This window comes from Drosophila bipectinata, chromosome 3L, assembly GCF_030179905.1.
Source record: "Drosophila bipectinata strain 14024-0381.07 chromosome 3L, DbipHiC1v2, whole genome shotgun sequence".
Taxonomy (NCBI): domain Eukaryota; kingdom Metazoa; phylum Arthropoda; class Insecta; order Diptera; family Drosophilidae; genus Drosophila; species Drosophila bipectinata.
The window spans coordinates 16,025,853-16,088,677 of record NC_091738.1 but is presented as its reverse complement, the minus strand read 5'-3'; the positions used below and the strand labels follow the sequence as shown (position 1 = coordinate 16,088,677).

The window sequence follows — 62,825 nt, the reverse complement described above, 5'->3', positions numbered from 1 at the left end:
AAGGGTAACAGCAAAGTATATGTTTGTATATAAAGGTACAAACAGGCGACGATTGCGACTCGATTATTTACAATTTGATTTTATTTTTACAGTCATTGACAAACAGACGGAGAGAAATCAGTGGGTGGATTGGTTGGTGGCTCAATGGGTGAGTGGGTGAGCGCCCGAAAGGCATTTCCCGCCTGTGAGAAAAATCAATCAAAATCGATTTAAAAGCACAACTTCCGTTGCGGATTTACCCGCGTGTGTGTGTATATGTGTGAGTGGGTGTGGGGGAGCGTGTGGGTGATTGTGTTTTGGGTGTCCTGTGTGATGGGTGTGTGTGTGTGTGTTTGGTGTTGTGAAAATGTTACCAATTTATTTGTTTTTATGCCCTTGTGTGTGTTTTATTGCCTCTGTCTTTGTTGCTGTCATTGTCGCTTTCTGCCTTCATCCGAGTCCATTTCCGAAAAAAGGGGGGAATCACTTTGCATGCGTTCGTCTTCTGCCTTCACACATATATTTGGTCAATTTTCAATAACGGAATTGAAACACAAACACGCACTCCCCCTCCATGGCACACACCCACATTTACAATTGGATCCTTATTTTTTTTTTTTGGGAAAAAGGATTTGCTTGGGGAATGGAAGGACGAACAATAAAAGAGTGGAAATGGCATAAATACGTAATTCAGGACATTTGAATATTTCATAAGGACATGACCCACATACAAAATAAAACACACAAAAATTATTACAATTCCTTTTGGCCATGAGTGTGTGATTGGGTGTGTGTGTGTGTGTTTGGATTCCTGGATGAAAGAAATTTGCTTTTATTGCTGATAGTTTGCATTGTAATCGAGTGGGGGAAAGGATATAGGATATATGTATGTTGGACAAAGGGAGAGATTGATTTAGGACTGCTGGGATTTTATTTTTCGCAAATTACTAAAAGATGAATGTGGAGAATTTTCAGCAAGTAATAGGACTTGTATTTCTTAAAAATTGAGGGTGAAATCTGACAAATCAAGCAAGATAATTGAAGGGAAATAAATTGAGGGGTTGGTGAGATCTATTCTTTATACATTCTGGTAAGTTTGTTCCCCCCAAACATCTCACAGGATGTCTATAAGTCACACCTTCCTTCACTGATTTCCTCTGACCTTCAATCGAATTGACACCTTACCTTATTTTCCTTGTCCCCTTTCCGTATCTAGCTAGCCATGTAATTGATAGCCATCGCAGTTGGCCAATTATAGTCCTACCCTGTGCCGGCCATCGCCGACCAATTCGTTCGAAAGGAAGAAATGCCCGAATTGTTGACTGACATTTGGCATCACTTGAGTGCGCGACCACCTGACAAATGCCTCGAATATCATTCACGCCAGAAATCAGGAATCATTCACTCATATTCCCGCCACCACTGATTGGCATTGACAGACGACGACTACCACGACGGCGACAGCGGCGCTGGCTCTCTGTCGACGCCAGCTTAGCGTCAGCGTCGCCGGGCAGCACTGCAATTTTGTATCTTGATAAATTACTTATGGCTGGCCCAGACATTGATGAGCACTTCGAGGTGGAACGCAGGTGGCTGGGGGCTGTGGCAGTGGCAGTGGCAGTGGAGGTGACAGGCACGCAGCAAAAATCACGAACTGAGCACCTGAAAACATTTAACCAAAAACATAAGAGGGGGAAATGGCCAAGAAGCCAGAAAATCAGAGAATTTGGTATTAAAAACTAAATTATGAACAATAATGTAAAGAGACATAAAATATAAAGAATTTATACATATATTTAAAATTGATGTGATTATAAGAATTATTATAATTATTATTTTAATAAATCTGTTACTAAATACAATAAATCTTTTATCAAATGTTCCAGGAAGTACTTTTTTGATGATAAGCCCTGAATATTGAAAAAGTATAGTGATCTTATCATTTAGTTCTGATATTTTTAGATCTGATTATACATGAAGAGATAAGATATGAAGCTTAAAAGAAATTCAAAATTTCAATTTTCTAAAGGTTACAATTTATTTTTTTTTTTCATTTTTGGGAACCAATGAAGACTAAGATTTAAGCTAAGGTCTTGGATTTCGATTTAGAACTATAAGGTCAAAAAACTTGATTGTTCCGTAACTGATATAAAATGTCAACAGAAACCCTTTATAATCAAAAGTCTAATCCCTAAACAAAAATCACTTAATTCTTAAGAACAACATCTTTTTAGAAAAAAACCTCCAAAAAACATAATTTGAGTTTAGAGACAGCAATAGTAGCCCCAAGCATGAAAGGGTGCAACGGACAATAAAACAAAATGAATTAGTAATGATATTTGTTTGTTTGCCTTTGTATTGCTCTTTCTTTGCTTCACTTTGCTTCCATGCTCCACAACTTATTTTTGTGGCAAAAGGAGAAAAAAGTTTCCTTCTTTTCGCCATACTTGTAACCGATTGCGTTGCTGCTTCTGATTCTGTTGCCGTTTCTGCTGCCAAAAGAGCCAACAAACAAAGGCGACAACCAAATGGGTTGTTGAGAGCTGGCGGTGACCGGGGGAAATCGATGAGACGACAACTTGTGATGATGACGGTATTCCAACGTACTTGGAGCTACTTTTTGGCGGGGGTGGGGCAAGGAAAGGGGGATGGAGCCAGTGGGTGGGGGTGGTGCTGTCGCCGTCGGCGTCGGTGGGACAGTTAATGGCGACGGCGCACGTCTGGAAGTCCCGACTTTGGCGACAGGGCTGCGATTGGAGGCGATCCATGATGGTAATGTAATGGTGACGGTGTCGTCGACCAGACGAAAATCAGCTGCCAGCAGGGGGGGAAGCGAAAAAAAAGAAAGTCCCTTAGAATGACAGAAGCCCGCCATAAATAAAAAATAAAGCAGGACAGTGGGTGGGATGCCAGCACCTCCATCAATTGGGTAAATCAAAGACATGGCAAAAAAAATAACCCAAAACTAACCAGACAACCAATAACAAATAATGCAAGAGGTTACAATACACCCTTATGAGAAGGGATTAAATCGAAATATATAAACTTTTATAAAAATGGAAAATAAAAAATCGCTCAAACTCATAGGTTAAGGCCTTTCCTATTTTGTTTTTTGGTATTTGTTCATATAATTTTCCACAAGTCTGCACTCTATATTAAATATTCGTGGTCACTCGGTAAACATCCCTTAAACGCAGTATTTTTTTTATGAATTCAATCAAGGACAAAAGGAAAACATAACAGGCTGTCATCATCCCTTTCAATGCCTATGACGGAAGGAAAAATCGAAATTAATTTTGGGTTTGAGGTCCACGGGTTGCAGTCAGAGACAAAATGGTAAATTAAGCGGCCCAGAAGTTCTTGGCAGCGACTTCCGAGGGGCGCTTAAACTGTTTGCTTTCGGCTCATTGATTGTGTTTTTTTTTGGAAATTGTTTGTGACTCTGCCGTTGAGGCTGACGCTGATGCTGATGCACACGCGCCCACAGTAAACACACTTGAAAAGCGATTCAGTCAACACAGTGAGCCTGACAGGCAGCCAGACAGTTGACTCTGTAAAGTCTCGCCAAAAACGCCGAAACGCTGACAAAGACTGCGATTCCACCCAGTTTCCCTTTGCCAATTGTTGGTCTTTGGTAAACACGCAATTTTCTACATTTTTTTTGTTGCGGACCTTGCTGCACGTGCTGAACAATGGAAACAATCAGTCAATAAGTAAAATTAAAATAATAACAAATTTCGGAAAGAAGCACCAGACAAATATAATCAACGCAATAGGGGAAAAATAGATGAAACATTTTTGTGGGTGGCATTGTGTGTGGCGTTGTATGTGGCGTTGTATGTGGCGGAGGTGGCTGGCTATTCAACGATTTCCCGAATTCAATGGAAAACATTTTTCCATTTAACTCATAAAAATTATTTCATTTCCAAATTTGTTTAGAGGCCCCCTCCCGGTCAAAATACGGATTCGATGCGATTCGGATATAAGAATATGGGTATTATTAAGTAATGTTTGTGTGCTACGGGTATCCGATCGATGGATGGAATGTTGCCTCCGCGAGATGTTTGTTTACAAAGCCAGCAACAAGTTGATGGCTATTGAGTGGGAGAGAATAAATATGTTTAATGATTGTTTTTATAATTCTTCTTGGGCGAGAAAAATTCCGCAATTCCCTCAATGGAAAATGCCCAAAAAAAATATACGCCATAAACTCACTTCCTCTATTCGATCGAAAATCAATATGGAAAATGAAACCTATCATATCTGAGGGGGAGGCCTGCCGCACCGCCCCCTATGACTCACTTCATGCAACAAATTGCTCACTTTTCTTGGTGTGTGTATAAAGTTCTTTTCTTTTGTATTCATTGTGTAAATGTTCAAGGAAACCGAAAAAGTCCCAATCGTTCTTTTATCCTTTTCTCTGCCACTTTACCACCCCATCCTCCCACAAAATAAAAAAAATAGAAGAAAAAAAAAGTGTATATAAGAAAGAAGGAGGAAAATGTTTTGCCCACTCTGTTTCTGGCCCTAATCAAGTAACCCGAACACGTTCTTTGTTAGATTTATATGGAAAATATATTTTTATACATGCAACCCAATGAATCCCGCCGACCCAACCCTTGACACCACCCCAGTGCCGCCTGCTGGGCGAAGGCTGGCTACGTGGGGGTGGCTAGACTCTCCCGGCTAGTCAAAAGTGATATTTTACATATTTTCCGACAGTTTTCCTTTTTTTCTTTTCTTTGTCCTTTCTTGGCTGCTCCTTTTTTATCCTTTTTTTCCTTCAGCTTTGCTTGCATTTTATTACTTAACGCTTAAGTGTGCTTCTTAGAGGCAAAAAAAAAAAAGGAGAAATAAAAGGAGTGGGACGGTCGGGCATTTCTCGCTTTTCTAGAGTTTTCTGTTTTAAATTGAAAAGTTGTAAAAAGGATTTCTTGGGCTGCTCCTTTTTCGCCAACCAAGAAGTTGGCAAATTAAACACTTCTTTTCGGGGAAAATGATCAAACGGCAAACTTTTATTCAACAAATATGGTGGGATGAGGGATAACATAGAGTGGAGTGGAAATGCGATGGAACAATGGGTTGTGTTTGCTTAAAAATGAGTATGGGGGATGGGGTTATCACAATTACCAGCTGCCACCTCCCTGGGGAGACCAGCCGCCACTGGAGGATCCTCCCGAGGACCAGCCACCGCTGGAGGATCCACCTGAAGACCAACCACCGCTGGAGGAGCCACCAGCAGACCATCCGCCGCTGGAGGGTCCAGCGGAAGTCCAGCCTCCGGAATCTCCAGCTCCGGAATCCGACTCAGAGATGATTTTGATGATCTTCACAGCCGTGTTGGCATCACCACCGTTACCACCGGAAGACCATCCACCGCTGGAGGCACCACCAGAAGACCAGCCATCGCCGGAGGCTCCACCAGAAGACCAGCCTCCACTGGATGCTCCACCGCCATAGCCTCCATGACCGCCGGAAGAACCTTGCTGCGAGATGATCTTGATGATTTTGACTTCCTGGGCGCCACCGCTTCCATGGCCAGCACCGCCTCCATAGCCTCCGGCACCGCCTCCATAGCCACCAGCACCACCGGCAGACCAGCCACCACCGCCGCCGCCTCCGGACTGCCAACCTCCAGCACCACCAGCAGGAGCAGACTCGTGAATTACTTTGATGATTTTGACGGGTGGGGCAGCACCGCCGCCGCCATGATGATCGGAGCCATGGTCAGAACCACCGCCATAGCTGTAGCCTCCATCGCTGCCATGGGAGGAACCACCGCCGCCGTGGCCGCCGCCTCCACTGTAGCCACCACCTCCACTGTAGCCACCGCCACCGCCACTTCCGAGTCCTCCGATGAATCCAGCTTGGGCCACCGCCACCACAGCCAGTAGACAGACAAAGACTTTCATGTTGGAGCTAAGATGAAGCTGAGATGAGCTAAAAAGTCGAACTGATGCCCCAAACAGATCGAAGGGGCATTTATATAGAGCTGTGTGTTTCCCCAGTCGCGGTGATGATTCGAGGCGGCCTTGTCCGGAAGCCAACGCAAGTGGTGCAAGTGGTGCACTACGACACCCCCGGGCCAAGTTGGCCAAGTTAACACAGGCTCTCAAGAGCCTCTAAGTCGAGCGAAAGCCCCAGTGGGATGTACATGCATAAAATGTCGAAAGACTCTCCCCCAGCATCCATTGAAGGCTATATTTGTTGATCACATCAACTGGGAAATGGCTTTTGCAAGATAGATACGCTTTCATTATAATGTACCCTCTACTTTAACCATAAAATTAAAAATGACTATTATATTATATCACTCTAAAACCCCATAGCTCCTTAAAATATTTAAACCATTTCATCCTTTCGAAAACTCTCTAGTAAGCTTTGTTTAATTTCCTCATAAACGTCTTTTAGAGTATCCCATTATCGACTTCAATTAAAATTTGATATACTTTCTCGTGATTTGTTTGGATTATGCAATCGAATAACCAGCGAACAAACAAATTATCAAACAACCAGCATTTTTTTCGGCGCTTCGAGCGCACTTGAATGGAGTTTTTCCCCCGGATCGCACAGCCATCTGCCTTTTGGCACTCGCTTCCCCTGGCAGTCCCCTGGCATGCCAATCGAAGGCATGATTAATGAGTGCGGAGTTCAGACCACAGGTGAGGTGGTGGGCACAGGTGAGAGGACAGACAGGCAGACGGCAGGCGAGGCGAGGCGAGGTTCGTGCGCTTTCAACTGTCCCTGACATCGATTTCTGGGCTACCGCTTTCCGATGTTACGCATTCAATTCCGATGAAGTCACTTCAAAAGACACTGGAAAAAATAAAAGTAGTGGAGACTATTTATTTAGAAGTCTCTGTGGCAAGCCTCCGAGTTCTCTTCTTCCAAATGACCTGCATTTTTTTTCATAACCTGTCTCCTGTTTAGTTTTTTGTGGCAGTAGGTTCATTCATCTGTTCCATTACCTTTGCATCCATTCATCGATCATCTCAGTCTGGGGGAACACAGTTCTCAATGAGACGTCAAGTTCTCATTAAGACGAGAGCCCCATGCAAATGCCAGATCAATTAATCAATTTGTTTTGCCAATAAATATGACTAAATATGGCCAACGATCTCTGCCAATAATGATAAATGATTTCACCGGCTTTAGAGTTTTGTTTTTGCTTTTGTTTTCTTTTATCTGCTTATGTTTTTTTTGTGCATTTTCTCTCAACCAAATGAATTCAATTAAGCCAAAATTTGAACGTGGGAATATATTTTGGCCACGCATGGCGAATATGTCAGCCAATAACTGGACGCATGCAACATGTTGCCAATGGCTCTAAATATTTTTAGAGCCCGAGGCGGAAAACACAAAACCCGTAAAGGAGACAAATTAATAGTCATTCATTTGGCATTCGGTTATAGCTCTATTGGTCGCCCCAGACAAGTGCAACAAGGCGATATGTTTTTAAGAAAAATAAAATAAATAAAACCACAAACACTGATTTAATTTCATAAATAACTTTTGATGATTTCCATTGGCTAGGACTCCGGAGAAAATTGAATTTGTTCTGTTATTTGATTTGAAAAATAAGGAAAAACTGTCTGGACTTCGAGTTCGAGTTGGTTTCCTTGTGAAAGTTGGCCAAAAAGCTTTTCCTTATGACCACTTTCGGGATCCCTGCGCCCTTCTCTTATGTCACTTTTAGCCAGTCTGACATTTGTTGGAAATATTGTTGAAAATATTTGTTGGTCGAAAAAGCAAAATAAAGTTGCAATTCCTGCAAGAGCTGTCAAAATGTTGCCGCTGCTGCAGTTGCAGTTGCAGTTGCAGCATTGGCTGCGGTTGATATTACTGTTGCCATTGCAATGGAAGTTGCAGTTGCAAGTTGCTTTTGCTTTTCTTGCTGGGCTCGGCAACCTGCTGACTGTTGACTGCTGCCCGTCGTTTTCCCATGTGAATGCTTAACCGATTGCCGGTGCTTACCCTCTCGTCCCCAAACCGAAAAACCCTGCCCCCTTTTACCTCAAGCCTCCCTCATGTGCCCTCGCCCCGCCGCCGGGGGCTGTCAAGTTTTTTTTGGGGCTGTCGCTACTTGGTTGATATTTTTTCCAAAAACAATTTCGACAGTCGCGCATTTTTCACGCTGCCTCATTTGCAGCGATTTTCAATGCGATATTTGTTACCACTGTTGTTGCTGTTGTTGCTGCCACAAATTGTTGTTGTTGTTGCTAGTTGCAGTTGTTGGATTGCTTGTTCACATAACCATAACTCCGCATGGCACCTTTGCAGATTTTTGACTTTTTTTCACCGATACTCTTGGAAAGGGGAAGCCCTTTGGGTCTATTGAAATAATTATTAGTTTAAATGGTATTTTATTCACTAAATATTTTATAAATAATATATTGAAATAAGACTTTTATGTCCTTCAAAGTATCAACTATTATTATGAGCTTTTACTTCCCAAGGACATACCAATCTAAATAATTCATAAAGCCCCTCTCATATTTAAACCTACCCTTTGTACATTTTTTATAGTTGTTCTTTAAGGGTATTTAGCATGTCCTCTAACTTTATTAAAATATTCCCAAATATGATATTTCAGTTGCAATTCCTTCACATATGTATGCTTGGCCCAAGTCAACTTTAATATTCCGTTTGATTTCTTCGCCTTCAGGATCGTGACAGACCGCAGCATTGGATGTTGCAACTGCCAACTGGGAACTAGCAACTAACTTGTGGCAGGCAACTAAAAACAGTTGCGATTAGCTGGGGCCTGGCCCTAAATGAAATCAGCGACTGTTCACAGTCATAAGTTGCTGGCAGAAACCTTTGCTAATATGTCATGGGGCCCATCGACGGGTCAGCCCGAAAACATTGGGCAATTGGCATTTTGTCGGATTTGGTGTGCGGAGAGTGTTGAATGTTGTGCTAGTCATCGAAACCAGTTTACCGTTGGCAAACGTCACAAATAGTACATGCATATGTGTTGTGTGTCCCAACTGGGTAGTACAGTACAGTGGTGACCCATTAAAGCAATCAGCAGCAAACACATGTAAGTCAAGTGGCAAACTCCAACTCCCATTTTCGGTTTCGGTTACGGTTGCGGCTCATTACGCAGCTCGCTTTGATTTGCATAGCAATTGAATGGAGTTGGCCGAAATGGAGTTGGCCCCTTGGCAGTTGACCACCTTGTGCCACACACCCCTTTTCCGTCTTTGATTTGTGCGACATGTGCGCAGAGAATTATTTGCTTATTGTTTAACATTTGCGTTTGAATAACTTGTAAACTGTCAAGCGATTAACCCTTGGAGGTCTACGGGGTTTCAAGAGTGTGGGAAATGGATTTCACTAATTAAAATTTCAATCCAAACAGATCCAAGGTAAAATTGAATCAAAAATCTTGTTCAAATTAAAGTTAAAGAAGCCTCTGTTTAGAATAATATTCTATAAATATTAGCTCATTTTAGGATGCTTTGTAGTGACTTTAACTTGGTTTAAATTTTGGTTTAAACATAAAATAAAAATATAAATATTTCTGAATATTATAAATTTTTTTAGGGGTTATCCAAGGGTTAAAATACATAATTCCAGTTAGACATGTAGTTAACGTTCCGATTTTGCGATTGTCATATTCGGGCGGCATTCCTGCACTGTCAATTCCCAATACTCAATACTCAATAGCCAATAGTCGATTGTGGTGGCCATGCAACTGGCTTATTACCGGCTCTATCAGATGGCGGTACACACGGCGTATGCGCAATATTGATCCCAATGCATTCTCGGCCGCATTGTGTTTGCTTTATTGAATATTTCACTGTTGCTGCTGTTGCTGACCATGTCACATTCGCTTTTCGTCTCAATTGCAGTTGAGAGACAAATTGCGCACCTTTGACAGCTTGGAATTTGACTTTTTGATTGACAACTGCAGCGATCTGCGATCCGAGATTGGTGATCAGGGTTCGACAACAATAATTCCAAGCCGAAATTTCAACAAAATTCAAACGATCGATTTCGCAAAGCCTTAAAGCTTAGTTTATTAAACGTCTTTGGCTGGTTGTACTGACCTCGAAAACAAATTCAATTATGCAGAGAGGGGCACCCAAAAAAAAAAAAGAAAGACAGACAAACAAAAAGAATTGGCCAAATTCGCGAGGCACCTACGCCAACTCCAAAAGCAATTTGGCAGCAATGAAGACAAAGCTGAAAACACGGCAGCCGAAAATAACGACAAATACCAGAGTGTGACGAGACCCCACCGCTTAACCCTCTACCGCCCCGATTAACCCCTCAATGCCAGCGACAAAGTGACAGGCAAGGAAAACGGGGCGAGTCTCTATTTCTCACTCTTCTCTAGAGATCTTCAAACTCTAGCTCCAAACAAAATAAAACAAAAAATAAAAATAGAAATCCAAGTGAAAATCAATTGCAGCTGCCAGAGAAAGACCGAAGCCTCGAGATCTTGGAGAGCTGGCAATTCTTTCAGTTTAGTTTCTTTCAGTTAGCTTGTCAGCGACACAAACAAAAACACAAGACTCTGACTGTGACTGAGACTTGGACATTGAGCCTCAAACTGAATCTGAGACTGAGCCAGCTGACGTTACAGGTTTTCAAATCTGGCACATTAATTTTAAAGACAAATGAAACGAAAATAATACAAGATGAAAGCCTAGCCAAGATAGAAACGAAAAATAGATGCTCTAGAAAAGTGAAATCTAAGAAAAATTAAAAAGACTGAAGTGTGATGGATATTTCTTAGAAAATTGTAACAAATTTTGTTTCTTAAAAAATCAAAAAAGTGAAGACAATTTTGTTTGTATATTTCAAATTTTCAAAGAGTTTTCAGAGTTGCTCAATGGATTAATTTTTGTCCTTTTTTTTTTAGAGACTTTTCAGATAGTAGAGTGGTCCTTTGGATTTATCCTTTTTTGAATTTCTGAGACTGGGAGGCTATAGCTAAAAACATTAAACACATCGTAAAAACATCGTTTTCATTAAAGACTTTCAGATTTACATCAGTGAATCAATCCCAACCGAGGGTATCTCTATAGGCTAACCTCGACTTGGAATTGGTGGACCACCTTGTGCGACCTTCTTTTCAGTTGCCGACAAAAATAAAAAAATAGAAAAAAATTCAAAACAAAAACAAAAGATAAACCAAAAAGCGGCAACAATTACCAGACAAAACAACAACAATGGCCAACAACAGCCCGAGCCAAGCAGATAATAATGGCCAATAGGTTTACGAGTCGCCCGAACATCAGAGAGCCAGCAAATACTCGATACTCGAATTTCAAAGCCCGCTGCAAAGATCGCCAATGGCCAAGTCTTTTTGCTTTTGCCCTGGCTCTGCTTCAGTTGAATTTCAGTTTGAGATTTTAGCCATTTGAAAGTCTTGTGCGAAAAGAGCGTCAAAAGTCAGATGGGTGATGGTCGAGGAGGAGGGGGATCTTGGACGACGGAGGCCTTTCCTTTTTGTTATTTTTCTATGTTTTTTCTGTGTCACTTGCTGCGAAAGTCGCAAAACTATAAGTTGAAAGTTGAACGGAGTGAGCAATCGATGGCAGATTTTCACACCGAACTTACAAAAAAAGTATCATTAACTGTGGTTATCCCCCAGGAGGTCATTGATATTTTTAGGGCATTCATACATACATATGTACATGGGAATGGGAATCCCAATTTGTTTATTGCCAATTGACCGCAATCAAAGCCAGCGAAGTGAATGGATTATAAATTATGAAGAAAGGAAAGCTAACTAAGATTATACCTATAGCCTTGCTAATACATGTGGGATGCTGTTGTTAGGTCATAAATTATAATTTCTTATTTCTTATCAAATTGATTCTGAAGTCATTTTTTTCTGCACAAAGAACTTTTAAAGAAAACATTATGTCCTTCGGTCTAAACATTGATCTCCTCCACATTCCGGAGAAAATAATGCACATTTCTGTAATTCGAGCTCCAAGTAGCTGAATCCCTCATAAAATACCTTTCCCAAATACAGTTTTATAGTTTTTTGAATTTTTTCCAAGGGGTACCCCTTGAAAATCATCATTTTTCGATTTTCTCCATTTGCTCCCTTCCGATTATCCCAGCTCCTCCAATTTACACCCGATCGGGAAAATGTGTACATTTCTGTGATTAGAGCTCCAAGTAGCTGAATCCCTCATACAACAACTTTCCTAAATTCGATTTTTTAATTTTTCGAATTTTTTCCAACGGGTACCCCTTAAAAATCATCAATTTTCGACATTCGCCATTTTGCTCCCTTCCGATTAGCACAGCTCCTCAAATTTACACCCGATCGGATGAAAAACAGCAACAATGTTTTACATGATTATATATTTTCTTATTTAATGAAGTGAATGTAAGGATGAGTATAAATGTATACAATGGCCAGACATTAAAAAGTCCCAGCCTAATTTAGATTCAGTATAGCTGGAAGAAATAACAACAGATTGATGAATAATATAGTCATCCTGTAAGATTTTTTCGGAGCCTGGAAAACTTTTTGTTTGTTGCTGGCTGGTTTTACTTTAAACTGAAATACTTCACCGGCTTTTATAGAAAACAAATACCATTTGTTTACGTAAGGCTTGACTAATTTTAGTTTTAGTCGGGAATGTTTGACAAATCGATGGGATATGGTAACTGAAACCCTTAAACTGTGCAGAGATCTGAGAGGTACAAACACTTCAAGAAATCTTGATGTATACTTGATTAAACTATAAAATCGGGACATTAATCTGCATACTTCTGCTGAGATCGTGATGGGGAGAAACCAGATAAATTGCAATTTCACATTTGGAGAGCGGGCAGGGGAAATGGCTTACAAGCCAATCAAGAGCTTGGCAGGATCACAAAATAGATTTATTGATTCGGCCAGTTGGCTGACTGACTTGGCCTGGCCCGGCCTGGCCTGGCTAGAACGAAAAGTAAATAGATTGATAGTCAATTACAGAGATACATAAATAAGCGGATGCATTAGAGACATGTGCGGTGAGCAGAGCGACAGATGGAAAGAGTAAAACTCCATTATCCATTTTCCCCCAAACTCAATCATCGTCATCATCATAGCCACATTCTGACTTTTAGCCACACTCCCCTCTCCGTCAGTCCCTCCTCTTGGCCAACTTTTAACTCTTGTTCGAGACTCTTGTGGCACAGATAATTTGCCATCAGCAGCGCCAAATGTAATCCGCCATATAACCGTCTAACGGTAACTCAAAGCCAACATAAATATGCGCAAAACCAGCAACAACAACAAACACACACACAATCAAGCATACAAACATTTTGCAACATGTTGTTGTTGCAAAGCTGCTACTTCTGCTGGTGTTGTTGTTGTTTCGTTAACAGCTTCTACAATTTTTCATCCAAGTGCAGCAGCAACAATAAATTGGCACTGAGGAAAATATTTAAATAAAATCAGGTATTTTTATTTTTAGAAATTTTGATTAAAAAATCTATATAGTTTTTAATAAGAAATTTTAAAATATAAAATTTATTAAGCTACCAGCTTCAAGTTCCAATATTTAAGAACTATTTAGTAAGGGCACTGCGTGAAGTCTGCCGCATATCGTACGGCTCAAAGGAACCGAGACTATAAGGAAGAAATATTTCGAGAAAAGATGGATGAAAAGTTTAGAATTATTTGAAGGACAAAAAAAGGATTAGACTATTAAAAAGGATTAGAGACTATTGCAAGCCAAACCAAAAACCATAAGATAAGATAAGAAAAGATCGAACTATATCTTTAATCACCAAAAAGGAATATTTCGTAAAAAGAATTTGTTCCATGTTCCCAATATCCCAATCTTAGAAGATTGGGAAGTAAGTGAGTATGTTTTATTTGTTCTATAAATAATATTTATTTAAATATTTTTTAACTTTTTATTTACAGTGTCTAAGCCAATGGGGAGGGGTTTTTTTTTGAGAAGCCAAGCGATGCCTGGCAAACAAACAACTTCATGGGCGACGTGCAAAAATTCAATTGCTACAACGTCCACGTTGTTGGCTCAGTGTTGCTGTTGTTGTTGTTATTTTGTTTGTTGCCTTAGTTGTTGTTGTTATTGTTAGTATCGTTGTTGTCAGCAGCAAATCACTGGCAAAATGCTCCCAGCTTCAACTTCAACTTGAGCCCCAAGTTGCATTTGCAGTTCCCACTCTCTCGAAAATCTTCATGATCTTCCACTTCCGCTGTCTCTTTCTGTCTCCTAGCTCCATCTCAACCAATCTTCCAGAAGAAAACTATATACATATAAACTATGACTATATCTCTTGGGGAGCTTTGAGTTTTATGCATTTGTCAGGCCACACTTCTGTGGCCAGCATAGTCATCAAAAATAAAATATATATATGTATATGTATATTAAAAAAAATAAAAAAAATATAAGCGCGCATAAAAAAATGTCAGTCAGTCAACGGCAGTTGGCCCACTCCCCTGGCTCGGCTCACTCCCTCTGGGCCCGTTTGAAGGCTCCACTTCATGAGCTTTCTTCCGTCACATTTGTCTGTTTTTCCAAGCCCAAGACCTGGCCAGTGCCTGCCTTCTGACAAGAGCTGAAATGTATCTTTCACCGACTCGAAGTCAGCTAGAGATGACAACGTGATTGGGGGATATATTTAATTATAATCTATAATAATCAAAATGGTATCAAAAATATGATAAAAAGTATCATTAAGGGGTTCTTGAAAAGCTATTTAAAATAGGTATGAAGATATCAGCATATCCAGATTTAAAGATAGATTCTTAAACAGTTTTGACAATAAAAACAAGTAACAGATATTTCTAAAAAGTATTCAAATTACTTCCCTTAAAAATATAACACTCATAGAGGTCCTTATTACTTATTTTTTCTAAACTTTTAGGTCCAGACACTTTATCTCATAGCCGAGCTTCAGAGATCTTCTGAGAAAGCTAAGCCCCGTTTCGAAGGCTTCTCGTACTCGATTCTTTCGGCCAGGCCGACACTGTATAACCCCAAATACCTCTCGCTCATGCCGCTCCCCCCCTTGATTACCGACTGGTACCCCCAATACCATCCTTGTTCTCACTGTGATGGAAAACCATTTTCTCTACAACTCCAATCGACGCTCCACTTTTTATACCCTTGCAGAGGGTATTATAATTTTGTCCAAAAGTGTGCAACGCAGTGAAGGAGACATCTCCGACCCTATAAAGTATATATATTCTTGATCAGGATCACCTCCTGAGTTGATATGAGCATGTCCGTCTGTCCGTCTGTCCGTCTGTCCGTCTGTCCGTCTGTCCGTCTGTCCGTCTGTCTGTCCGTCTGTCTGTCTGTCCGTTTCTACGCGAACTAGTCTCTCAGTTTTGAAGCTATCGTCTTGAAACTTTGCACACACCCTTCTTTCCTTTGCACGCAGTATATAAGTCGGAACGGCCCGGATCGGCCGACTATATCCTATAGCTGCCATATAACTGATTGATCGGAAATGGTATAACTTTGGTGTTTTTAGAGTTAGAGAATTCAAATTTGACAAGAGAGCTATTTTTGGCAAACCATTACGACATGCCAAATTTCATAAGGATCGGCCGACTATATCTTATAGCTGCCATATAACTGAACGATCGGAAATGACCCAACTTTCGTGTTTTTGAAGATAGAAAGCTGAAACTTAATACAGATTATATTTTTGGCCAGATGATCCAACCTACCAAATTTCATTAGGATCGGCCGACTATATCCTATAGCTGCTATATAACTGAACGATCGGAAATGACCCAACTTTTGTGTTTTTGAAGATAGAAGTTTGGGACAATTTTAGGTTTCGTTTTTGTATTATAATAAATTGGGAAATATTATCATATTCTCATAAGGATCGGCCAACTATATCCGATGTTTGCGATATATATCCGGTTTTAACTGCAAGGGTATATAAACTTCGGCTCCGCCCGAAGTTAGCTTTCCTTTCTTGTTTTGTGTGCTGTTGTTTTTGTTGGTCTTTTTTTTTTGTTGTTGTTGTTGTTGTGTGTAGCTAACATTTTTTTATGCTCCAACTCCAACTAAACAATCAACTTTTCAAACTGTTTTTTCTTTTCGCTCTGCTCTCGCCCCTCTATTTTTCTCTGGCTATTGCTTTTCCTATTTGCTGTTGGCTGCACTTTTTGACGGCTTTTATTGTTTGCCAATTTCTGGCCCCCGAGACCAGCGAAGCATTCCATCCTATACCCATACCATTTCATTCAGCGACGCACTACTACCCCCCCTCACTTTTTTTGGTTTTGCCCCAACGCCCCTCTGCTCTTAACTGGTTGGATTACACAGGTGTGAATAGGTGTTATAGTTTTTCAAAAAAGCACAAAAACCTCCTCCTCCCTCCTCCTCAAAGAAGATTATCCCCTTGGAAAGTCTACAAACTTTAATATTTAAATTATTTTTATTAAATTTATTTCTTGAATATTTTTTCTTGCCGTGTATGCACCACCCCCTGGCCTCCTCCTGGCTGCGCATCCATTGTAAATCCGCCAGGCAGTTGAGGAAGCGTTTTGTTCGGCTTGTTTGCCGATCGAAGAGGGTTCGCTGACAGACCGAGAAAAACTCGGAAAGCATGGTGGAGCGGAAAACGGGGGTTTTTCTCGGAGTTACCTCACCCAATCACCCGCCGCCTATCCCGAGTGGAGGGAGCACTATCCTCTATTTATTACTACCCATACAGTTGACTTATTCTCAGTGATCTTGACTGCATCTTAGCTGGGAGAAAAGAGCTTCGGTTGGGTTTGCAAATCGAATCGGCTCGGCTGGTTCGATTTAGATGGCATGTCTGGGCATTTGTTGACGTAAATTGGCATTAACCTTCTCGGTGACCTCCTTCCGCACCGAACACTTCGAAATACATAAGTTAACCCAACGAGGGAAAGGCAAGAGAGTTGGCTTACTGCAATTTATTGATTTTTTATGGCTAAGTTCTACTTTCAAAGACTCTTAAGCCTAAAGAATTGAGAGATTTATTTTTATAGAATAATTTAAAAAATAAAGAGTTATTTTATTAAGGAATTTAAACCCATTGCGGAATAGTTTAAAAATAATCCCCATATGATCTAATTGCCTTGTCGGAAGATTTCGGAAATTCGACCTTAAACACTGCAAAAAAAAACATGTTTGTTTTTTTTATTCGTTTCATTTGTCCGCTAGTCGCTTTATTAATTAGCGAGTGTCGAAAATATGCAAATCAAACAATTCTTGTACATTTCAAGGCGTGGAGACAATGAGTCGAGAGTCTCGTGAGAAATCGAGAAATAGAAAATTATAACGCGTCTCAGAGGTGGGCTGGTGGAGCAGAGAAACAAAGAAGAACTAGTAGATACAAAAAATAAGAAAGATGAAAACAAAAAGTATTTACAGTTAGTTGATTGTGCCCATTTCATTTTGTTGGCTTTTAGACGGTTACCAGTCCAAAACCCCACCACCGCCTTCCCAAAAAGCCAAAAAACCCAAAAAAACACAGACAAAAGAAGCCAACGAACGAACGCCTTGTCTCCAAGACAGAGGGCACTGAGAAGAAGAAGCTGGAGAAGCGGGAGAATTAGTGGAATTCGAGGAGAAAAAGTAGCCAAGAAGATGTAACGAAAAGAACGCGGGTGGGTCTACTGCCGAACAAACAAACGAATTATGAACCAATTTACAAATTACCAAAGCCCCCAGAACAAAAAAAAAAACCAGAAAAGAGGGAGCCCCCATGGCAAAGGGTGGGGTACAGTGAACTGTAGACAGATATAACCGAACCCGAGCCATTCAGTCTGGCCGGGGCTACTGATGATTCTTTTGAGAGCTCCCTCCAGGAGCGATTAAGTCCACGCCCCCTTCTAGGCTAAAAGCCATTGACCAAGTAACGAGTTTCGCATTTCAAGATTCAAGATCCGATTCAGAATCCACTTGCCGCAAATAACTGAACTTGCTCACAGACCAGCACAGTGGTTATGAAAATTAATTTATTAAGTTATTTTAAAGAGGGTAGTCTTTTTAATATAATAGACTTAAATTTAAGGTAAAACCTTAGATTTGTCAGATAAACCATTAATCTCTTTAAAGTTTTAAGTTTAGTTTAAAGTTTTCCAACTTTCAAAACTATTTCCTCTGAGATCCTCCAGGGTATCCATTGCATCCATTCTCTGCTCCTCATTATTATTAAGTCGATTTGCTCATTTTGCTTCCTTTCAGTTTATTTTTTGTTGAAACTTACTTTATTTGCTTGGCAGTGAGCCTGTCGTCTCGTTTACGGTCCGTTTATGCTGCAAACACTTTGCAGATACAGATACAGATACTCATACAGATACAGATACCCACACCGATGGGCAGCCCAACATAAGTAAGTAAATATATCTTCTGTTCGGGGAGTTCTTGAAAATTGTGGTCTGCCATCTGCTCCCCCCTCCTGCCAACCGTACTCTTTCTCTGTCTGTTCACCTCGCGAATTCAATTAAAATGCCGCTCTCCGCGTTCTTAAAGTTCTCGATTCTCCAAGCTCGAAGCTCGCATCTCGAATCTCGTCTGAGGTCCGAGGCTAGTGTGTTGAACCCGAAACCGAAACCCAAACGATGCTCCACAAATCGTGAGCCAAAAAAGTATTATTAATTTGGGAAAGTTCTGGTTGCCACGCCCCCGCTTGGCACAATCGAAACACCTGCCGTTCGTAATGTATCTCACGGATTTGTGTTTTGTTGTGGCAAGAGCAATAACAAAGTGCAACAGCCACACGGCATCTGCAGGCAGCTGCCACAAAATTTGAATTACAAACTACAAGAAATCGAAATCGAAAATCGTCGATCTTGTCGCATTAATTAAGTTAATTTGCTCACGTTCACGCTTTCCGCTTATCGGAGGCTGTCAATTAGCATTTTATTGGTCATTGCCAGTTATCGTCCAAGGATATCTTTTCGCCTGCATCAATCCATTAGGTTTCATTCTCAACCTGACTCAGCTAAAAATTCTTGTTTCTGTTTCTACTTTTTTTTGGGTGAACCTTCATTTTATCTGGGCGATTTTCGCCGCCTTGATAAGATCCCCCAAAGTGATTCAACACTTTTTTTTTTGTTTTTTGGGCATTTGAAAGCAATAAGCGTTGCATAAATCGAAACTAGTTTCCCTTTCTCAGTTTTCAATTTCGGATTTAATAATCTTCCTGGCTAGAGAAGGAGAGAGAGGCTGAAATTAATTTGCCAAAAAACTACAAAAAAAAAACAAAAAAAAACGACACAGAAAACAAATAACTCGGCTCCAGACAGCAAAAGATACAAATAGTTGCAGCCGGAGATACACGGATACAAAATCCATACTGTTGCCGATACATACGTGCGTGTGTTGTTGTTGTTGTTGCTTTTGGTGTTGCTCATTGCGCAGTTAATTTGTTCAAGCGCTCAATGCGTCAATACCATTTGACTTTCACTTATTTGCTCCACTCGCCACTGCAGACAACCAAATGCGAACAATGGCGGAGGAGATACGTTTCCAGATACAGATACAACTTCAGTTTGGGTTTAGGCAAGGATTATGCAATTTTAGATTTCTTCAACTTAATAGTTGTTATTATAATTTTTATAAAAATTTAAAGAATTTTGTTTTACCAATCATTTAAGGTATTCCGCTTAAGGATCAAATGAGATTTTTGAAAGATATGCATATTTAGGTATGGTTTAGGGTTTAATAGTCAGAGCCTGGTTTTGGCTAAGGGTTCTATACAAAAAAATTTGGATAATTCCTTTCCAAAATTTTCTTCTAATATTGAATGCAGATTGGTAGCTGAACAATCGGATGAGAATTGGCAGAGATATAGACATGGTCTGAAGTCATATGGTAGTATCCTCGACTATGCAAGGAGTTCTATCTGAAAAATAAGAAACTGATGTTTAGTAGCCGAGATATGGATATTGTAGTCCTCAGTTTTAAGCTGTGCTTTTGCTTTTTGGGAAAAGAGACTTCGGCATTCTTACTGTTTCCTTGAATAATTTAATAATTTAATACAATTTAATATCTTTAAGAAACTAAAATATTCCCCAGACATCTTAGGCTTACCTCCCTTCTCCCAAAAGAAAAAAAAAAAACGAAAGTAATGTCTTTCGTTTGGGATAATGACCTCAGATTGATACTGTCACTTTCAGATATAGTTCTTTCACCCTCCAGCCACTCAGTCTTTTAGTTCTATGGCGAAATATCCCCTAGACTCTAGCTTGAGTTACATGTGATTCATTCTGGGCCGTGGTTCCCCTCTTGGAGCCATTTGCCCCTCATCCACCACCAACGATATGGTCGTATCGGCAGATACAACAACAATCTTTGAGATACGATTTGGTTTGCTTGGGTAGTTGTTGTTTTTGTTGTTGTCTGGAGCGCGCAATTGATGTTGTAACATGGCTACCACGAGTGCAACATCCCCCCTTTGTTGCCCCAGCAGCTTGGCCACCCCCTTGCCACCCAGAGCACTCCCCCAATTCGAAAATGTGTGACATAATCTGTGCAGACTTCGATGTTGTTGCTGCTTTTGGGGCAACTGCTGCTGCTGTTGGTGGTGCTGGAGCTGGAGCTGGTGCTGGTGCGGCTGCTGCAGTCTCACTCATTCAATAAGTCAGTCAGAGTCCAAGACGCCGGGGGTTCAATGAACTAAAACCAACGCCACCGCTTGCTTTTGTGTAAAAACAAAAAGCCAAGCCAACGAGAAGAAAAAAAAACTTAAATATTTTTCTGCCTTTTTGGTCGAATATGTTACAAATTTTGTTTCTCTTTTTTTTAACTTAATGTTTGTTAGTTTTGCCTGCTCCGCTCGATGGCAGGCGACTCTGTGAAATCACTTACTGGTTTTTATGCGACCAACCAGAAACAACAAATACAACAGGCGACAACCCGCCTCATGAACAACTGTAAATTTGTTGGCAGCACGTTACTCATTTGGCAGCTTCGCACCTTTTTTTTTGGCCATAATCCTCCGGTTAAGGTAAAAGCGTTAACTCAATCAAATATAGCACAAAAATGTATATAACAATTTTAATATGTTACAGGAAAGTCTTGCAATTATTCAAGACACCTTTTAAGCCATCTCTGACTGCAACAAGGCCTAACATATACCTTATAGACCTTGCCTTTGTTTACTTTATTGCCAAGTATTTTTTTTTTTCATATTTCTTGGTTATTAACCGACATTGAGAAGTCATTTGATTCACTCTACAGTCTAGAGTCTTGGAGACCTTATTGACTATATAAACTATGCGCACATAGAGATATTTCTATAATTACTAAACAAATGCCAATGTCAGGCCAATGCAACAACTGCAGCAGCAGCAGCAACAGCACCAACAGTGGCAGTGGCAACAATCACCTGGAGTATTACAAAACTAAACAATCATAATTATATGACTGTCTCGGCTTGACTTGAGTTCAGTTGAGGTGAGCCGAGGAGCTGAGTTGGCTTAAAGCGGCTCACACTTTTGTTTATGGAAAACCTAATGCAAGACGATCTACAACCGCAGAGTCGGGGGAAGATTGAAAAACATTTCGTAAAATAATTGTTGAGAAATTTGTATGGCCAAGAGAGCAATTACGAGGCGAACCAGACCAGCCCAGAAAGCCCACGACTTTGACGGCTGCCGTGAAGGGGTGTCCCCTTGCCACTGACTTCCCCCCTGTGTCACCCCCACCCGCCTCTCAACGCTCACAAGCTCACACCATGGGCCCCGCTTAATGACCCTATTTTAATTTCAAGCATCGCTTGTCCATCGCACTTTGCGGAATTTACATTATACGCATACATATTTCTCAGTCGCTTATTTCGGTTTTTGTTTTTTTCCCCTCCGGTTTTTTCCATTTTGTATTTAATCTTTTTTCTCTGTGTGTAGCTTTTGAAAAGCCGCCCTGGAATCAACGAACACTGGGCTGAAGTTTTAGGAGAAATATTTTAAGATATTTTTATAAATATTTGAAACTTTTTTATAGAAATATTATAATACCCATACAAATTAAAGCTTTTAAACAATATATTATCTTTTTCATATTTTCAATAAAAAAAAACATAATTTCTTAAATTTTAGAACATTAGATCATAAAACAAGAAAGGAAAGCTAACTTCGGGCGGAGCCGAAGTTTATATACCCTTGCAGTTAAAACCGGATATATATCGCAAACATCGGATATAGTTGGCCGATCCTTATGGGAATAGGAATATATAATCCAATTTATTACAATACAAAATCTAAAAAAAGTCCCAAACTTCTATCTTCAAAAATACGAAAGTTGATATTTCTACCAAATACCATTTCCGATCGTTCAGTTATATGGCAGCTATGGGATATAGTCGGCCGATCCTAATGAAATTTGGTAGGTTGGATCAACTGACCAAGAATTAAATCTGTACTAAGTTCCAGCTTTCTATCTTCAAAAACACGAAAGTTGGGTCATTTCCGATCGTTCAGTTATATGGCAGCTATAGGATATAGTCGGCCGATCCTTATGAAATTTGGCATGACGTAATGTTTTGCCAAAAATAGCTCACATGTCAAATTTGAACTCTCTAACTCTAAAAACACCAAAGTTATACCATTTCCGATCAATCAGTTATATGGCAGCTATAGGATATAGTCGGCCGATCCGGGCCGTTCCGACTTATATACTGCGTGCAAAGGAAAGAAGGGTGTGTGCAAAGTTTCAAGTCGATAGCTTTAAAACTGAGAGACTAGTTCGCGTAGAAACAGACAGACGGACAGACAGACGGACAGACGGACAGACGGACAGACGGACATGCTCATATCAACTCAGGAGGTGATCCTGATCAAGAATATATATACTTTATAGGGTCGGAGATGTCTCCTTCACTGCGTTGCACACTTTTGACCAAAATTATAATACCCTCTGCAAGGGTATAAATATATCATATTTCATTTTTAATACGTATTTCGTAGTATCTAGTAGCATATGATTTTAAAGAGGACTAGTTCTAAAATAATATTTGATAAAACATAATTTTGATAAAACAAAGAAACCTCATAACATGGTAAACAAACTATATTTTATTTAATTTTTATACCCTTGCAGAGATTTTGTCCAAAAGTGTGCAACGCAGTGAAGGAGACATCTCCGACCCTATAAAGTATATATATTCTTGATCAGGATCACCTCCTGAGTTGATATGAGCATGTCCGTCTGTCCGTCTGTCCGTCTGTCCGTCTGTCTGTTTCTACGCAAACTAGTCTCTCAGTTTTAAAGCTATCGTCTTGAAACTTTGCACACACCCTTCTTTCCTTTGCACGCAGTATATAAGTCGGAACGGCCCGGATCGGCCGACTATATCCTATAGCTGCCATATAACTGATTGATCGGAAATGGTATAACTTTGGTGTTTTTAGAGTTAGAGAGTTCAAATTTGACATGAGAGCTACTTTTGGCAAAATAATACGACATGCCAAATTTCATAAGGATCGGCCGACTATATCCTATAGCTGCCATATAACTCAACGATCGGAAATGACCCAACTTTCGTGTTTTTGAAGATAGAAAGCTGGAATTTAGTACAGACTCTATTTTTGGTTAGTTGATCCAACCTTCCAAATTTCATTAGGATCGGCCGACTATATCCTATAGCTGCCATATAACTGAACGATCGGAAATGACCCAACTTTTGTGTTTTTGAAGATAGAAAGCTGGAACTTGGTACAGATTATATTTTGATCCATCCTACCAAATTTCATAAGGATCGGCCAACTATATCCGATGTTTGCGATATATATCCGGTTTTAGCTGCAAGGGTATATAAACTTCGGCTCCGCCCGAAGTTAGCTTTCCTTTCTTGTTATTACATTTTTTTATACTTTTAACCACTGTATCTTAAGCTGAAGAAGCATCGAAGAAAAGTTGACTTTTGGACGCTAATATGACGACGATCTTGGCCTTTGGGTGAGGCAACCGTCAACAGCAGCAGCGACAATAACAAAAGCAACACCACCAGCAACAACATCAAGAGTAACAAGACCTAAGGAAGCCAAAAGAAAAAAATTATTTAAGACAATGGAAATTCATTTCATTTCGCTGGGACTGAGACAGAGACTTCTTGGCCAAAGGCAAGGTCTCTCTGGTCGGTCGGACGGGTCGGAGATCTCCCCCGTTTCTGGCTCTGGTTCACCTCACCCTCTGAGAAATTAGCTGCTTCAGTTATTATTGTTGTTGTTGGTCAGAGACGTTTCTACAATATATCTATATAAGTGATCGTCGTCACTGGCACTTCATGTTTGCCTTTCAACTTGGCTGTCTTCCCTTCTCAGCCGTATACTTGGTTTCAGTTTTTTTTTTTTTTTTTTGCATCCGCTTCCGCAACAACAATTATAGTATTAGCAACAACAACGAAAATTTTGTTACACAAGAGATTGGAGGGTTTTTTTTTCGTTTTTGCTGTATTTTTCAGGGGCCCCCTCAAGAGACTTGACCTCAAAAATGAAAAGTTGAAATGAAAAATATTTAATCTAATGTGAAAATCGCTGGAGCGTCATCAGCTTTTCTTCCCGTAGTTTTATGTACCTTTTGGAACTGATAATGACTACACGACATCTTTTTGTTGTCTGGCAGTGAGAAACTGTATCACTTGTTGATTGTTCTAGCCTTTGATGGGCCCACCCCCTCACTTAGATAATTATACAGAGTCTTCTTCTGGATATCCAGAAGTTAGTTGGGAACTGTTTTTTGGGAGGGCCTTTTGTTTTGCTCATAAATCATAACGAATCTCGTAAAAATGTCCCGATTTAATGGAATTATTTGTAAAAGTTTGACTTTTTTTATTTATTTATTGTTTTTCTTTGGCATATCTGGTTACTCATACGCATAAATATTTATATTATATAATATATTGAAGTGCTTCAATGACGATTATGGGATTTGAATCAAAACAAAGGCCCAGGCTCAGTCACATGATTGTGCAGTCTCTTTCTATTGAGATTTTGCCTCTCTTTCTTTACAGTGATCACTACACCCGCACATGCAATGAACTGAATTGTTCATGATCATGATGATCACGTCGATCTGAGCTTTGATCATCATCGCATAAGGGGATGCCTTCTGAGAGGTAGAACTGGGTGGGACCTTGCCTCTTGCGCAATTTTAATAAATATTTACATTTGTTTCAAACCAATTTGCGCAATTTGTGCAGCTGCCTGAGAAGATCTAGGTTTTATATTATAGAATTGATGAGGTGGGATTCAAAGGTTTCCAACTAAGATACTACTTATAATATCTAAGCTTATCTTTAGCTAGAAGTCTTCCTTTTAAATAGTTTTTGTATAAATCTTTAACTGTATTATTTTTTACAATTTAATTTATGAACTCTACTATCTACCCCTTAAGCTAACTCTAAGGTTTTGTGTCATCAGTTGTGATTTGGCGTGCGCTGCTCGTTTGCCAAACAATTTATGACAAACAATTGCAATGATTATTAAAAAAAACTGAAATGGGAATGGGAGGCAGAACATCTATTAAAAGTTCTCTTAAAATCTAATCTTGGCTCTGAAACAATGCACACGTGTGACTTGAATGATTCGATGTCATACCCTGACATTTTCCCCCCAAATACCCTTCTTCATGTGACAAACAGATGTGCGATTAGCAGATAAGTTTCAATTTTCGCCTCCCACTCCCTGATGGATCTCCCCATTGATATTCTCTGACAGAGAACACAGCTTCAGAGAATCACTGAGTTCGCTGTCTCTGGGATCAGGGATGATCTGCTCTATTTTTATCAATGGTTTGCCATCATTGGCCATAGGCCCAAAATTGGAACAATCAAGGCGTATAGGGCCCAGCAACAGATGCCGGGGAAACCAAAATAGTCTGGAATGCGACTAAAATTAGGCAGAGACAAAGATATATTCTGGAGAAAAGCACAGGGCTACACTGTAAACTATAGCTATTCAATTTTTGATTGTTTGAAATTTAATTTTTCTGAAAAGGGATGATTTTTTCTCTGTGCAGTTCGTGGAATAGTGAAGAAATGGTTTGGGGTTGGGGGTACAAGCACTTACACATGTTCCAGACGAACTCCGAGGGCGAGTGCTCCGAGTTCGACTGCCGGTCCCATTCCGAGAGTGTGCGTATTAATAAAAGAAAGTGCAATGAATTCCCAAATATGTTAAATTGTCTACCAAACAAAGGAGCCCCGCGGAAAAGGGAGGAAAATCAGAGGCAGGGGCCCTGCCTGCCCCCCCCCCAGTCCCGCCATTAACATGTGTGCAACAGATACAGTATTCGATTGAGGGAGTCTTGCCACCCTCCATCCACAAACCGATCAGATTTTCTTCCTTCTTTGGTAGTCTGGTGTTTTCCCGGCTCGTAATTAAAATTGAAGTGGAGGCACTAAATTTAACAGCCCTCAATGATGATCGTCAGGGAGGAGGGAGGGTCAGGTCCAGAGATCCGATCAAACAAATATAGACAGAGAATTTCTTGGCTATACTCTTTAAGAGTTTGGAGCTCTAACAAAAAGTATCTTGTTAAATCAACTCATTACCAAAATTGAATACACACTTCAAAGCCATGTTTTTCGTTTTATTTTCTTGGCCCCAAAAACCGTCTTAGCCTGGCCATTCAATCCTCTTTTTTGTATCATCCAGACAGTAGTGACTCCTTTGTTGCCTTTTGTGATCCGTGTTTCGGGCTCATTTGCCGAAAACAAACTTTTCCATTCATGTCTATCAACTGTATACACACATTATGCGATATGCCACGCCCAGCCAGAGCGCATTACATGGCCCATCATGCAATTAGTTGGACTAGCCAGCCCCCACTCCACCTGTCCCTGCCGCAATCGACTTCCTTGCCACATATGAATGTGAATATATAAGTGGGATATAGAGCGAGTGTGGGGAGTTGTGTGGAACCGCAGGCCACAAAAGCAACTTGAGGCCAAGGATGGAAATGGGGAATACCCCATACTGGTGAGTGAAAGAAAAGTAAAAACTCAAATGAAAAATCATACAAAAGGCGCATAAATTAGCAATGGTCTGTAATTCCAAAAAGGGTCGACCAGCTCGCAAAGTGCCACGGAAAATTTTCATACAAAATATGGCAGGTGAGCTGAGGGGGGATGGGCCTGGCCAGAGCCAGTTATAGTCGGCGTGCCTGCAACGCATTCATTAGTTTAATATTAAAATAGTCATCATAAAATGGTAGATAAAAGACTGAACAATGCGAGGCACACATTAAAGGAGTGAGAATTACACGAAGGCGGGAAGAAACTAGTATTAGCCATTTTAGATTCTCGGATATTTTTCCTCAGCTGTGATTATTAGAGTTCTTGACACAGTATTCGTGCGTCTTGGAGTCGCCACTCGTCTTGCCTCCACCCTAGTGCCTTTCGGGTTTCTTGCCCCAAGCAGAGCAATGAACTATTTACAAATGTTTCCAAGCACTCGTCTCGGCGGCATTTAGATTCATATTCATATTCTCCGGCTTGTGTTCTTCTGCAGGGCGTCTGGTTCTCCAGAGTCCAAGATAAGCATTTTAATATCAAGAATGCATATTTATGGACTTCCACCAGATGACCTTGAGAGCTAGAGTTAAGAAAGAAATTAGTTCTCAGGGTTTTGATGGGATAACAAGGTGGGAGCTAGAAGTATCTTGCTTATTATTAAAATCCACCAAGTCAACACAAATCAGTTGTCAGTCATCAAAGCCACTACTCATAATTATTGAAATTTGCATTTTTGCAGAAACAATTAGACAATGAATGGATGGAGGAAGCTAAACCAAAGACAAGATCCACTTAACACAACCATTTCAATGAGATAGATCAATTGTCTGGGCCCTTCGGGGCAGGAAGCCGAAGAGGAAGTCTTGCCTGAAGCACTCTCTGGTTGGCATTAAAAATTACCCAGACAACGCGTCAAATCTTTGGCCTGACTCTCGTCTTTTATTTTTGTTTGGGCCAACCTTAACCCGCCGCAGAAGCAGTCAACACGTTACACCCTTTCCCTAGCCCTGAACCAACGTTTTGGGTTCCATTTTTCCTGGCCGGTTTCTTTTTCTTGCTCCAGTGAATCTTTGCTGTCTCGATTTGCTCTCGGTCTTGGTCTTGGTCTTGGTCTGGGTCTGGGTCTTGGTTTTCTTTTGGCTTGCTTTTCACCTGTCCGTGTCCGTGTCCATGTCCGTCTGGGCCTGTCTTGTCCGCCGTTTGGAAATCATGTGAAAACATGTGGCCGCCAGTCAAGCAGTCAGTCAGGCCAGTCACTCACTCACTCATCCACTCATTCAGTTAGCCAAGTCCCATCGCAGCACAGCTCAGCATAGCACAATGGGGATCAACAAATTAAAGTAATTTCCTACCGCAACGTTTCCACCACGTTTACTCTTTCACCAAGGTTAAGTGCACATTGGTAACAAATTTGAGCCACTCTTTCTAGAGAGGCTAAAAGTGGAAGGGTGTTGCCATATTCGATCAGTCTTCGTCAATGATTTTTCATTGGATTAAGTAGAGCTTTCCATGTGCCACTGGCTGAGATCCGTAAAAAACCAAGTCAAAGACAAGTCTTAAATGTATTTGTTCAAATGGAAAATTAGTGGATAAATAGAATGGGTCTTCGTCACTGATTTTTAAATTTAATGATTCCCCGCTTTCGATCGCTTTCGTCACTGATTACTCAAGACAATAGTTATAGCCTTTCATGTATCACATTTTCATCCAAAATGTATTTATTTGTTAAATGGTATGTGTCATCTGGAAAAGATTCAAAACTTTAAATGGTAAAGTGAAAAATAAATTACGTGATGTAATTTGCATAGTTCCTTCGGCACCCAGCTGGGCTGTCCATAAATTGTTCTCCGGTACGGAGGTGTCGTCATCGAAGTGGCAGTGGCGGCGTCATCATCATCTTTGTCGCAGAAAATTGTGTCAATCTCATGAGCCGTTGGAAATTAATAAAGCGAATCAACACAGTGGCAGGCAGCCGTATCTGTATCTGCCGCTGTATCCGTATCTGATAGATACATTTGCTCATAAGCATAAATAATGCGATCGCAGTGGAAAATCTAGCTGTGACTCGAGCTCAACTCTTTCCAGTTATGCGTCAGCCAATGACGATCCAGAAGGGGGTGCAGTGAGCTGAGAGGGCAGAGAGGGGGCGTGGCTGGAGCTTTGACTGACATTTATCGCCAGCTTCAATTGTTGTTGGCAAAGTTGCAACAGAGTTTGTTTTTGTCTGTTTCTGTTATTTTTTACTATTTTTCGGTTTTCAGATTGTCGGTTTTTCGGATTTTTTTTTTCAAAGTTTGTTTTTATTTTTTGGTGGCTAGTACTGACGACGGCGACGAATACGAGGCTCAACGTTTTGGAAAATTTAGCACAAGGTTGCCGCAAAAGCAGCCAGCAAAATGAGCAATTGTGGCAACATAGCGCGCAACTCGTCGAAGTTGAAATTGAAGCTGCAAGCTGCAAGCGCCATTGCACCAAAGCGGTCTCTGTTTGTTGTTGCATTCAAATCTTTGTTGCTGTTGCCCAAAATTGTAAATAAATAAATACTTAATTATGTTGTTTTGGTCGCGCCGCTTTTGGTCTACCCAAGAACTGGAAGCGAAGCCAAAGAAAAAAACACATTGCGCATACGCCATGTTGAACAACACGATCAGCATTTAGCGGTTAGGTGAGAATCGAGACCTTTTCCCAGCCACTCAGATAGTCAGTTAGTCAGTCAGTCAGTCATTGAGGCAAGGAGTCAAACACTTGTTGCCAATTAATCAGCCATTTGAATACGAGTGCTTGAGCCCATACGAATGGCTGAGCTGAACACATTGCGTATACGTAATGTTGGCTTACACGGAACTGGAATCGCAATTAAAAAAGTCAACGATAGTCAAAGTGTTTTACAAATTATCTAAATAGCTTTCAAGATAATTCAATATAATTAGTATCTAAAAATATTTCCCTATTCGACCCCAGAATCATCTCTAATTGAATTGAGTCTATGAGACTCTTGAAATATTGATGCCTGGGTGTTTATGCTTACAAAATCCCAGTTAATCTGCCATCTAGAATCTGATGAGCAACACTTTCGGTTGCGAAACGCCATTGAAGCGACTCAACAGAGTGTGGCAAGAGCATCCCCAGCCCATACCTCATGCCTCGTTCACATTCGCAGCCACTGACAGCTGCTTACAGCTTACTGATGCCGCTTACTGCTGCAACATCTCCACCTACAGCTAAGCGGATAACCGAACGCAGCAGGAGGAGCAGCGGGGCGAGGTTGGGGTAGCAGCATCCGTTGTTACAGCAGAACAAAATGCAAAAACAAATGTGCAGCAGCGAGGGGCAGACTGTGTTTGGGGGACTCAGACTCAGACGGAGACGGAGTCGGAGTCGGAGAGACCGAAGCCAACGACCGCAAACGTGCAGCGACAACAACAAAGACAACGCTCCAAAAAAAAAATGCAGCAGCCAAACAAACCACTCGACTGGGATCGGAATTCGCTTCCTTCCCCTGCCAAACCCTGCCACCTCATCCCATACACAGTCATCCCTGGGCCGTCACGAACCGGAAGTAAAAACGTGCAAAGAGAAGAGGCTGGCGATGTTGCTGTCGCGATGTTGCTCCTGCGATGTTGCTGCGGCGGGTGCTGCTGCTGCTGCTACTTCTGCTGCTGATGTTGCTGCATCTGCATTTGCGGCGCTCGTAAAATCAGGAAAACAGCAGCAAGTGCCAGTGGCAGGGCTCTCTGCATTCTATGCCAGGAAAACTGGGCAGTGGGTCACTGAAAAAAAACATGCCAATAAATAAAAGACATTTAATTAAAATAGGCAATAATTAAGATAGTTTTGTATCTTTAGTAGACTCCAATTATTTTCGAATTATGAGATATTAAAAGTATATTTTTAGGCAATTTCTCTCTGTGTAAAAAAAGTTCTCATGCCAGAATACAGAGTTTGGCAAACGTACTAAACTTTCAAGTCTCTGTTGCACTTCCTCTCAAACTGAAAAACTAAAAAAAAAACTAAAAGCTGGCAGAGAGAACCAACAATTTCCAGAGCTGCCTCATCATCATCATCATCATTGTGGTGGTCATCATCGTTTGGCACTTGTCTCCATGGATTTGCACTTTTCTCGCCGCTGTTCGCCTGTTACGATTTTAAGCTATTTTTATTGAAAATGAGCGATATTCTCATCCGGAGAAAGGAAGACCGAGCCACAGCCACAAGGAAGAAAGGAAGGTAGATAGTGGTTGAGTTGAGGAGCAGAAGCTGAAACTGTGTTAAGTGCATACTTTGGATTTTGACGCTAAAGTAGCCTCCATCCTCCCCTTTTGGGGTCTGAGAAACCCCCAAAAACCGCTCGAAACTTCATTCTTAGAGGGTTCCAGGATGGCTTCATTGTCACTGAAACTTTACTCGCAAAGAAAACTCTACAGAATCTGAATGATTCCATCAGATATATATACACGTAGACATAGCTCAGTCCTCTCTATTATATATATATATGTGGTATATTCCCAGAGTGCAATCTACCAGACCCCATTTCTACCCCCCGTCCATTTTGGGTGTCGTGATTTTCCCATTTTTTATACCCTTGCAGAGGGTATTATAATTTTGTCCAAAAGTGTGCAACGCAGTGAAGGAGACATCTCCGACCCTATAAAGTATATATATTCTTGATCAGGATCACCTCCTGAGTTGATATGAGCATGTCCGTCTGTCCGTCTGTCCGTCTGTCCGTCTGTCTGTCTGTCTGTTTCTACGCGAACTAGTCTCTCAGTTTTAAAGCTATCGTCTTGAAAATTTGCACACACCCTTCTTTCCTTTGCACGCAGTATATAAGTCGGAACGACCGGGATCGGCCGACTATATCCTATAGCTGCCATATAACTGATTGATCGGAAATGGTATAACTTTGGTGTTTTTAGAGTTAGAGAGTTCAAATTTGACACGAGAGCTATTTTCGGCAAAACATTACGACATGCCAAATTTCATAAGGATCGGCCGACTATATCTTATAGCTGCCATATAACTGAACGATCGGAAATGACCCAACTTTCGTTTTTTTGAAGATAGAAAGCTGAAATTTAATACAGATTCTATTTTTGGTCAGTTGATCCAACGTACCAAATTTCATAAGGATCGGCCGACTATATCCTATAGCTGCCATATAACTGAACGATCGGAAATGACCCAACTTTCGTGTTTTTGAAGATAGAAAGCTGGAACTTGGTACAGATTAAATTTTGATCCATCCTACCAAATTTCATAAGGATCGGCCAACTATATCCGATGTTTGCGATATATATCCGGTTTTAGCTGCAAGGGTATATAAACTTCGGCTCCGCCCGAAGTTAGCTTTCCTTTCTTGTTTTTTTTTTTTTCAAACAAAAACTGCGCTTATTACGTTGCATTAGAAGCTTCTCGGGAATATTGAAACTGTGGGACGGACAAAGGGGGTGGGAAATGGGGTAAAGGGGAGGTTGCAAGTGGATGCTTTTGAAGCTGCTGCTCTGTACGAGCACACAGCTGCCAAGTGGCCGAGACTAACAACCGAGCACCCAAACATCCCAACACACCAGCGGAGAAACAGAGAAACAGATATGGGGACAGAGTCGGAGACAGCAGTGACTTAGGCCTGATGTTCTGGCAATGGTTTTATATACAGTGAGGACTCAATATGCGTGGATAAAAATAAATAACATTTAAAATTGGGAATTTTTTTTTGATAAAATGAAATTGTGGAATAAAATAAGTCCCTAAAATACTACAATATTTATCACAGATTCTTTATTTAGGTTTCTATTTAGATTCTATTTAGGTTCATATTAAAATATGAAAAATATTATTATGTTTTTTACATTCAAACTTTTTATATAACATTTTCTCAATAAACATCAATATACATAAACATATTTTAGATAATTTATATTATATTTTATATACAAAATCTATATCTTTGATTATTTAAAGGCTTTATTAAAATGTTTTCATCAACAGCATTTCTTGTCAAAGGATGTATTGTAAAAAGAAGTGTTCTTCAGAGATCTAAAGACCTAAAGTCGGTCTAAAAATAAGGAAGTTTAAAAGGTTAACTTCTTTAAAAATCTTCCTTACCTTACAGGTTAACACCTCAGGTCCACATCCATTAATTATTGCATTTCTTAAATCGAATTTCGACTGTTTAAGCTTTAGCTGTTTCTGTGACTGCATTTCGCCTCATTTCGTTTTATTTGCCCAAGTTCCTGCCCGCTCAGCTCCTCGAACCCCCTGGTCACTGTTCCCTAGAGCTTCCTTTTTGGCTTTTGGCCATGTAAGTGTGTCGGTGTTGGTGTGCCTGGCTTTCCCAATGCCTTTGTGTTCTGCAGCTCGGCTCCTCGGTTTCCAGTTTTCGCACATACATATATTTGGCAACTGGCTCTCGCCAGAAAACAGAAAAGCACACTCTACTCTTGCAATGTACAGTGAGAACTGAGAACCAAGAACCGAGAGAATCCGAGCTGTCCTCCCGCCTGCTCCCCGCCTCAGCCTTTTGCCCACTGCCACGCCCCTTTTCGATGAGTGGAGTGAGCTGCTTTCCACTGCTGGGCGCCTGTTCTCAAACGACTCAAACTGAGAGAGAGATAAAAGCATGCTGTGCAAGATGATGCTTCTGTGTTGATAAGGCGCCGACTGTCGCAAAATGAGTGTTGGTGTGTGGTTGTGTGTGTGTTATGTGCTTGTGGAAATTGAGCACAATTTCAGTACGCACGCACGCACACAGTGACAGATAGCAAAAGTATCTCGTGGATAGCGACGCCGCCACCTACTTATGTACTTTGGGATTCATCCCGTAGGCTGAGATTGAGACGGAGCTGGAGCTAGAGATGGAGACAGAGCCAGAGCCAGAGCCGGAGACTTCTTTTTGAGTGAATTATGAAGTTGTCTTCGACCGTTACGTGGGTGGTGCATCCCGCGCCCCACTTCAAACCTCCCCGCCGCATTCCCCCTGCCTCCTCGTTAAGCGTCGATTTATTGTTGTACTTAAAACAGAGTCAACTCCATGTCTCCATGACTTTCCTCTCCATCTTTCAAACAAAACCCAGACGACATTGTATGGGCAAAGAAAGAGTTTTCATCATTGGAAAATGCCCCGAAAACCGTTAGCTGGATCATAAAATAAAAGCTGAGAAAAGAGATGAAAAACTTGGAAATGCCTTAGATGTAGCTGTAAATGCAACTGACACACAAAAGAGCCAAAGCGACGCACCGCTCCGATCCACGAGCCATCGAGCTTCGAAATGGATGTATCTGTATCTGAGCCATTGGAAATGGAAATGGAGATGCAAATGCATTCTTCTCGGCCTAATGATCACCATCATCATTGGATCAATGCCAATGACTTGCTCTCCGCATGTCCGAACCAATAAAATCCGAGATTGACATCGTTTATCACTCACTTTTCTTGGTCTACGGGTCATATAAAATCATGGTTTTTTTTTATGGGAAAAGAAATTAGGTTTTCTATGACTCACAACAGCTAATATTTTTCCTATGAATGTCCCCTAATTTCTAGCTGCTCCTTTGACATCCAACCATGGTAACCCCTTGTGGTTTTGCGCAGATAAGGCCGCCTTACAACTGACGGTTAGATGAGATGATCCCATCTGGAGTTCAGCCTGGACTTTCACTTTGTTTCGGCTATGAGTCGGAGTCCACAAATTATAGCTAATTATGCAGCATCTTAGCCGAGATTGGGCAACTCCTGCAGTCTGCAATTTGGCCATGTGGTGGTTGGGGGGCCAAATCTTAGGCCTTTGGTGCTGATCTGGTCATGTGGGTTTTGTCTTTAGCCATAAGCCAGAAAGGCAAACAAAGCCTAGGCCCGAGCTTAGGCCGTAATAACTTTGTTTGAGCGCTGCAGTTTGAGGCCATTATAACAAAATTTTGCAAAATATTCCGACTTTCATTTTCAGTCTGAGCGGTGTTGCGTTGAAAGTTGATTTGCAGATACTGTATCTTTTTCGGACAGATCGCATTTGCTGCCATCAAGGTCAGGCTACTGGCGGCAGGCAGTTTGGTGGGATTGTTGCCAAGTTAAAGAATGCGTTGACATTATTATTATTTTTTTTTTGTTCAACTTAATTAAAAGGCAAACATCAACCAAAAACACAAAAAAAAAAAACCACAAAAACCAAAACCGAAAACTGATAAAAAAAAAACTTTATCAGTTCGCCAGCCAGAGCGGAGACATTAACCACGATAATTATACAAAACATGTGAGCCGTTTGGAGCGGACCTGCAGACAATTGGAAACAGGCCATGAAACCGAAGGCGAAAAGATACTGATACAAATTGTATCTAGTGCAGGCCCGGTGATAAGCGGTAGGGACACGTGTGGTATGTAGAGCGCAGACAGTCTCCATTCTTCAGAGATATCTATCTGTGTATCTATGTATCTTCCCCGGCAGCAGTTCAAGGAAATATCTCTTTCCACCCTCCACCACCCAAAAGCCGATTCGCGAAGAAGAAACTTTATCTTCCATTGCTCTTGGAAGTGGCGATAAAAATCCAATTTTGATAAGCTTTTAAATTATGTGGAAAACGAACGATCCGATCCCAAGAAGGGTTTATCTTTCCGTTTCTTATCATTTCGTTTTTTTTTATCTCAGACACATTGGAGTAAAAATAAATTCTTGGCAATCATTTGCCTAATTATAAAGCCTTTTAATGACTTTTCGAAATATTTATTTTGCTTTTATGGTTTGTATGCAAACATTATAACTGAGGCTTATCTGAGGGATCGAATTATGGGAATTCCCGCTTTATAAATCGATTCCCAATTGTTAAACCCTATTAATATTTTAAATGTACAATAAACTTAAATGGAATTTGAAGGAGTGACTTTCTGTCCTTTGGTCCGACCACAACTGGTTTTTTGTTCCCAGTTAAACCCAAGCAGAGCCCTCTCATCCTCTGACTCCTGGTTGTGCTCCTGTTGCCGCTTCTGTCACCAGACAGCGATTCCAATGCACTTTACCCCCGACTCCTGGCCAACTCTTCTCCTCCTCCGCCGGCGGCAAAGAGCGGTCATCATCATCATCATCGACTAACCCATCGATGTGTGTGGCCCTCTGGACAGAGTCTGGAAACTGGGGATGGAGTTGGAGGTGTGGGGTTGGCGTTGGAGTTGGGGGGAACCTGGACTGAAAACTGGGAACTCTCGGTCAGTTGTCGGCGCCGATGGAATGTTGTTAGTTATAAAATGGCCACAAAATCATAACGCGGGCGTGGGCTGCCACTGGCCCTCGGTTTCACTTCTTTTTTTTCCGTACACTGAAAGAAAAAAAATAAATCATAGTCCCTAAAATTCTTAGCTAATTTTTAAAGAGTTTGGGAAGAAGTTCGACTAAAAGTCTTTCTATCTTTAAGATTTAGTAACTTTCTTTCAGTGCTTTTTGGAACCCGAAACCCCGAACCCGATATTACCCGATGACGAGTTGCTGCCTCCGCCGAGGTCTCTTTTTCTGTCGCCGACCAGAATTTAGAGCCCCACCATCCAGCAACCAACATCCCAGCACTCTCTCCCACAGCATCCACGCATTTTCGATGGTCAATGGTCTCCGGTCTCGGGTCTTTGGTTTGGGGGGGGTTACTTAATGGAACCAGGTCCCCACTACTATATGGCGAGTGTGAATTGAAATGTATTTTTACATACTCCGCAGGTACATGTGTTCTATGCCCCGACCGATTGGATCTCAAAAATCAAATCAAAACTCGTCGTCAGTGTCGCTGTCGTTGGACGTAGTTGTTGTGGACGTTTTATGGCTTTTAGAGAAACTCTCGGAACTTGTTTTGTTCGGTTGGGTTCTGGGTTTTGTTTTCCCTCGGTCTCTGTTTGTTGTTCTCGTTATTATTATTATTATTTTTCTATTCCCATTTCCATGTGTCGACGATGGCGGTGGCGGCGGCGTTGGTGGCAGCTCGCTTTGAATAATGATGATAAGGCCCCCGACTCGCCTTCGATCCGAATCAGAATCCAAATCCATCCATCCATCCCGTTCCCTCAGCTTGGCTTGATTATTGATTTATTGTTATTTTTTCTACATACATTTATTTTTGGGTTCTGTGTCGCACAGGTAAACGAGAAATCGTCACGGATACGCAAAACGGTCAGCAACACCGAAAATGTATCTCGCGGTCCCATGCAGATATATTTTGAAGCGCACGCTTCACCATTTCAGACAGAGCCTCTGATATTTTGATGTTCTCTGATGTTGTTGTTGTTTTTGTCATCAATTTAACAACAAAAGCGAAGCGAACCCACCAGAACCCAAACAAAAAGAAAAACATTCATCGCGTCTTGATCCCGAACGTTCTCATAATTTGTTTGTCCCCCCGACCCAAACCCAACCAACCATTCGTCCCATCCGTCCATTGAAACCCTCGATTCCCCCTCGATTGCCATTGTCCCAGGCGACTGTGAGAAAGATTTTATTTCGTTCAAGTGGTTTTTGATTTAACACCAAACACACCAACAAGCAGCAACATCTCGAAGTCTCGAAGACTGGAAAATATTTTAATGATGCGTCGTCTTCGTCGCCGACGTTGCAACTGAAAACCAACACAAAAAATATATAAAAAAAAATACAAAAACAAAAAAAAATAAATAAATGGAAAACAAAGAGATTTCTAACTTGTTTTCGGTGGCCTTTCTTTTTTTTCCCCGCTTCTCCAGAGCCGCTGTTCTCAATTTTGTTCGTGGCTTGATTCGGAAGACATTTGTTCGATTGATTAGCCGAGCTGGGAAAGCTCGCGAGTAGCGATCACTTTCAAATTGAGGTCGAATATGTATGCGGTGTGTCACCCCTTTCTGGTACCGCCACGAAAGGGTTTAACTCAAGGGCTCTTGTCGGGATCCGAGGCTTACAGGACTCCTGGGTTCTGTCCGATGCGGTTTAACATCTGTCACGGCTGCTTCCTTCCTGGGACCAGGAACAAAAAAAAAAATAATATGTAAAAAACATCAAAAACCGCATTAAGGGCTTAGGACTTAACCAGGCACAACATTGAGCAGCTTTAATGGGATATTAACAATAATTGACATACATTTCTGACGATCGGGTCAGAAAAGAAGGGAACTAGCAGGGCGTGTTGGTTGGATGATCAAGTTGGTCAGGAAGTCAGGAAGTATATCAAACTGATTATATCTATCCCGCTAACTAAACAAATACTATACATAACTCTAGTTCTAAAGAAACGTATATATTTTTTGATAATTTGTCCAGCAATTAATATTAATCAGAAATATAATGAGAGGGTAACTCCATACCGACCTTAATAAATGCCTAAATTATGAATATTTAAGTACATTTTTGTTAAAAAATTCATTTCGCTACCATAGAGTTCTCCCTCCTTTGATACCAAGCCGCCTGTGTAACCCTTTTCTCCCTCATTCCTATAGAGCCCCATCCCACTCTGCTCGTACACTCCTCAAGCTAATGTGACACTAATCATGTGACCTCGAGTGCCGCTGGCCAGGTTTTTATGGCCGCTTTGCACGCTGTTTACACACACGATACAATCATTGTCGATCCACCAAAGTTTTCCACCATTCTCGGGAAAACAGAACAGAGAACCGAACTGAGGAAAAGAAAAGAAAATGCTAACCATTCATAAAAAGAATGAAAAAAGTAAATAAAATACCATTCTAATGCCCTATTCTGGCTGTGACTCTATTGTGGCACCTTTTCATTTGGGTTCTTGGAGGGAAATCAACACACCACGTAGGGGAAAATGTGTTAAGGGGCATAAAATGGGATTGAGAAGGTTTCTTTATAAAGACAATTATTATGTGAGTTCTATGCTTACACTGAGAAATAATATATTCAGTACTTAATTTTAAAATCTTGCTTATTAAATATATTATAAATTAAATATTAAATTAGTTTATTAAATATATTGTAGAGCTAATTAATTATTTTTCAAGTGTAAAATTCAATGACTATTCGAGAACCTATAACGCGTGGCAATGACAACCAATTGGCTTAACAAGTGGGAAAGAGATAAGACTGCCAGAGCGACAGAGAGAGGGTGCGCATGCGCAACCTTTTGTGTCTTTTTTTTAGGGATGATAGATAGAACGAGATATATCCTCTTTGAACTGTTGACGCTGATGAGCCGCAAACTGCGCAGGAAACGGCTCCTTACTTCTCGGTCCTTCTACTCTCTTCACTCTCTTCTCCGCTCTCTGGTCCTTGACAGGCCACATTTAAGGGATAATTTCCAGGCATATGCAGGATCCCCGATATCCTCGACGAGTGTGTGTGTAGGCAGGAGACGCAGCAGGACGCGCTCCAAAAATTTTTATTTAACATCTGCCCGACTCATCATCATCCTTTTTATTTTATTTTTTTGCTTTTTTCTATATTTTTACCTTAGCGGTATTGTTGTTGCCGGCGTGCTGTTGTCCTGCTAAGGACATGTGCGTTTTTAGTTATTGAAATTTTTACTTGTTTTGTGCTGTCTTCGGTCTCCTGACTGCTGTACGCTGTCTCCTGGCTGAATGCATTGTGCATTGAGTATTTAATTGCAGATAATATCGACAAAACAAAACAGCAGGCGGTGGATCAACAGCTGAAGTGCCCGGAAATGCATCTGGGCGGAATGAGATGGGGGGGCTCCCCTGAGGTGTCCTTTCTTCTCCTTACAGGGGGGACCTCTTGCAGTGCCCGCCTCTGTCTTGACATTTGTTATGTCTGTCGTGGAGGCTTCCAGCACGTGTCAATAATTGTTCAGATGCCGAATGGGGCTCAGAGGTCCTGCAAGAATCAGCTGCCGGTTCAAGAGGAACGATAACCCAGTTGAATGTCAAGTAGAACAATTTTAAAACGATTGATGGGTCTTTAATCTCTTTATCTTAAGAAGGAAATGGATTTTAATATTCATAAGAAAACTCCTCTATTAATCTTATGACTCCATTCCATGCCTCAAACTATCTGCATTTAGTGAAGATTTCTGCAAGATCGGTAAATGAATGCAAATTAGTTGCGCACTTGGTCAACAGTTAACTCATCTTGGCCAAACAATTTCCACTGGCCACTCCAATCGCGAGAAGCTAACGGCCAGTACCGAGTCTAAAACTATAGCTAAAAGCCCAAAGCCCCAAAGCCAAAGAGAAGCAGCTAATGTAATTGTGTTTGTAAATGCCATAAAGTTGGCAACACTTGCTGTGCCGCCACTCCACCCCTTGCCCCCTTTGGCAACGCTTGCAAATGAAGTTCACGAGATGGTCAAGACGATAATGTTGGCTAGCGCATTTGCCAAGTCATGACTGCTGTTGCCGTTGTTGCTGCTGCCGCTGCTGCTGTCTCTGATGTTGCTGCTGCCCTGACACCGCAGCAACATCAACATCAGCAACAGCAACACGAACGAACGAGTTTCTGTTGCTATTTTGTATTTGTTTGTTGCTTTTGTCATTGCTCTTGTTTGTGTTGTTGTTGTCCATTTTGTCGCCATCGCAGTGCCCTCAAAAAATACAAAAAAAAAAAGTATAAAAATAGTTGGAAATCAAATCAACAACAAAAGTAAAGCAACACCAATAAGCAACAACTACATATAACAGCAACAAAAATTGTCAAATGGAAAAGTTTTGAATGAAAAGAAGGGCTTATGAGCTAGGGGATATGATAGATAATAGATTTTATTTTAAATATTTAATCATATATTTTTTTTAAATTTTTAAAAGGCTCTTAAAAGTTAGGTAAAAAGATGTCAAGAACCTCTTAAGAAACTGAAAAGATGTCTTTTAAAAGTGCCAATTAGACTATTTAAAGAAACTTTTCTGATTATAAATTTTTTAATTTAATATAATTATGTTTTATACTCTATAATAATATTAAGTATACCCCCTGAATAGAGTATCATTGCTGCAATAGCGATCGCTAAAGAAAAATCTATGTAAAACTCAATTGAAGTGCTCCCATCGTCGCTCTACATTTCTACTCTGCTTTTGCCTTTTGTTTGATTTAGTTTATGCCAGTGCCACACCCCTCCAGTCCCCCGTCCCCAGACCATGGAGCCACCCAGCTCCACCCCCTCGCCCCCTTGTGGCATTAACCTCACCCCTCATTACCCCTTTTTGTCCCCCACTTTATGAGCAAAGTATGCATGGCAAACTTGGCGTTCCAAAGCTAACTGCAGTTCCAATGCCCATTCACCGACACACACACACTCATACACCATAATGCCCTCACACAGATACTCACACACACACACACAGAGAGGCAGAGTGTGGCACAAATGAATCTCCGCCTCGTCGTCGTCATACAAATATTTAGTAGAGTATGAAGTAGTTCGGGTTGGGTACATGAAATGAGTTGACCTCGCTTGACCTCGTTTCAGTTTCTTTTTGCTTGTGCCTTTGCTTTTTTGTTTGCTTCTCTTACGCTCTGCTTTACTCCTCTTTTTATTTTCATTTTTTTTTTATTTTTTATAATTTTTTTTTTACCCGTTGTAGCATTTATTTTATTTGTGCAAACGTTTTTAATGAAATTTCATTTCACCCTCCCGCTGCTCTTGAGTGTGCGCGCCCTCATTGTCTTCATTTTCTCTCGGATTTCAATTAGAAATCTTCATAATCGTATCTAGTTGCTTTCTTTGTATCTGTGTATCTGGGAGTGAATCTGTATCTGTATCTGCATCTGTGTGTTCTCTTTGGTCAAAAATATTTGACTCAATCTTTTTTTTTGGCGAGTGTAGCTTCTTAGTTTGTTTACCTCGCCTTAATGTTGCTGCTGTGCTGTTGCTGTTGCTGTTGCTGCTGCTGATGTGGATGTTGCTGCTGTTGATTACTTTCACCGGACAACAAGTACAACAGTTATGACAACAACAATAACCATGAGGCCAAGAAAAAAAATAAACAAAAATTGTAACAAACATGGGCATTGTTTTTTTTGTTGCTTTATATTGCTGCTGGCCTATGAAGTGTATTCGAGCATAATTAGGCCAACAGAGTTAATGTTTATTCGATTATTTTATTCGTTTTATTAAAAATAAATTAAATATATTAAATAATTTGACATATTTGAAGATTATTAAGATTGTAAGATTAATATTTAATAGATAAAAACAAAGTTATGGCAATATATTGCAACCTACAATAATAAATATTTGTCCTGCCATTGGTTTTTTTATTATAAAAAAAAATATTTAAAATTTCGCTCATATTTCTTATTTATCTAAAAAATTATTAAAAACTTCAATACCTATAAAATTTTCAGGTGCATTTGTTGATGTTGCAACTGACGCATGGACTGATTGCTGCGGGCAATGTGTGAGTATTGCTGCAACAAGAGCAACACAGGCAACAGAAGCCGCACCAAAAAAGCAGCCGGTAGCCCCTCGAGACCCGTATCTGAATCAAAATGAAAATTTGAAATAATTAGCAAAGTGTTTGCCGTTGTTGTTGCTTTTGGCTGTTGCTGTTACTGTTACTGTTACTGTTGCTTTTGTTGTTGCCGCCGTTCTAATGCCTCTGGCTGCTGCAAAGTCATTGAGGCGCAACCAAAAGCATTTGCAACAACGATGCCAAACGATCCCACAGGCAATTTACGATGATTCGAATCGATAAATCTAAAGGAGAGTTAAATCAAGGATGGCTTTAAATTGAATTTCATTTTGTGGGTGTCTTGTGGTGGTGATTCCCCGAACCTTTCTAACTGATTTCACACGTGGTATGGTACTTTCTATTTCCTTGGCACGCAGTTTTGGCTCTGAGACGGAGACCGTTAGGTAAATGGGGATTTTGGTAGCAACAGCAGCTACCAAAAAAAAAAAAAAATGTTGACATGCATCTCATATAACGCGTACCCTTCCCCAAGCTCCAGCATTTTTTTTAAACAATTTTTTTTGTATTTTTATTTTTTTTTTGGTTCACGAAACGAAAATTTCATTGTACCCACGCCGTTGGCGAAGCGACAAGCGGAAATGGTAAACATTACCTACACTTACTGAATAAGAAGAAGCAAACGCGGGGGTGATGGGGGGACTTGGGGGCACGGGGGGCAAGTTTGGGGCAGACGCGGAATGGGAAATGAGTAACTGAAAACAGACAACAAAAACAGTTAGTTATGAAACCGAAGCATCACTCAAAGAGCCAACCGCCAAAGCCGCCCGCGCAGCCGCACATCGAATAAGACTACAAAACCAAAACCAAAAAAAAGTGAGAAAAGGCTGAGAGAAATGGGAGGAGAAAGGTAGGAGAAAGGGGCACTAAGGGGGCAAAGATTTGAGGCACAACCGAGTGACAGCAGCTGGGGAAGCAACTTTCCAATGCTCACAAACATCGTCCCCCCAACAAACACAGACATTTTCATATTATTTCATTATTATTATTGTTTCGCTCGTTTTTTCATAGTTTTTTGGTTTTTTTTTAACAGCAACAAAAAAAAGGAAATAATACTAATAAAAAAAAGAGTTGCATGAGCTCCGGTTAATGTTTTGTGTGTTTATGTGGAGGTGCGGCCGGGTTGACCACCGAAACCGCCGCCAAACGCAGCTGAGCCATAAAACCTTTCAAAGCTTTTAACTATTTTCCAAAAGTAACAACACCAGATTGTGGCACTAGTACTGTTTTTTATGTGGCCATGGGGTGGGGGTGTTTGGTCACCAAAGTGAGAGTTTTTTTAGGTGCTTGGGGATCAATCAATAAAGTCAATCGTAAGCCAAGATTAAAGATCATCATAAAAATTGCACCTGCCACATGAAAAGACCATACAGACACAGGGTTTATGGTGGCACATAAAAAATCAATTTTTAATAAAAATCAATCAAAATATTAGTTAATCAGTTCGATTTTAATTTATGCTTTGAATGACTGAAAAGCAGAGAAAATTAGCTTAAAGTTTGTACATTTTAGTTAACTTAATAATCTTATTAATTTTATTAAAAACCTGTCTGCATCATAATTTTATTTTTATTTAATTTTCATAATTTAATTATTCCATAATTTTCATTTTAGCCTTTGACCTTTGTTTTCCAAAACAAAATGTACTAAAATTGATTAAATTATTTAAATTATCAAAGACTAAGGGTTACAAAATCATATTAGCTAATGAGTGCTTTTAAAGTAATTATTTTATAAAGGGAAGTGTTTTTTTAGTATTTAAATTTTCTGTTTTTTATTTCATTCTTTAAATTCTGGCTTTTGTTTAACAGAATCGAGCCAGAAGGTGGTGGTGGTGATGGAAAAAAGTAAAAACAAATAGACTGTAAATGGAAGGGAAAATGCACAACTTCAATCAGGGGACCCGGGCTCCGGGTAACCCTGCTTCTTCTAGCCAGAAGGACTAAATCACCCATACACACACACACATACAACTTATACTTTGTGCTGAGGGACATATAAACATTTCTATCCCAGCCAGCCTCGAATGTTGGCGGATTGAGAGGGTTCATTGCATTTTATGCGACGCGACGGACGTTGCAGGTGAAATGCAAACAGCAACAACAATAATGCCAGGACTCTCTACACACAACACCCCCCCACACACATACACATATACAAACTGAAACTGAAAAGTTGAAGGATATTGTGGGTGTGGAACTGTCTGGGCGAGTGTGTTGTGTGCATTTCTGGTGCCTGGCTTTGTTTGCAATCATTGCATGTGCGAACCCGGAGCCCAAAGTCATATGCCGGGGGTTGGGTTCATAACCGGGGCTGCCAGTTGGGCTGCAAAAACCCTTCGCAACCAAAAAGACCACAACACAATCTTCTCGCCAGTCCAGGATATCGATGGTGGTAGGAGGTCCTTCCTCAACACCCGCTAAACAAAAGGAAAATGGCAGCTCATTGAGTTTGACTTTTGGATGGGATGGGGAGGTGGTGGTGGTGGTGCGGTGTTAGTCCTGCAACTTTACAAACAGCTGAAAGAGGGGGCGGAACGTGGGCGGTATTTTGCAGGAACTGACAAATAGCTGGCTCACAAGTACAGAAAAAAATGCAAACAAAAAGCGACCCTAATCGAGGCCAGGCCACAGAAAACAAATCCCAAAATCATTGATCGAGAGGCAAATGCTGACAAGTGGCGAGGCGATGGGTTTAAGGGTCTGAAAGTGGCAAGGTCATTGCTTCTTAAAGGGAATAAAGTGCCAATATATTATTCAAAGGCTTTATTCAATAAAATCCTTAATTTAAAAATATTTTCTAATTAGTCTACAAGGCCATTATTTTGTGATCTCTGTATCTAGCAAAAAGTCAGTCTGAAAAGTAGATTAAATCAAGTTCATATTTCATACTTCAAATCAATCAATCCTTTTAAAGTAAAATCCCAATCCTGAAACCCAAAACTGTGACCTCTCCTTTCCTAACCGAATGCCATTATTCAGGTCCCCTTGATGGAATCCCAGCTCTCCTGCTAACCAAGAACCAATGCCACAAGCTACAAAACACAAAAAATCTGCATTTGCCGTAGACCAGGAGCCAAAGTGCGGAAAGGCTCCACAAAAAAAAGGCTAAAAGTAAGAAAAAAAAAAGAAGTGGAAACCCACCTGAGGGCATGGGAGGGAAGAACACTTTTCGGCCTGGTCAGGTGGGGAAGTCGCTTCCAGTACAGTTTACATCAGCGGCAGCATCGACATCGGAGGCAAGGCAGAAATCATAAAACGAAAACGAGTTACAAAACTGCTGGAAATTCCGCCAGAGAATCGAAGGAAGGTGAGTGAAGACAGGTAGAGCGGAGTGATGCAGGTTGGTGGGGGGGTGGGGGAGGAGAAGTTGCCGGAGGGGCTGAAAAGGGGGTGGGAACCGGTGAGGGGGACATACATATGGGTGAACCAACAACGTTTGCGGAATGCAAAACTAAAAATAGGAAGCCCAAGCGATGTGAATGTTGCTTCTGTGTTTCTGATGTGTGTTGTGGCTGTTTGTTTTTGTTGTTGTTGTTGGGGGGCTCTATTTATGCCTCCTTCGATGTATGCAATCCGAAAGTCAAACCGAATAGACAAGAAGGAGCAGCCAGCTCAACTCCTTGTAGAGCCATTACACTTGACAAAAATCCACAAAAAGAAAGGATGTTAAAATAACATAAAAAATTTAATAATTTATTAAACATCCTATTAATTAAAATTTTTCGTATAATTCTCACAATGAAGAGTTTCATTTAATAACTAACACTTTTTCCTCAGTGACTGATAGTCTCTCTTCTAATGTCTGGTTGCCGTCGTCATTTCCATTATATCGTTAGACATGGCAGTCACCCCACATTATAGGCCCCCACTACCCGCTTGCCACCCATACAGAGTTCTATCCTCACCACCCCACGTATCGCATTGACTTTGATTGCAAAGTTTACATGGCACCAAAGTGCATTTTCAATAAAAGGAAATATCAAACTACAAAAGCTCACCAATGCAAACATCAAATACATATATCCTTAAAACCCCCACAGCCCCATAGAACATGTCTAGGTGGTATATGTATATATCGTGCCTTTAGTTTTTGCACTTGTTCCGCTTCTAAGCGAAAAGTCGACGAAAAACCTTGTGGAAATTGTGTGACCTCGCGTCATGAAAGTTGTCGCCAACTAAACTTGTCTTTTAACCCAACCTCTCCTTCTCCGAAGGATTTTCTTGAAAAGGGTTCCGTCGCGCATGACAAGTGGAACTTTTGGATTGATTCTAAGAAACAGGTAATATTTAAAGATGGGATACTCTTTTCAAAATCAATTATCAAATACAACATGATATTAAAAATGCAATGAAAACAGTATGAGATCTTAGGCTTTTTAATAAAATTGTTTTTAAAGTAATCCTTACTTTTAGGGTATTCTTTTAAGGACTATTTTTACCCCTAGCAACTAAAACTACATCAGGAAAACTTTTTCCCCCTTCTCACATTTGTTGGCCATAAAACTTTCTGACACTTTGCTAATTTGCGTGTGTTTCGTTTGAGTTTTCTGTGAAATATACATCGGCGACATCGTCGACTTTTGTTGATCTCGTTTTTAGGATTTCTGGAATTTTTCGGCCTTTTCTCAGAGCCACACCTGCTGGCTGGCTACTTTGGCTAATTGACTTGCTAACAAGTGCCAGTAAAAAATGCTCAAAAATCAATTCACTTTTGGGCTCTATCTATCTGGAGACCAGAGTCCAGAACTTTATTTAAATTTTTTTTGATATAGACTGGCCGGATGTCCGGAGTACTCGAGTCGAGTTTAGTGGCGGGGTTTTTCGAATCCCCGGCTGTTTGCTTTGCGGGTTTTCTGCTCGTCTGTTACTTGGGACACGCCTCGTCGGCGTATTCATCAAAAATTCACTTTAACTTCATTATCATCGTTATTGTTTTATTTATTCCACCTTCTGTTTCGCCTCAAGACACTTGATCGCTCAATTGATTTTCTTGCCTTGCCTTCATCATCCTCTATAAAATTGTGAGTGTATTGGTGAGTATCTGTGAGTTACTATCTCAGGCGGTGTGTGTCTTGACTTGGTGGCCAGTTGGCCTCCTTCCCCTGCTGTTGGTGCCTGCTGGTTTTTGACGGTTTCGTTGTGGTCGCCGCCGTTGTCTGTTTTTTTATTTTTATTTTTTTATCCGCATATATGTAGTTTTTTGTTGTGCTTCTCCTTATTTTTTATTCGAGCATTTTCTTGTTGTACTTTTGTGTTGATACTCGCATTTGGTGTTGTTGCTGGGCGCATTGTCGACACTTTATTGACTACTTTTCTGGATGAATTTGTTGGTTTCTTAATTTCGCTGCCTTTGGCCCTCGCTCGTCGACTTGGTTCATTGTTCCAACTGGTGCTCTCCGATATCACTCATACGCCCCGCTGGTCCCCCATCATCGCTTGCCTTTTCGGCTGCGTTTCGGTTTCGTTTTCCCTCTTTTGCTTTATTTTATTTTTATTTGGTTGTTTTTGTTTTTAACTTAGCCGGCTGCATCGATTTTGCCATAGCTGCCTCTTTTTTATAATTTTATTGTACGTTTTTTTTTTGTTTTTTTTTTGTGTTTCGTTTACTTATATGTTTAATTTTTTCCTTTATAGAGACCTTAGCTTTAGGGGTATACAGATTTCGGGGATTAAAAGATATATTCCTAAGGAACATCATCTAAAAAGATCCTACAACCTATAAATGTATAAAACCTATTCGATTTTTAAATGAAATCGATTGAAAAACTTATATGTTATTCAAAATAATAACATTAGAGTGAAGACAACGGACTACTTAATAATAGGCATATTCCCTTTAAAGTTTTTTTTTTTAAATTAAACCATAAATCGTTCTCTATAGGATATACTCTATTCGATTCATAAGCCATTTAACCCCTTATGTCTGATTTTTTCGTTTTTTTCAGGCCAGACACAAAGACAAACCGAGCAGACAACGACGGCGTCATCCGCAACGCGTTGGGTGACTTGGGGACCCTTGGAGACCCCGACCCCGACTTCGACTCTGACTGCGACTGCCACTCCGACTGCAAGACTTGGGCTTCCACATAAGCGAATTACACACATACTCCGGCATATGGCGATTTATACGTTCTGATTTAGCTGCCTTTAAATATGAGTTGAGGTGTTGTCCTCGCTTAAATTAGCCTGAGACTCAGACGGAGACTCAGAAAGCCCAGAGACTGGAGACAGCGGCTCCAAGTCGGGTCTGCATCAAATAATTTGCCTGGTGGATGGGTAACATACATACGTACATATATCTTTATATACATAATCACATAAGCAGCCATTATATAGGTATGTACATATGTACATATATAAACATCTTTTGTCTTTGGCATCTCTGTCTCTTTAATTTACGTTCTTTTTTTCCAAGTTCTTTGTTGGACAGTTTTAAAATCTGTTTCTGTTTCTGTTTATGTTCCTGTTATTGGTAAGAAGAAGGAAAGGCTAAAAAACCGATCCGTTCTGTCCATAAATCAGAAACATTTTGGGGCTCATATAACGGCAAAGATCTTTTTATAGCCAAACGATCTCATGATCACCAATCCAGCAGATCGACCAGAAAACAAGAGAAAGATCCATTAAGTATAATGATCTCCGAGATCGGAGACAAACCAATAACCATAACGAAATCAAAGTGTGAAAAGTAACATAAACATTTAATTGCCAAGCAACCGCAAATTGTCATTTAACCAGGAGGGGTAACCTGAGCACTCCGCTCCCAATCGAAGGGGAGATGGATGTTGGTTGGGAACTGGCTCGGAACTCAATTGCTTGTCATATAGTTTTATAGACTCGACCCGGACTCGGTGTTGGAGTCGGACTTGGCCACGGAGTCGCACCCAGAGTCAGTAACGTGTCGAGAGATCTCTTATGGGCTGTTAACTGATCATAACTCAGCAAATTGCTTTACTGATCTCGCCTGACAAGACCGATCGTTTAACTCGCCTCGATCACGGAACTTCCAGAGGCGGCGACAGGAAGGTAATCGTCCGCGGAGAGGATCTGTCAAAAATCCAACTAAACACTCAGTCAAAATACATACACAATTAATTTCCCAAAAGCTCTCAACTCGGCTGGCAATCACTCATGGAGAATAATCGGTTTAATCTAGGGAAGCATATGAAATTTAATTGAGGGCAAAGATCAGTAGCAAATTACTCAATGAAGCGGTCAAGTGTAGTGTAGGGATCAGTAACTGATCAATCTGCTTATGAAAAAAATATCATTTGTCATTTGGGTGGAAATCTGACAAAAACAGAAATGGTTTTCAATAAGTCTAATAATGTCTAATAAATGTTAGAGAGACTTCTAAAGGCGGGGTTCTTCAGAGAATTTTTTGGGGTTTCTTTACAAAAAATATTGATGTTTATAAAATATTGAAACCTTCTACCTGAATCACCTAGAATATTATCAAAGAAACTCGGAGGACCGTCTAATCTTTTTCATAATCTCTTATCGCTTGACTGAACACAAAAATATTCGCTAATTTGGGCGACATTTTTTTAAGGATCTACCCTTTCCACCTGTCAAAAGGACCGAAAAGGATATTGACAACACCCTTCGTCAATAAAAATAATATCACACGATCATCAGAAACATCATTATGACCGTCTTCGGTTGCTGTTCGACGCTGACATGGATTTGACATTGGAATTCAATACGGGTCGATGAATAAAGTTGAGCCTCATCCTCTCCTTATACCTCTAGAGCTTCTCTGGATCATGTATGTATAGTTTTTGCGCGCCAAAAGCAGGATCATCGTGATCAATTTCAAGTCATAAATCGCAACACGAAGGCTTTTGTGTATGCATGGCAATATTTACAAATTATGTGCCGGCGATGGAATGTTCTGCGATAGAACCATCGAGCGCCAATGTCAGGGTTATCCTCCCATACCAGCTCAAGGCATAAAGAGATTCAGACAGAGGTGGAGCCTTGGCAATGACAACGCACCCGGCAACTCAACGGAAAACGGACAACCAACAAGCCGCAACAGACAACAGACAAAACAACAACAATGACATTGCACTGGTTTACCTTCAGGACGGTCAGCAGCAAGCCCAGGGTCCAAGAGGCAGCGAGTACACCAATGTCTGGGCACCCGACAACACGTTCCGCGCATCCCACTCCACTCTGGAGACTCCACCACCACCACCGCCCCTTTCCTCCTTTTTTGGTTTTGTTATTTTTTCCTGGCAAGACCACACTATACGATTACAGAGTGAAAAATAAACACTTGAAACGAAATAAACAAAACAAGCTATAGTTTTTATAACAATGGCACCTAAGGTCATCAAAAGTTAGGTTCTTCAAAAGGGCTATACCATCTCATATATTTGATTGGGATCGTTTTTTATTCTCTGTGTATATTACAAGTGATACAAGCAGCTAGTTGCCAGCGGGCCAACGCCAAAGCTGAATCTGAAGCCATCCATCCAGGACAGAGGCGGGCTGAATGCCCAGAGACAGGGGGCTTGGGGCAACTTGACTAAAGAGGAGGCAACTGTCTGTAAATTAACGCGGGCGTTAAAATTGCAATTTTTCACTTAATGCACACACTGAGACAACAACCAGCCAACAAGAGCAACTGCAACTGCAACTGTGGCATGCGAGAAGCAGGCTCGGCTCGAGTAGGATTGAGATCGAGATTGGTCTGACATTCATACCTTTAACTCATTTACGCATTGCAAAGTCAATGCCACAAGAGCGGGAGCTGATCTGTAACAGGATGAGGAAATGCACTTAGAGATGGGTTGTGGGAATATTAAAATAAAAGGATCAAGATTTGTAGTCAGGGTCTATATTTATAAATATCTGTACTTATTTGATGTGTTTTATCAATGGGTTTAAGGGGTTAAGTTATATAATATTAAATGAGTCAGTATACTGTACTATACTATACTAAACTATACAATAATAATACTTATTTACTATACCATATATACTATACTTTATACTAGACTAGGTAAGTCCTTAGTTAGGATTTTTTAAAGTTTTATAATCTTTTATATTTTAGATCATTAAATAACTACCATCTCTAGACAAAAGCAAATCAGAGTGCCACTAAAACTTGTTTCTTATGTAAAGTGTCCTTGAAATAATTGTAAATTATGTCTATACATGTCTCTGTCCTTACTCTGTCTTTATCATCGTCCACCCATCTCTCTTGCTCTCGTTCTCTGCGTCTCTGGGGAGAAATCTGCAATCTTGGCAGAAAGAAGCTGAGGAATCTTCATCCAGTTATCGGTGGGCTAACCCCTCGGCCCCTACATACAAGTTGTGTGGGTGGCGCGCTGTTTGGCGCTATTAATAAATTTCAATAAAGTGCATTGGCGGCTGGCGGCTGCCATGTGGCATGTGGCATATTTGTGGGGGTATGTGTCACCCCTCCACTGCAAATCTGCACCATTTTTCGGCTTCTGCTTAATTGAAAATCGCAAAAGCACAAATTATGAGATCTCATGCCTTTCCCGTTTGTCTGGCATTCTGCTGGGCATACTGGGTCCACATCACTACTTATATCTCTCGGTCTATCTTCTTCTGCATTTGGCAATTGAACAAATAAACAGATATATCTTTACCCCCGATAACCCGACATCTCAACATCCCACTGCCAGGCATTCCTCTACCCAATAAACCTGCTCACCAACTTGCGTTCAATCTCCGCATTCTATTCCCAACCTGTTCAATTTCATCGCTTCTGCTCATTTCAATAATTTATTTGGCCAACAAGCGGAGGACAGCCAGTGGGAGAGAAATACAAAAAAAATTAGAGGATATTTAGACGAAATTTAAAAAAAAAAAATATAGAACAAAAAAAACTAGATGAGTTTTTAAATAATTGGGTTTCTAAAGAGGGCATATAATATAAGAGATATACAAGCTTTAAACAGTTTAGTTCCTTGAAAAATCATTTGAAATTGATGTACTAAACATTTAATATCCAATTTCTCTCAGTGCCTACTCTTGGTGTGTTGTTGCACTCGGCTAGCCAAATTATTTGGCGAATAATCTGCGGCTGCTTTCGCTCGACGGATCGCAATTAAAAACTTATTTTTAAGAAAAATATACACAAGCCAGGAGGTTCGGCCATGGGGGTTGGGGGAGATGTGGTAAATCGAGGGGCGCGCCAAAAAGGGGGGAGGATTGGGTGGTGGTGAGGGTGAAATTAAATGCATATAAAACGAAGGCGTCCCACATGCTGATGGCCGGGGCTGGGGCAGCAGACAGCCCAAGCACATGCAACTGCCACTGCAACAGCAACAGAAACAGTACCGGGGCACAATTGAGTCGCAAATTTATTTGGTCGAGACGTAAAGTGTTGAAGCGGCTGCCCCAGAGGGGTGAGGAGGATAAGTGCGATTAAATGAGGGCGGAAAAAGGGGTGGGGCTGTTGGTGGTTGGCTGCTCATACGGTGCATTGACGTCAGCGATTTCTTAAATTTCAATTAAATAAAAAAAAGGTACAACAATTTAATAACAAGAAAATAATACTCTAAAAAAGATCTATCATAATTTAATTAATGTTTTCAGAAAAAAAATAAAATAAAAAGTTTACACTTATTCCCACAAGCCCATTTGCTCTAAATATCACCCATCCGCCCTGTATGCCCGCATTTCTCTTTAATTATTCGCTTTTCAATTGTTTGGTTTCTGTACCTGCCTTCGGTCAATTTTCAATTGCCTTCAATATTTGCCAAAAACAATCATTGGCAAATCGAAAATATGAATATGAAAATTGCAAATCTATATTTATACGATATATTCCACGTCTAGTGCTCGAATGTGTGTGTTTATAGACACATGATGGGAAATATTTGGAAAATATCTAGGCATAAAATTTAATGCAAACAGTGTTTATTTTGTTCTGATTTCTTTTCTGTTTTTTTTTTTTTGTTTTGTTTTCAATAAAATATCAAAGCACACGGCACAAAACTGCACTAAGCAGCAAATGCCAACAAGAATAACAAGAAAAACACACTTGAACTGCAATAATCATATTAAAAGCCACAGAGCCAACAATAAAAAGAACAAATGAAACACCAACCATGAACAATCTCTAAAGGCAACAAAATAGTTCGTTTTTAAAGTTATTATTAGCCGCAAAATGTGGCCCGATACAAGAGTGCACAGATATGCCAGATATACGAGCATCTATATATACAAGCCACTACATATATATATCTAAAAAATATATATATAAATAGTATGTATAGTTTCAGTATTGGATGTGTATGTGCAATCAATATATTGTACATCGGTTATATCTGTATCTTGCGCCAATTGAACGACCATCTATATGTTCTATACGCCACAAAAATATATATATATATTTGTATATTCCGATGGTTTTTCGGTTTTTGGGGGTATTTGTGTTTGTGTTTATAAATCATTTAAACGGCCACCAAATAAAAATCAAGTTGAAAACATTCAATGAACTACTTTTTCCCTCTGCCGGCGCAATAGTGTTGCATGCAACATACATATAAATACCAAGTACATATGCCATAACTACATAAAAATCAAAACGCACACAAATTCATACAAAATATGTATTTTATAGGAATTTATATTCTTTTTTATTTCTGGCTAGCGGAAAATCAACAAGAACAATGCAAATATGGAAACATAAACTATTTGCCAAAATACTAAATGCCAGAAGAGATTTTTTCATTCGATTTCTGGTTGTTGTTATTATTTTGGTTGTTGCGTTCATAATTTTTTGAGGAAATTATAAATAATTCAAACACTAAAGGTGTTTTTTTTTACGTGTATAAACAAATAGGGAAATACCAAATTTAAAATAGAATTAGGAAAGAAATGGGTGAAGATATGGGGAAGAGTGTTTTGAAAACATATAAAATAATTAAGTTGAAATTAGTTGGTTTATTGAAAAGATAATGCTGAAAAATAGTATTTTTTTTATTTTATAATAATTGCCTAATCCTTTATGAAATATACATTTTTTTATTTAAATATAAATGTCAAATTATGACAGCCATTAGAGATATCCCATCAAACTCAAACCTCTTTTAAAACTAACAAGAAAGGAAAGCTAACTTCGGGCGGAGCCGAAGTTTATATACCCTTGCAGTTAAAACCGGATATATATCGCAAACATCGGATATAGTTGGCAGATCCTTATGATTACATCATAATAAAACCAATTTACTAAAATACAAAATCTAAAATAAGTCCCAAACTTCTATCTTCCAAAATACGAAAGTTGATATTTCTACCAAGTACCATTTCCGATCGTTCAGTTATATGGCAGCTATAAGATATAGTCGGCCGATCCTTATGAAATTTGGCATGTCACAATAATTTGCCAAAAATAGCTCTCATGTCAAATTTGAACTCTCTAACTCTAAAAACACCAAAGTTATACCATTTCCGATCAATCAGTTATATGGCAGCTATAGGATATAGTCGGCCGATCCGGGCCGTTCCGACTTATATACTGCGTGCAAAGAAAAGAAGGGTGTGTGCAAAGTTTCAAGACGATAGCTTCAAAACTGAGAGACTAGTTCGCGTAGAAACGGACAGACAGACAGACAGACAGACGGACAGACGGACAGACGGACAGACGGACAGACGGACAGACGGACATGCTCATATCAACTCAGGAGGTGATCCTGATCAAGAATATATATACTTTATAGGGTCGGAGATGTCTCCTTCACTGCGTTGCACACTTTTGGACAAAATTATAATACCCTCTGCAAGGGTATAATAAATCAAAATAAGTCTTTTATTTGCCAAACTTAAAGCCCAATTTCCTCTCATTCCTTTGAAGATCCTGGAACAAAGTCCCCATTGTATCCATCAATGCTCCCCGGTGTGTGGAATTTTGGTATTCCCCACTGGGAGATCCCCATGACAAAGTATCTTGATGGCTTCTTCTCGTTAAAGGCGCTCGACTTGCTTTGGCAAATTTAAGCCATCAGGCGCTGCAAATCGATTTGATGTGGCAACTTGACTGTCAGCAACTTGTTGCGATCATTGTTTGGTCACGCCCCCACCTACCCCCTGTCGCACCATCCCACCGCTAAAGACCGGCAATTAAAAACCACCTACCCAGCAAACAGTTTTTATTCAATTTTAATTAATATGCAACGGCATGCAAAATAAAAGGTGGGCAACTCTACCGCTAGCTGCTGCCGTCGCTGCTGTTGATGGAGGCGTGGTCGTGTGGCAAGTGTCGAAAATTTATGCGCCACATTAGTTATAGATCCATAGATACAGATAGTGGTATCTCTAAGCACCGCGACACCGCCCAAGCCATTTAAATATTCAGCAAAAGGAAAAAAATTATTTATTAATTTGTTAATTCGTTGTTTGTCATTTTGCGGCTTAAACGTTTCGTTCTGCTACAAAACACATAAAATTTATGGGACCCCACACCGAGGTGGGGGCTGCAGAGCGAGACAGGCAGCGTGGCCAGGAAAGAGAGGGGTCGAGACGATCTTCAGATTGCCACGCTTCGGCTCAGTTCGGTTCAGTTCGGTTCGACTCAGTTCGGTCGGCAGGTTCGCCATCGACATCGCCATCGCCATCGTCATCGTCATCGCCATCGACATCCAAATCGACATCGGCCTCGGCTCGTCGCTCGCAATTAACACGCCAAATTAGCGACGCAACGCCAGTGGCGGATCTAGGGGGGGGCGAAAGGGGCAAGCGCCCCGGGCGCCAAGTCCCGAAGGGGCGCTAAATCGAGCTCGGCTAACACTGTATGTTTCGAGAATTCATATTTTCCCGCGGCGCTACGCACGTGGGCACGCACTAACACAAGTGCTGAGTGTTTCGAGACATGTGATCACAAGGAAACGAGGCGCTCGAAACGTACGTCATAACAGCAAACGTCATAACAGTAATTTCCAGGAATTTCTTTCTTGGAGAAATTGTGAGTTGCTAGGTTATGAGCGCGTTTGCTTACATTTTCGAACATAAATTTTAAAAGGCACTGGCGTAGGGCATATCTGCGCCATATATGTGTATATATGTGCGGGGCTAAAGCTCTGAGAACACATCCATTTACACATAACCTTAAGGTAGGGTTTTTCTTTTATAGTGTTTCATCGGGGTACTGATGCTTTTTATAATTATTTATCGAATATTACTCATTTTACCTTTTTTTCTTGATATTCTAAAAACGAATTTGAGTCAATTGCCTGACATCGAAAATGCATTTTCACATGTATACATCTTAAAGAGTAGATTATTTTAACAAAAACAATTGGACAAATGAACCTCATAGTGAATTAAAATATATAATAAAAATTAAAAATTTTCATTAATAAAAAACATGATAGAGTATATATAATATTCAGATATTAATTCCTTTACACTAATCAGTATATTTTTTCTTGTATAATAGTTGATTTAATAAATTAACGTTCATGTGAATTTAATTTTTAAAAATATCAACATATCTAAAACAAAAAATTTCAACATATTTATGATTTTTATTTATTTATAGCAGTGGTGGGCAAACTCTCATATTACATAGCACGCGAGTATAGGGTAGGAAATTCTGCCGCAGCGCTGCCGGCACACTGACAGTGTGAGCATTGTCCGTGGCTTCGTGTGAGCGATCGTTCAGTAAACTGAAACTAATAAAATCTTATCTCCGCACAACCATGAACCAAGACAGGCTATCAAACTTGGCAATACTTTCCATCGAAAATGATGTAGCAGCATCACTCGATTACAATGATATTATTGCTGAATTTGCGGCAACCAAGGCCAGGAAAGTTATATTACAGAAGTAATATTTTGTTTTCATACAAAAACACAACATTTAATGTATTTTTATGATGCATCTAACGAAAGAATAAAAATGAAATATAATTCTTCATACCTATAAGCTTTAGATGATATAACCTTTTACACACCCAAAATACTTTGAATTTTATTCATATAAAAAAAAATTAACGCGTTCATATAGCAGAGAGGGAGGGGGGGGGGGGGCGCAAATTTTTCGTTTTGCCCCGGGCGCCAGCAATTCTAGATCCGCCACTGCGCAACGCCGACGTCGACACTGCAAAAAAAAAGGGGGAAGTGTTAAAATAATTACAATCTTTATAAAGCTCTGTGCTGCTGTTAGAGTTGAAGACCCTATCTTATAGAAGCTAAAACTTCAATAAAATGGTTAGAAACTAGAAAGTCCAACGAACGGACATCAAGCGGACACGCGGACAGCTTCTTTAGGCTCTGATCTTGGTATTTTTCAAGATTTTCTTAACAACTTTGACATGTTATAATTTTTAAAAAACATTAGACACATATTTGACTTAATTTTTACTGAAAGAAAAAAATTTAATTTTAATATTCTTTACCTTTTACATCTCCAAAAATTTCCCCCAGTGCTTTGCAAATGTAAATTTTAGCTTAAATCTTAGCAGCAGCAGCAACAACGCCAGTCAAAAACTTGTTGAGCATTTTTATTGATACGTTTTGATATTTTTCAAGAATTTATTTAATTTATTTACAGATTTATGAGCTCGCTCTCGCACCGTCGCCGCCTCAGTCAAATATTTGTAGATTTTATTTATGGCCAAGAGCAAAGCGGCAAAGCAACATACGGACAAACAAAATTTATTAGCCAAGTTGAACTTTTTCGGTTGAACACAACTCTCAGCGCCTCGTACTGATCATTCGATGAGGGAGTACCAGGGGCATAGGGGGTGTTGGCCAAGGTGACTGATCATCTTGGCCTAATGTGTCAAGTGGTTGGCAGAGCTTTGAATAATAAATAATTGTTTATAATGTATCCGCCGTGAGATCTATTTGGGTTTTGGGTCGGATACAAAAGCTAATTGGGTTAAAATGTGGTAAAAAGTGGCTAAGAAGACTAGAAAAATTTGTATACTTTTTGGTCTATTTTTATACCCCGCAGAGGGTATTATAATTTTGAACAAATGTGTGCAACTCAATTTTTGGCAAAATAATACGACATACCAATTTTCATAAGGATTCTATGGGGAAACCCCATTTTCGAGGGATCCCATCACGAAAAATGGACAAAAATCGAAAAAATATTTTGTGTCCGGATTTTGATGCAGAATGGTGAAGAATCGATCTAGAAAACTTTTAAGATACTCCGCTTGAGAATCGGATGAGAATTGGGGAAGACATAGCCATCACAGTGGACCCTATAGGAGGAAGCCCCATTTTCAAGGGATCCCATCACGAAAAATGGACAAAAAATCGAACAAATATTTTGTCTCACGATTTTGCTGCAGAATGGTGAAAAATCGATTTAGAAATCGTTTAAGAATCGGATAAGAATTGGGAAAGATATAGCCATCACTGTGGACCCTATAGGGGAAAACCCCATTTTCAGAGGATCCCATCACGAAAAATGGACAAACAATGGGAAAAATATTATGTCTCAGAATTTTGATGCAGTATGGTGAATGGATCTAGAAATCGTTATAGGTACTCCGCTTGAGAATCGGATTGAAATTGGGGAAGATATAGCCATCCCTGTGGGACATTTAGAGGAAACCCCATTTTCAGAGGATCCCATCACAAAAAATGGGCAAAAAATCGGAAAAATATTTCGACTCAGGATTTAGATACAGAAGGGTGGAGAATCGATATAGAAATCGAGGTACTGCGCTTGAGAATCGGATGCTCCTATTTGGTTTGGTATAATTAGGTGATCGATTATATTCAATGAGTGTTCATCAAACTTTATATTTCCTCTAAAATTTATTTAGATTTTTGTTGATGGACATGGAGTGTTGAGAGGTAGACGATTGGGCAACAAAAGATGTTTCTAGGAATACAAATTGTTTATTTTTTTAATAAGAATACAAACTCTGCACAAGATAAATCTATAATGTTATTACCTAAAACAAAAATAAAGTTTTTCAGGCAAATTTATGCCATTAACTTGATGCTACCTCCTGACATTTTCCGACTTCTCTTCTGGGCTGTTTTATGCTAAACATCTCTTTGAACATATGTTCTTGGCTCGTGCTGTCTGGGACTCGCCAATGTATCTTTCAGATGTAAATGTATCTGTATCTGTATCTGTATCTGCATCAGCATCTGTATCTGTCGCTCTATGTGCCGCAGTGTCTGCTCCCGCGGCGTATACGTAATGTGACAATTGCTCGCTTCGCTTCTGTCACACACTGCAACTTTGTCTATCTATCTATGTATCTTCTGCAACTTCTGCCCCCCCTTTCGGCCAACTCTCTACCACCTCAGTCCACCTCCCCCAAAGCGGCTGCTACTCACCTCCCTTTTTCTCAGAACATCTTGTACAATTTTATTACGCTTTGCATTGCATTTTGTTGACAGTTTTGTCAACAAGCGTTGAAAATTGGCTAAATATAAATATATGTACTGTACCCATCCATCCACCCATCCATCCCCTCTATCCCTCCGGGCCACTTCCCTTTCGGGTTCGTTTCGTTTGTCGCAATGTGTGCAGGAATATTTATTACAACGGCAACAACTCGTTCGCATCGCATTTTATTTATAAATGCGAATATAAATAGGTGCAAGATGCACAGATTTCATCTGCCTAAAAGCGCGATGATCAGAGAGGGTGTGGGGAGGTAGGCTAGGGGCTGCTAGGTGGGGTATCCTGGTGCACAGTCAAGCGAATTCGCAGCAAGCATGACTTGTAAATAGCTGCGAGTTAAGTATCTGGCAAAGTGCAAAGTAGTTGCCAAGGCATCACCACCACCAGACTGCGGCAGCCACCATCTTCCTCGCCATCATCCACATCCTCGCTACAGATTCGCCCTCATCTTTACCAAGAAGGGCATTGAAAAAAATTAGATTTCAGAGAAATTATTAAAAATAAAAGGACCTATAAAATTGTTAAGATGTAACTTGGATTTGATTAAATTTTTTCTTATTTTTTTATAAGCCTTTAATACACTTCGCTAATCATATAGCTTCAAAATTGTTTCATTTTCTAATCTCTTTTAATACTTAATTTTTTGTCAGTGCATCATCATCATCATAATGAACTGGGCACGCACTTGTCTCGCTCAGCCGTAGAATGATGTATGTGGCAAGCAGCAGCAGATGGGGCGATGTCTATATGGCTATAACCATGGCATAGCCATACCTATGCCACAAAAACGAATATACTTGCCATGCCCTGAGAACGCAGCAAAATTGCAACATTCTGCCGCTTTATCGCTTTTCCAGGAATCGGAAAACGCTTCCGCGTCAATGGAAAGCGCAAGTGCCACTATTTCTAAAAGTGTTTGCTCTTCAAAAAGCCCAAGCAAGGTAGAGTTCATGAGGGAAATAAACCCTTTATTTAATTTAAAATTATTTCAATAAATACCTACAAATATTTCCAGAGACTTAACATCCAAATTTGAGTAAATCAACACCTGAAAGAACTTAATCCATTGGGTAAATATTTTCCAGCCAAAAAGTAACGAGATTTATTCTTGAGCGCGCAAATCTTTCCGCTTTTTGGGGCCCTTTTCCATAACTACAATTACCTGGTTTATCTTTCGCACTTTAGAGCGGCTTAAAAATAGAAGACCACGACACTTCCGCCCGCCTGCCACCCCCGGCCGCCCTTGGGGGGCTGTCAAAATCAGTTAAGAACACCGATTCGCTGTCTCATCGGCGGATCAACGACCACAGACCGAGACTCGTATGTTTTCCCCTGTACTTTCTGTCCCGGTGTCTGGCTGTCTGTCTTCTATGTGATGAGGTATGAGCCGCAAAAACAAAAAAATAACCAAAAAATAAAATATAAAACCAACCTCAAAGACAACTTTCAGGTGAAACACAAACAACAACATTGCGGGCGCGCTTGCAAAAAAAAATAAAGTAACAACAAGAAATGTAAGAAAAAAAAATATTTAAATATTTTAAGAGCGATGACCCAGAAGCCGAACGAACGAACACCTTCCCAGCAAAAAAAGCGAACTGGAAAAAAATTAAAATGAAGAATTTTTTTGGTTCAACAAGAAGAGTTTAATTTGTCAGAACAACAAACTTGATAAAAATCTATACACACGCGAGGGAGGAAGCAAGAGGGCAGCAGAATGGACAGGGACAGAGCTAACAAAAATAAAACGTAGCAAAAAAAGTCACAAAAGTCTTTGACTTTAAGCTAACAATATTGTGCTGACATTAAAAATAAAGTTAATATTATATAATAAACAAGGAGTTGGATTGCAGAAATCAAATATTATAAGATGATTTTCGATTTTTAGTTGTTTTAAATTTAATAAGTTAAAAGTTTGATCCAAAAAATGTCAATTGCATAAAGTCCTTAAAGTATTTTACCTCTAATATTAAGAGCCCGAAGTATTTTTTGTAGTTCTTAGGAAATATGAAACCCGACAAATCCCAACAAATATCTTCTATAGCTGTCGAAGTCCCGCCTTTTTGAACTCCCGCCCCTCTTGATCTTCAGCGCCTTTTTCGGTTAACTCTGAGATCATAAATCTTTGTGCGGCTGCTGTCTTCATTTTTTTGTTTTTGCTATTTCGGTTCCTGTAGCTGGTTTGCTAGTTTCTTCTAACGTCAAACACTAATTGGTATTAGCAGCTAGCCATCACACGCATCCCCTCGCCCCTTTCCAGCCAATCAGTTTTATTATTTTTGAGATTAAAGCACCAACGGGTTCAATGGATCAAGCCAAAGTTGATTTTACCTTTTGCGGCCTTTGACTTTGAATTGTGCCGCCGAATTTTGTTTGCCGCCAAGTCGGGAGAACAGGTGGGCGTGGCCCGCCACGGGGAGATGGAGAACCTGTTGTATGAAATGGTTGTTGAATTAAGAAGTGGGTGGTTGCAACATTAACAAGGTTAATAAAATCCCCATAAAATGCTTGCTATAAATTTCCAAAGACTTTGTCTTTGATTTTCTATAAAATATTTAATCAGAGATTTATGTGAAAAGTTTTTTGTCATTTTAGGACCAAAATTTGTCGTTGAAACCGTCAATATTCCAATGTTCAGACAACGAACCCCAAAAACAAAAACGAAAATTAAACGACAACGCGACGTGCAAAGTGCGAAAAAACGAACAACGACGGAAAAATTGTAACTCAAACGGAGGTCGACGAGGGTGCGAATAGGAATTGGTTGGGTTTTAAAGGGGACTTTTGGGGGGTAGAGAGTGGTAAACAAATGCAAATGCCCAGATACAGATACAAACAGACAGACAGACCGACAAACTGACACACAGATACAATCAAACACATACGTCAATTGCTTGGCTACCGTCGGTGTGGCTAAAAATGAAAAATTGCTTTTCAAAATTAAATCAACATTTAATTTTCTCGTAATTTGCTGGCTGCCTGCTCAGAGGGGACTGAGCACTGAGGACCGAGGGAAACTCACGCATTTTTCTACAAATTAATTTTAGCACAAAGATTGCCAGATACAGATACAGAAATGTACCTCAGATATAAGACACCGATGCGCGCGGCTATAGATACAGATTTCGGATAGAAGCTGTACGGGAACGTCTCAGTC

General features: G+C 40.2%; 2 protein-coding genes across 28 annotated transcripts; one reads left to right on the top strand and one right to left on the bottom strand.

Annotated features, from left to right (window-relative positions):
* Positions 1–4,969: 4,969 nt before the first annotated feature.
* Positions 4,970–6,047, bottom strand: LOC108119053 (uncharacterized). The gene has a single exon (XM_017232012.3). The coding sequence runs from the start codon at positions 5,889–5,891 to the stop codon at positions 5,106–5,108; it is 786 nt and encodes a 261-aa protein (XP_017087501.2). The 5' UTR covers positions 5,892–6,047; the 3' UTR covers positions 4,970–5,105.
* A 6,626-nt stretch (positions 6,048–12,673) lies between these two features.
* Positions 12,674–61,441, top strand: LOC138926239 (uncharacterized). Of its 27 annotated transcripts, XR_011442656.1 has the most exons (9): positions 12,682–13,402; positions 13,483–13,807; positions 42,177–42,229; positions 45,283–45,610; positions 48,249–48,639; positions 60,319–60,609; positions 60,684–60,738; positions 60,854–61,048; positions 61,108–61,420. XR_011442656.1 is itself a non-coding variant. In XM_070279581.1 (3 exons), the coding sequence occupies exons 1-3, from the start codon at positions 12,741–12,743 to the stop codon at positions 48,391–48,393; spliced, it is 363 nt and encodes a 120-aa protein (XP_070135682.1). In that variant the 5' UTR covers positions 12,674–12,740; the 3' UTR covers positions 48,394–49,830. The 27 variants fall into 27 exon arrangements, 1 of the variants encoding a protein (XP_070135682.1); XR_011442665.1 differs by lacking the exon at positions 13,483–13,807 and having other exon boundaries at positions 12,674–12,969; positions 61,108–61,439; XR_011442652.1 differs by lacking the exon at positions 45,283–45,610 and having other exon boundaries at positions 12,693–13,402; positions 61,108–61,441.
* The last annotated feature ends 1,384 nt before the right edge of the window (positions 61,442–62,825 follow it).

Bases quoted from the DNA above. Each gene is read 5' to 3' on its own strand.
- LOC138926239 (XM_070279581.1), top strand. From the start codon at position 12,741: ATGGGGAGAAACCAGATAAATTGCAATTTCACATTTGGAGAGCGGGCA. The intron at 12,906-42,176 runs GTAAATAGATTG...TAAAATTTTCAG, and splicing joins TGGCCTGGCTAGAACGAAAA to GTGCATTTGTTGATGTTGCA. The intron at 42,230-48,248 runs GTGAGTATTGCT...CGTTTTTTTCAG, and splicing joins CTGATTGCTGCGGGCAATGT to GCCAGACACAAAGACAAACC.
- LOC108119053 (XM_017232012.3), bottom strand. From the start codon at position 5,891: ATGAAAGTCTTTGTCTGTCTACTGGCTGTGGTGGCGGTGGCCCAAGCT.